Source organism: Sciurus carolinensis, chromosome 9 (genome assembly GCF_902686445.1).
Source record: "Sciurus carolinensis chromosome 9, mSciCar1.2, whole genome shotgun sequence".
NCBI lineage: Eukaryota > Metazoa > Chordata > Mammalia > Rodentia > Sciuridae > Sciurus > Sciurus carolinensis.
The window spans coordinates 115557679-115629767 of NC_062221.1; the positions used below are offsets into that span (position 1 = coordinate 115557679).

Here is a 72089-nt window from a genome sequence, read left to right on the forward strand (position 1 = left end):
TTGCTCAACTGCTTTCCCCACCAACTCTGGGCCCATTAGGATCAGCCTCCTGTTTATTCCATGGGTTCCCCCAAGCCAATTTTTTCCCCAGCTGTGCTGTCCTCTCTCTCTGCCTGCTCCCCTCCCCTCAGACCTGCCTGCTGCCAGCCAAACTGGAATGTCTCTAATGTATTATTTCTTATATTATGTTCAAAGTTTCAAACTATCTCTGTCTCTATGGTTTCTTTTACTCTCCAGTATTGAATTTCAGTAGTTCCCTTGATTACCCACCATGCTGAGAACCAATCTTCTTGCTTTTGACCCCTAGGGCAAAAGAACTTCTGGAAAGTGAACCTTTCCTCTAATCCATCATCTTCTCTCCCAATACACCGGTATACTTGTTTTTAATTTGAGCCTTACAGTGATTCCATGAATCAGGTTCAAAATTCCCTGGTAGCCATGGTGAACATAGTTCCAAAAACCCAAATGAGAACTGCATCCCATGTGTTCCCAGTAGCCACAGTCTGGGCAGTGCTCCCTTGCCTTGCACATCCTTGGGGCAAGAGCACAGGACCCTCTGGGTTTTCCAACACAAGAACTTTGAACACATTCAAATCACAGCAGCAACCATTTTAGAAAACAGTGTGCCGTATTCTCAAAAAGTTAACCAGGATTAACATTTGATCTAGCAATTCCCCTTCTATATTCATAACCAAGTGAACTGAAAACTTATGTCTACATGTAAACTTGCACAAAAATGTCATAGCAGAATAATTCATAATAGCTGGGAAGTAAATAATCCAAATGATCATGAATTGATAAAAGGATTAAAAATATGGCATATCCGTATAATGGACTACTATTTAGCAAAAAAAAAAAAAAAGAAGTGAAATATCAATACATACTCAATATGCATGATCTTGAAAACTTTATGCTAACTGAAAGAAGCCAGATACTGTATGGTGCATTATATAAAATGTACAGAGTAAGCAATTCAAAAAGACAGAAAGTAGTTCCCAGGACCTGGGAGGTAGGGGAGAATGTAGAGAACTGATTATGGACATGAACTTTTTCTTTTAAGTGATGAAAATATTCTAAAATTAGATAGTGATGATGGTTGCACAACTCTGTGAATATACACTTTTAAGGGGTAAATTTCATGTGTGAATTTTATCTAAAAAAAAAAAAATCATCTGGGCTGGGGATATAGCTCAGTTGGTAGAGTGCTTGCCTTGCAAGCATAAGGCCCTGGGTTCAAATCCCCATCACCGCAAAAGAAAAAGAAAAAGAAAAAAAAAATCATCTAAATTTTTAAAGGTAAACATATACAGCTGAATTCCTTCCAAAATAAATGCCCAAAATCCAAATTCATCAGCTAGAAAGCAAAGAAGCTGGGAAATACACTTAGTTTTGTCAATCCCAGTTTAATAGCCTTGTTATTGTTCTGTGGCCATCTATAGGTAAGAAATTGGAAAAGATTGATAAATGTACTCCATTCCTAAAATCTCTGCATTCTATGATTTAATGCAGAGAGATCATATGAGTTTATACCTTATTAATATAAAACCAAGGATATATTATGAAAAACAGACTTCAGTGACTTTTATATGAAATCAGAATTAAAAGGTAACTCTGAATTTACATTGTGAGAATCATGCCTCTAGACAAGCTGTTTGCAGAAACCATTCTGCTTAAAAAAAATAAATTCTGACCACTATATAAGATTGGTCATTAGGGACTCAGCTCCTCTCTACTTAGTTCCAGTTAAATAGAGATATGGCACTTGAAAGCAGGTTTTATAATTCATGGACTACCATCTACTGTCCTTAGAAAAAGTTGCCCCACCTTATTTAACAATGCAAAGTGTATAAATTATAGGTAAAGTCTAGATGAGGAAGTTTACTCTACTTAACCCCTTCCTTAAGTTACTCAGAGTCGATCCCAGCACTATGAAATATGTTTTGCAGTTAGTCTCAGTTCATCCCTTTGATTTAATAATATGGAAGTTAGACCTCCTGAAGATGCTCTTGAGAAGACAATAAAGGTCACTGAGCAAGGTCCTTTCCCCAGAAACCAAGAATTCCACCTTAAAGAAATATAGTTTCCTCACATTATTCCCTCTTTCTTGTTTCTTCTGTTCCTTTTTGCCACTTTTAAACTCCATTCTATTTCTTCCTTGTGTGCCTCCATCTCTCTGTTCAATATGCAGCAGTTGCAGAGAGTTGAAGGATGAATTCTCTGCCCCCTTTGCTCACTGTAAAGATCCCCATTCTCCCAACCCAAAATACATATACAAGCTGCATCTGACTTCCTGTTTTCTATTAGCTCCATTCTCACAAGATGTCTCAGCATCTTGTGTGTAGATGACAATAAAATAGTCATACATCCTCTCACAATTTCTCATGAAGTAAAAATTCAGTGATAAGAGTGGGGAGGATTGACATCCTAATCCTCTATTATATAGTAGCATTTTGTTTTTTTTATTTTTAAATAAATGCAATTTGGAAAAGCAATGTGTTTTATCGTGTCAAGTTCTTATGAACGCGTTTGAGTTGGAGTTCATCCGAAATCTATAACTCACCATGTGATGCATAATTTTGCTGTCATGCAGTTGCAAATTTTGACACTTATTTTGCCAGAAAACACAGGTATGAATATGAAAGAGGTCCCCTCTGAGATTTATTGGCTTGGTGTCCTACTAATTCCCCTGTCATTCGTTGTCAAACTCAACTATCCATTATTTACCAAGCACATTTTGTTGCCCTTTGTAGAATTCTGTTCAGATTCACTTAAAATCATCCATTGAGAGATCCAATTTCAGTTGTTATTTATTCTTAATTTTCAATTTATTCTACTCCTTTAGCATTAAATGTCCTGGATTGAAAAAAATTTCATAGTGAAAAATGCATACAATTTTTAAATTTCCTTTAAAATGGCCGGAGTTATAGATATTAGAAAAACTTTTTCTTATTCTTCTAGTTTTACATTAAAAAGCATGCTCTTCATTCTTCTCTGCATCAAAATTCTTTGTTTCAGGTATATAAAAAATTATTAGTGAAAACAAAACACTTTTTAAACTGAAAAACTATTAAAATTTAATCCTAAAATTCAGCACTTTCTGGGTTAAATCAGCGCACTACTTCAGTATCTGCAATTCAAATAAGTCCTCTGAGAAATTGGCCTCCGTAACCAGTGACGTGCTGCTGAACTGAACAGATCTCCAAAATATCCTAACAGATTTCTTTCTTTCATTGTAGAATTATTTCCATCTGGTGCTTAGATATTAAACCTGGAATATGTAGAGACTCTCCCCTCTCACCCTGTTTGACTTCCAAATGCTGGCAAATAATTTGCATTGTCAATGAATTGAAGATTAGAATTTTTAATTTAACTGTGTTCTTGTAAGATGCAAAATTTAAAGTGACAGATATTTAAAATAGTGGATTTTTCTTTTGATTTTAAGAAATGGAGATTCGAAACGTTTGCTGTTTGTAGAGAATCTTACAAGCCTCTTGTGATTGAAAAGAATAAAACTTTTCTCATTATTTCCCCAAGTTTAGGATGTTGAAGTATGAATGTATGGAGAGTATTATAGGCCAGCTTGTACCAAAATGTGATTATCTAAAGATACGTGTATATGTAGATAGGTAAGTAGACAGGTACTTAGATATATGCATGAAAAAGTTTCCAAGACCTTAGATCACTGACAGTGATTTCTTCATGAACATTTTAAGGATCCTTCAAAGTTACAGTAAAGAATGTCTGACTTTTAAGACTGGCAACATTTTTCATAGTATCTTGACTGGAAAGCACTGAGTTACTTCTAAGAAACAAAATTGCTTCCAGAAGTGTTGAAACCACTAAGGAAATGTTTATATGAAGTGAGCAGGAGTCTCAAGGAGTAAATAAACCAATTCTGTGCACATGACTGTGTAGAAACTTGGGAGCATGCACACAGAGAACAAGAAGAGAAACATGCGACCACGTGCAGGACAGTTACCAAGTTTCATTTCTTTCTTCTCATTGTTACTCGCAACCTCCACCCATTCCCCTTTCACCCAGCAATGGAGAGCACATTCCTTCTGGAGCGAATCACCATCCAGTCTTCTTCTCCACATCCTCACACTGAAGCCCGCCCCCCACCATGGGTCTTGCCTTTCAGATGTCCCCTCAGACTTTCTACACATTGTCTCTTATTTAATTGCTTCCTTTGATCTCTTTGAGTTCATCTGCCTTGATTTTCTGGAATATTTTCTAATGCTCTGAAGCACAACTGGAAATTCTTTATTTCATGGCTAGTTGAAAAATGACTGAATTCCTACCGAGCACATGAACCCGCTTACCGTCTGTTCCCAGTGTGCTCACATTAAAACTTTTTTTAAATATATCAGCTGTACTTTTATAACTCCCCAGTTTATTTTGAAAACCATCTTTTCTGATGTACTACCATATGAATTTAAAATTGCATTAAAATTTGTCTATAACTTTATTAAATGCTAATGAAAGACGACTTGTTAAGACATCAATATTTAAGCCCACCAACATTATAGAACCTTTTCCAACTTTTTAAATTGTTTTTTCACACTTGAGTCAATTTATATTTGACATTTGGGTTACATGTACAGATAAAACAGACTTATCTCTCAACAGAACTTACAACTGCATACAAGTATCTTTCTTTCCAGATAAAATTGAAGTTTTAGAGGCAAAGTAGTTCAACTGGGAGGAAATAAGCCAGTCTCCTCATGATATAAACTAGAAAAAAAGTATTAGAAGTGCTAAAGAGTAATTCCACCAATCTTTCTCTCTTAGCTTTTTAATATACAAGTGCACGCTTTCATATACAAGAGTATGAATTAAAACACCTCCAATGTAGGCAGAAAGCTGCCATGGACAAGGCTAATCTGACTCCCAAGAGGCCAGGGCCAGAAGGAGGTACACAGGCAAGCCAAGGCACCTGTCTTAGGTTGGCCTGCACTAGCTGACTGGAGCCAGACCACGTATGCAGGTTTCACTGGGCTCAGAGGCTGGCCTGGGCCTTCAGATCATTTTTACTTCCTTGAGTTATTTCATTGATTTAGTTTTACTGATTCCTCTATTTTGTAAGTAAATCAAAGAGTAATGTTCAACAAGTCTAAGAAAGCTTACTACCCCACCCCAAACTGAATCAAACATTTTTTATTTGTCTGATTGTTTATTTAAAAATACAATGAATTTTCACCTATGATTGTATTTGAAATATAAGAAATATTTGAAATATTTGAAATATAAGAAATAATAAGTCAGCTGAAGGAATAAGTGGGACCTGGGCTGAGAAATGCCATCGCACTCCAACACAGGATGAAAGACTGCAGAGCTCCAATGGGGAGAGGGTGGGGAATGGTCAGCCCAGAGGTCCTTCTCCAGGAAGGCTCTGCAGCACCTGCCACAGCCCTGGTACACCATCTCAGAGTCGGAGTCATTCATAGTCCCCATTATGACATCTTCTGTATGTTGTTTTTTGGATCTTAGCTCCCAAGTAGTTCAATTTTAACTTTGCCATTTTTAACTTGGTTCCTTGTTCTAACCAAATCTCTCAGATTGCCTTCTGCCATACACAGCACATAGTCAAATGTGGCAAAGTCTTTGTTAAACCTGTCTTCCCTTACGGATGGGTTAATGCCATAATTTCTTAGGCTGCTCACAGCTCTTGGACTCCAGGCCAGGCCCATGTTTCAATCCGAAACAGTGATGCAGTCAATGGCCCAGTTATCTGAAATGTTTATAATCAGTGGCAAGATTCCTGAAAACTGCTTCTGCAAGGAGTGACTGGCAAATGTCACTCAGACACAGAAACAAGCACCCTCTTGGACACTCACTAAGTCATCTTCAAGGGCAGACACCTTCACCCAGTAACTGCATCAAGGTGCATCCTGATGAAGCATGTGTATACTGCCAGACTCCTGCCCATGTCTACAGTTCATTGAAAAAAAAAAAAAAGGCTTAAAGAGACTTACAGGAAGGGATCCACACAACCTTGGTAAGGAGAGTTAAGTAAATGTACAATTATTATTACATGTTAATAAAAAAATTAAGTATTTAAGGAAATGGAAGTGTTTATCACTGATTTGATCATGATGCACTGTTTGCATATATTACATTATCATACTGTATTGTAAAATTGCACAATTAAAATAATAATTTAATGGGGCATGATGGTGCACACCTGTAATCCCAGCAACTTGGGAAGCTAAGGCAGGAGGATCACAAGTTCAAAGCCAGCCTCAACCAGCAACTTAGTGAGGTTCTAAGCAACTTGGGAGAACCTGGATCAAAATAAAAAATAAAAAGGATCGGTGATGCAGTTGAGTGGTTAAGCACCCCTGAGTTCAATCTCCAGTGCAAAAAATAATAATAATAATAATTTAGAAAGAAAGTTTTGATGTTTATAAGCATGTAATCATTTGAATAATTCTCGTAAACATTTGTGGGAATCTTTTTTAATTTTTAAATTGTATTTGTTCTAATTAGTTGTACATGACAGTAGAATGCATTCATACATTTGATAAATCATACATAAATAAAACTCAACCTCCCAACTTCCTGATTATGCATATTGCAGAATCACATCAGTCATGCAGTCATACATGTACATGAGGTAATGATGCCTGTTTCACTCTACTATTATTCCTTCCCTATACCCCTTCCCCTCCTTCACTACCCTCTACCTAATACAAAGTAACTCTGTTCTTCCCTATTCTCCCCTGCTTATAGCGAAATAGCTTCTGCATATCAGAGAAAGCATTCAACCTTTGGTTTTTTGTGGGAATCTTTTAAAGTGTCTCAGTACAAGTGGATCTCAGCAGGACCTAGCATCTATATCCAAAGATCTCCAAACAAGAAGGTTGGTTAAAATAAGTGAAGATTTTCTATAAAACCTTGTCATAGAGTGAACTTTTATAGTTCTCTGCCCTGTAAAATATTATAATCCAAATTTAGAGCTAATATTGGAACTAGATTAATCTTGTAGAACAGGCAGACATTCTCAAAATAGTGCATGTACTTTAAAATCTAAGATGGACCCAATAACACTTATTGCAGTTTGCAACTATGACTATTATAAAACATTACAAGGACTGTAGCTAAAAGCAGCAAACAAAAAACACATGCTAAGAAGTGATTGATGTAACTTTTTTGTATCTTTCATCCTTCCAGAAAGCAGAAAAAAGAAATTTTAATTTCATCTTTAATTTAAAAGTAGCAGTTTCTTTTCTGTCTCTTTTTTTTCCTGTGTCTCCCCAGTTGACCTCTGTTTCATTCCCCTCTCCCTTAAGTTTTCATTTGCAGAATGGTGGCACAGATTCAGAGAAGAGGTGGAGTCTGATACTTTGGGTGGTCTTAGTAAAGTTTAGTCTTTGGCTAACCTCTCCTTAGATGGGAAAGTAGCCAAGAATTTGCAGTATTAGGGAGAGTCTCCTTGAAAAACTCTATATGTACATCTGGGTGCATGTCAATATATTTGTTCTAGTTTAATAAAAGAAAAAAGTGAACAACAGCTTGTCCACAAAAGCAACAATTATTTCTCTCAAACTTAAAATACATCCTTTTGTGAGTAAGTTATAATTCTAATTTGGTTTCAGTTTATTCTTTGACATCTCCATCTAGCTTGGCCAAGAAACTCATGGCAGTTCTCAAAAAATTAATCTACCCCACATCTATTACTGTATTTGTTATGATTCTTTACTCTCTGTTACTCACACAAAGTTCCACGTAACAAGTGCTCAAGAAAAGATAGTAATTGCTTTTTGTATCTAAATCTAATTTTAGGAAGTATACATAACATCTCTCACACAGCTTCTCCTTTTTAATATAAAATTACAATCAGGTTCATTTTGAAAGATCTGTTACTTTTCAACTAAAGAGAGAAATAAAACTTTTTTCTGTAAGTAGACTCACAAAGAATGTAGGATTTATTTCTCCCAATAAAAACTTGACAAAGTAGGTTTAAGTCTCCTAAATTACTATGTAGATTAGAGAGGAAAAATTCACCTGCCTGGTGAGCATACATTATCATGGAATTTGAAGGGGCCTTATCTTATTTGTATCTGACAAAAGCTAGTAAAAATATCCACATGGGCAAAAAAGATACCAATATCATTTCAGTGAAAATAGCCACAAACAGCTGCCAGAAGACAAAGTAGTAAATCCATTTAAGCTCACTGGTGCGTGTGTGGAACTTTCCAAATAAAACCCTGCATCAAAGGAAACTGAACGCTTTTCTACTAAATCAATCAAAACTAAACTAAATTGATGCAACTTTTAACAGTTACAAATTTCCACTCTTCCAATCTCCCCAGCTCTGAAGAGCAACCTTACTTCGTTCTATTGCAGTTGGGTATAAAGTGAGAAAAGGAATATTTTAAATGGAGGAACTGCAATACATTACTGGGTTTCTTTTTTGAGCTGCTTTCCTTCCAAAGAATGCAAAATTTTGCAAACTTGATCAGACTGGCACCGGAAAAGGTAAACAACACCTCAAAAACAATGCTGAGAATATTTTAGCAGGTTAGCATAAATGGATAAGCCTTGTCTTTAAAATGAAAAAATTCTAAGAAAACTGGGAAAGCATTTCAAGTTTCATTAGAAAGGTCATTGGTAGAAATCCACTCTATAGAAATTAGTTTATCTGTCCTGGAACAAAACAGAACTAAAGTGATTAAGAATTTGAGCCATGAAAGAAATAAGTCCAGGTATTACAAATTAATGTTTAAAGAGTAAATTCAATATTCTTCTTGTATTTTGAGTGTTTTAGTAAGTTATCAAACCTAATAAGCCAAATCATCTTCATAGTAATAATGAACAAAAATTCCCAAAATAATCAATTTTCTTTTAGTGCACTTCTACTGCAACAAAACATAGCTTTTTCTACAAAAAGTAGGAAAACTAATTTCAAAGATAATGCCCTTTCTTAATTTGAAATGAGAAAGATGTAAAGCTAGAATATCCTCACTCTTTCATGGCCTGCAAAGACCTTGGGTCTTTCTGACTCTGACATTGCTATGCACTGTGCCCAAACTCAGTAATCATAGACAAAGAAGCTATGGGGAGATCCTACTACAGTGTCCAGCTGGAAATAAAGCTATCATTGTAAAACAAATCAATGCCCCAAGACATCTTCAGGAAAAAACCACTTACTAAGAAGGCCATCACATAAAAGGTAGCGATGACTGATCTATCAGATGTGCAAAGCTGAATTTAGGAACACAAGAAATATGAATGAGAGGTAGTATGACTCTTTCAAGGGATCATAACTCTCTAATAAAAAGATTCCAAAGAAATCAAAATTAATGAGATGCTTGATAATGAATTCACATAATGATTTTCTAAAATCTTAATGAGATCCAGGAGAATAGAGATGGAAAGTTAAATAAAAGTATGCATAAATGCAGGTACAGATGAAAAATTCAATGAAGAAAAAAGGATCAAACAGAAATCTTGGAAATGAAGAGCTCAGTAAGTGAAATTTAAAAATTTAGTTGAAAAACCTCAACAGCAGACAAGATTAATTGAAGAAAGACTTTGAATTTGAAGAAAGGGCTTTTGATTTCCCATTCAGGAAAGATAAAAAAATATAAATGAATGAAAAAAACATTCAAGATCTTTGGGACTTCATTAAATTAATAAGCATCTACATCATTGGCATATCCTAGATGAGGAGGTAAAGGTTAACTGTATAGAAAACTTAATAAAAATGTAAGAGACAAAGATGGAGACTATATAATAATCAATATATCAATTCATTATAAGACATAATGTTTGTAAATCTATGTTCACTTAATGTACCCAATTTTATAAAACAAACACTATTAGACCTACAGGAAGAGATAGGTTCCCATACAATGATAGTGGGGGGTTTAAATACCTACTATCATCAATGGACAAATCATTCAGATCCCAAAAATATATATCAAGAAAGAAATATCAGAGTTCAACTAACTGTAGACTAAATAGATTTAAGACATATATCCAACAGGGGCAGAATACACATTCATTTTATCAAAATATGGAAATTTATCTAGAATAGACAGTCCATTAGACCACAAAACAAGTCTTAATAGATTCAAAAAAAATTAAAATCATATCCTGCATCTTTTCTGATCAAACCAGAATTATACCAGAAGTCAACAGGAGAGAAAGAATTGGAAAGTACACAAATACATAGAGATTAAACTACACACTTATGAATGAATACTGAGAAAGTGAGGTCATTGAGGAAGTCAGAAAATAAGTAAACCCTTTTCTTAAAATAAATAAAAATGAAAAAACATACCAATGAAAAATGTTTTAAAAAATTGACAAAAGAAGTTGAAAAAGGCACTGAGAGATGAAAAGAACTCCTATGTTCATGGATAGAAGAATTAATATTGTTAAAATGTACATACTTCCCAGGACATCTAAAGCAATTCTCATGAAAATGCCAATGGCATTCTTCTCAGAACTAGAAAAAACAATCCTTAAAATTCAGGTGGAAGCACGAAAGACCCCAAATAGTCAAAGCAATTCTGAGCAAAAACAGTGAGAGGCCTCATATTACCTTATTCCAATATGTACTCCAGAGCCATAGTAATAAAAATAGCACCAGAATGACATTAAAACAGTCACAAATGGAGAGACAAATGGTACAAAATGGAGAATCCAGAAATAAACCCACTGATTCTTGACAAAGGTGCAAAATTGCACATTGGAGGTAATACAGTCTCTTCCACAAATGGTACAAAGGAAACTGGATATTCACATACAAAGTACAAAAATTTGACTCCCCCTATATCTCACCCTGCACAAAACTCAATTCAAAATGGACCAAAAATATTAATGTAAGGCTGAAACTCTGAAACTACTAGAAGAATACATGGGAAACACTTCAAGATACAGGCAAATGTAGTTTTCTGAATAAGACCCCCAAAACACAGGAAACAAAAGTGAAAATTGAAAGATGTGATTTTATGAAACTAAAGAGATTCTGGACAACAAAGGAAACAATTGAGTGAAGAGGCAACATACAGAATTAGAAAAAATGTGTACCAGCTATTCAGCTGACAGAGGGTTAATAGCCAGAATATATAAAGAATTCAAAACACTTACTGAATAAACAAATAATCAAATTTTAGAGTGGACAATCATCTGAATAGAAAGAAGATGTAAAAATGGCCAATAGGTGAATGAAAAATATGTTCAACATTACTAGTCATCAGATAAATCCAATTTAAACCACAGTGAAATATTACCTCACCCCAGTAAGAATGGTTATTACCAAAAAGCAAAATATAACAAGTATTGGTGAGGATGTAGAGAAAGGGGAACTCTGGTACTCTTGCTGGGAATGTAAAAGAATAAAGCCATTATGGATAAAAGTATAGAGATTCCTCAAAACATTAAAATAGACCTACTATATGATCCAGAAATTCCACTACTGGACATATACATGAACAAAATTAAATCAAAGAGATATCTTCTCTCCTACGTTCACTGCAGCAGTCTTCACAATAGCCAAGAAATGGAAAAAGCCTAAGTGTCCATCAACTGATAAATGGATAAAGAAAATGTGGTATATCTACACAGTGGAATGCTATTTAGCTATAAAAAGAAACAAAATTCTGTTATTTGAAGCAACATGAATGAACAGGAGATGATTATGGTGAGTGAAATAAAATGGGCCCAGAAAGACAAATACCACAAGCTGTCACTCATATGAGGACACTGAAAAGTTGATCTCATAGAATTTGGAAGTGAAATGGTAGTTAGAGGTCAGGAGAGTAGGGTCAGAAAGGGAGATACGGAAGGATTTATCAATGGGTACTAATTTAGTTAGTTAGGAACAAGAAACTCTGGAGTGTTATTGCATAGTAGGGTGAATGTAAGAAGCAAATATCTAGAAGAAAAGATTTAAATGTTTTTCTCCATAAAAAAATGACAAATGGTTAAGAAAGAGATATATTTAACCTGATGTAAACATTACACAATATAAACACATATCAAAACATTACTTGGTACTCTTTAATATGCACAATTTTTATGTTGTATGCAACAATTAAAAATAAATTTTAAAAATATTAAAAACCAGAAAGGAACAAGGTGGAAGGACGACCACTAGATGTTTTAAAGACATATAAAGCTGCAGTAATCAAAACAATGCTATATTATCATCAAGATAGAAATATAAACCAATGGGGCAAATAAAAATAATCTAGGAATAAGCTCATACACATACAATGAGTTTAACAAAGATGCAAAGGCAAAATTAATGTACCTAATCAGTGCAATAATCACCTAGTAGGGATTGACCCAGAGGCAACTAAAGGCAGGTAGGAGCTGGGTAAATGGGTGCATGCCTTTGGGGTGTATATTTTTCTGTGGTGAGGGGAGCTCGCCTTTCCCTTTCTTTCTGCCCCACTTCTTGTGCAATGTCCTCAGCTGCTTTCTTCCACACTCTTCCACTACAATGCTCTGCCTCACCTCAGGCCCTGAGGAATGGAGTCAGCCACCTATGGACTTGGATCCCTGAAACTGTGATCACTAAATAAACTTTTCCTCCTCTAAAACTGTTCTTGTCACAGCAAACAAAAAAGCTGACTAAAACACAAACAATGAAAAAAAAAACCATAAAGGTGTATTAAAGCGTAAAGACTTGGCAGCATTTTATACAGGACACTTTCTGTGATACAAATGAGTACTTCTGGCAAGAGTTAGGTTATTTACAAGTTCTGTTCTATCTGGAAAATAACTAAGATGTCTTTTTCAAACCATTTCCACAAATAGGAACACATTCACAGGAGACAATAAAAGAAGATGCTTTCATCCTATGTTTTCTCAATTTTTTATACTAATGACGAAGGATAAGTATAAAATGTTTTTCCATTTGTATACATTTTATAAGATGAGATTGACACAAAGAGATGGCTGATGTTTGTCTTCTGTTCTTCTTGCTATCTATGATGGGCAAAATTTGTCTCCTTTTAGACACGGAAATAAAATTTTAAAAATCTCAAATACTGCTGATATTTTTTCAGGTGCTAAGTATTCAGTTTGAGCATTTCACCTTTAGCAATTTTGATATTATTTTATTCCAATTAGCTAGGGAACTACTGCTTTTTATAGCTCCAGGTGTAAAAAGCAGTAAAATTCCTCCAGTGATTGAAGCTTCTGCCAGTATTCTGCCAGGAATTTTGAATACACACCTCTTCCTCTCTTCATCTAACTATGAAATACCTGGGGAAATTATGTCAATTATAAATGTTCTGTTATACTTAAAATACATCCTAAGTTCTTTTTTTTTTTTTAATTAAAGCTTTACACTCCTAGCAAATTGTATTAGTCATTAAGAGGCTGAAACAGAGGTAAAACCACACACACACACAAAAAGCTAAGATCATGTTGTATGTTTCTAAACTGAAGATAATGCGATAATGCTTAAGGAAATAAGATAGAGTTTACTATTTAATGTATTTGTTTTTAAATTTTAATAGGCTGCCCTTTTTTATTTGTTCTAATTAGTTTACAAGATAGTAGAATGCACTTGGACACATCATATATAAATGGAGTAATGCTTTTTAAAAAGATAATTTAGATCTCTTTTCTTTATTTTTTTTCTTTTTCTACTAGACATATATTTCTCAGTTGCTGCTTCCTATGTTTGCCCAGCAAAGGCAGCTGGAAGTTTCCTCCCAACTTAGTCTACAAAAATTATTCATTCAATTTCGTACTACTGTGTTCCCACCACAATACTCAATAGCAATTGGGTATATGGCAATCCAGTTTTGACAGTGAGTTAACATCAGACTCCACAGGTTTGGGGCATAATTTGCCAAAGACTGCTCTCACATCAAAGGACAGCTGCAAGTCTTAGGTGTACCCAGTTACCCCCAAATACCTGGAGTACTAACCCAGGTACTAATCCAGGAGTCCCCATTACCTCCCTCAAGTTCAATATGTTGCTAGAACCACTCACAGGACTCAGGAAAATCCTATTGTTATACTATTCTTTTGTTTGTTTGTACTGAGGATTGAACTGGGGACACTTTACCACTGAGCTACATCCCCAGGTCTTTATTATTATTATTATTATTATTTGTTTATTTTAATTTTTATTGAGACAGGGTCTCACTAAGTAGCTAAGGCTGGTCTCAAACTTATGAACTTCCTGTCTCAGCCTTCCAAGTAGCTGGGAAATCCTATTCTTATCATTAAAAAAAAAAAAAAAAAATATAGGACAACAAGACAAATATAGAGACTTAAATGGCAAGGTATAGCAGGGAGGCAGAGTTCTTGTGTAGTCTCCCATAGAGACAGGGTATATCACCTTTCCAACATATCAATGTGTTGACCAATCAGGAAGCTTCACTGAACTTTCAGCATCCTGAGTTTTTATTATGATTTTATTTACATAGGAAAGATTTGTTAAATCATTGGCCATATGAATGAACCCAATCTCCAAATTCCTGTCCACCCGAGAGGTCAAGCTGGTCTTTCTGGTGGCTGACTCTTATTCTAAAATTGAAAGGAACCCATCATTAGTCATCATATTAACACAACAGAGATGTTCCTATTACTCAAGAAATTCTAAAGATTTTAGTACTCTTCCAGGAACTCAGGACAAAGGTCAAATTCTTTACAAGTCTATAGTTTAAATTGTAAGCTTGCAAATAGGGTACAATCAGACCCTTCATGATCTTGACAGCCTGTTGTTAGAAAATAGAAATAAAGTACTTTATAGAATAATACATGAGTGATAATACTCATAGGCGGCTCCTTTATATGAAAGGGCAAAATAGAAAATTAACTTGACAAAACTTTTCTAGTGGAATCAAACATTTGATTTTAAGCAGTACACAAAATTCAAAGTTAGTGAATAAATATACATTTTTAAATGAATTTAAATATTTGCATGGGTACCTAAAATACAAAAGCAAATGTAAGTAATCTTGCTTTTCTAAAAGTTATCTAGCATTGTTCAGAATAACCTTATTCATTCATCAGAATAATAGTATTCATTAATCATCCTGATAGAAATGTTAGAAATTTTCATTTGACTTAATTTTAACTTTTTTTTTAATTCCTAGAAAAGCTACTGGGGTAAAAAGAACTTACTATTCAAGAATTAAAGTTGACGTGGGCAATAATCCTGTCTTATCAACTTTGTGTAATTTATTAGACACTGTGCCATTTATATTACTCATTTTTAACAAAAAAAGTATGAAAATTAATTCAAAGTATGAAAAAGGGAAAGGGATAATGAAAAAGATAGAAGTAAAAAATAATCTTATGAATAAATAAAAGAAAGAAGGAGAGAAGTAAAATAAAAAGGCAGAAAGGGGAAGAGGAAGATCATGAACAAAAGGAAAAGAGACAAAATAGAAGACAATTCTTCCTGTAGTGTACATTGGTAACATGGCAAGAAATTCTGGACATAGCCAAATTTGGGCAGAGCTGTAGAGATTATAGAATTTGTATTTAAAATGTGAATAAATAAAAGTGACTCAACATTGTCTTTGAAACTCTAGCCAGAGCAATTAGACAGAAGAAAGAAATTGAAGGTATATAAATAGGAAAAGAAGAACTCAAATTATCACTATTTGCTGATGACATGATTCTATATTTAGAGAATCCAAAAAATTCCATCAAAAACTTCTAGGAAAAAAAAAAAACTTCTAGAACTAATAAATGAATTCAGCAAAGTAGCAGGATATAAACTCAATACCCATAAATTGAATGAACTCCTATACATCAGTAATGAATCCACTGAAAGAGAAATAAAGAAAACTACCCCATTCACAGTAGCCTCAAAAAAAAAATAAAATACTTGGGAATCAATCTAACAAAAGAGGTGAAAGTCCTCTACAATGAAAACTACGGAACACTAAAGAAAGAAATTGAAGAAGAACTTAGAAGATGGAAAGAACTTCCATGCTCCTGGATAGGCAGAATTAATTTTGTAAAAATGGCCATACTACCCAAAGTGCCACAGATTTAATGCAAATCCTATTAAAATTCCAATGACATTCTTCACAGAACTAGAAAAAGGAATCATGAAATTCAGTTGGAAAAATAAAAGATCCAGAATAGACAAAGCAATCCTTAGCAAGAAAAGTGAAGCAGGAAGCATCACAATACCAGACCTCGAACTGCACTACACAACTATAGTAATAAAAACAGCTTGGTTTTGGCACCAAAACAGATATTTAGACCAGTGGTACAGAATAGAAGACACGGAGACAAACTCACGTAAGTACAGTTATCTCATACTAAACAAAATGCCAAAAACACTCATGGGAGAAAAGATAACCTATTCAACAAATGGTGGGAGGGAAAATGGAAAGCTACATGTAAAAAAATGAAACTAAACCTTTATCTCTCATCCTGCACGTAACTCAACTCAAAGTGGATCAAAGACTTAGGCACTCAGAGACCCTGAGACTAGTAGAAGAAAAAGTAGGCCCAAATCTTCACTATGTCAGCCCAGGATCTGATTTCCTTAACAAGACCCCTAAAGCACAAGAAGTTAAATTAAGAATCAATAAATGGGATGGATTCAAACTAAAAAGCTTCTTCTTAGCAAAAGAAACAATCAATAATGTGAAGAGGGAGCCTAAAGATTAGAAGAAAATCTTTACCACATGTACCTCAGATAAAGCATTAAACTCAAGGATATGTGAAGAACTCAAAAAACTTCACACCAAAGAAACAAATAACCCAATAAATAAATGGGCTAAGGAACTGATCAGATACTTTTTTTTTTTTTTCCCAGTGCCAGGGATTGAACCCAGGGCCCTGTGCTTGTAATGAACAGATACTTCACAGAAGACATACATTCAATCAACAAATATATGAAAAAAAAAATGTTCAACATCTCTAGCAATTATGGAAATGCAAATCAAAACTACTCTAAGATTCCATCTCACTTCAATCAGAATGGCAATTATCAAGAATACACGCAACAATAAATGTTGGCAAGGATGTGAGGAAAAAGGAACACTCATACATTGCTGGTGGGAATGCAAAATGGTGCAACCATTATGGAAAGCAGTATGGAGATTACTTAGAAAACTTGGAATGGAACCATAATTTGACCCAGTTATCCCACTCCTCAGTTTACACCCAAAGGACTTAAAATCAGCATACTACAGTGACACAGCCACATCAATGTTTATAGCAACTCAATTCACAATAGTTAAGATATGGAACCAACCTAGGTGCCCTTCAACAGATGAATAGATTTTAAAAAATGTGAAACTATGGCATTTGCTAGTAAATGGATGGAGTTGAAGAATATCATGCTAAGTGAAATAAGCCAAACCCAAAAAACCAAAGACCAAAATGTTTTCACTGATATGCGGATGCTAATTCACAATAGTGGGAGGTGGCGGCGGGGCGGGGGGTGGCTAGGGAAAATAGAGTTACTTTATATTAAGTAGAGGGGAGGGAAAAGGGTACGGGGGTATGGGGGTAGGAAGAACAGTAGAGTGAAACAGACATTATTACCTAATGACCAATGTGATCCTACAATATGTACCATCAGAAAAAAGAGAAATTATACTCCATCTGAGGTATGATTTATCAAAATACATAACTACATTCTACTGTCATGTACAACTAATTAGAACAAATTTAAAAATTTAAAAAAAGAATAACAAAACAAAAAATGATTAGAAAAGAAATGAAAAAGAGGATCAGTCTTTTGAATGGAGAAAACTGAATTATTTTGTTCTAAATGCTCCCTCTACAACCTGTGATGGTTCCTTTAGAGAGAACTATCAACCCAAAGCTAAATACATTGACTTTATGTTTAAATGATATTTATCAAGACTCGACTAATCGAAAACAAAAAGCACAATGGAAATTATACATGTACCAAGAATAAAATTTACCATTGTTAATTATTTTTTTAAAAAAGGGAAACAAGTCATATTAAGAGCAAAGGTAGATTATTTTATCAGAATTTATAAGAGAAAGTAGAACTCTTAAAAATGACAAGACAGTGCTGTGATCTAAATGTGTCTCCCAGAATTTATATCATGAAACCTGATCAAAATTTGAAGTGATTAAGTCATGAGAGAAGAGCCATGGTGAATGGGACTAAGGCTCTTTTAGAAGACTTGAGAGAAGTGAATTCTCTCTCTTCCACTTTTCTGCTCTGTAAGAACATAGGGTGTAAGGCACCACCTTGGAAGCAGAAACTGGACCCTCACCAGAATAGCCAGCCCCTGGATCTTGGGTTGCCTAGCCTCCAGAACCAGAGGGGATCAGTTTCTGTTCTTTATAAATAACTCAGTCTCGGGCATTTTGTTAAAGCAATACAATCACTAAGACAGACAGGCAATAATTTTGCATTGATATCTTTAAGAAAATAAAGAACACTTGACTTATTATTTACACTTTTTAAAAATGTTTAAATATTCTATCCTACTGAAACACTACTACATATCCAATTCTCCATATATTGAATTATTTTTCTCTTTTCTTTCTTAGGAATATGATTCTCTCCTTGCCTAGTCTAGAACTTCAATTTGCAGCAAGGAGTGAGGGAAGTGGAGCTAAGCCACCTGACCCAAGGCAGTGTTTTCTGCTCAGGGACCGCCTGCAACCAGCGAATGTTGCAGAGAAATAATGACCCAGCCCCAGAGTCTGTTAGAAATGCTGTGAAGGATCACAATTCCAAATCCCCATGCAGCAGCTGAGATCTCTGTTGCAACCTCATCAGAGTTTACTTTTCCCTCTCCCAACCCTGCCTCCTTCAACATATCAACAAAGTTGCTTCCCAAAGCACTCCTGTGGACTTCAGGTCGTGTTGTGAGAAGCTCTGCCTTAGCTTTCATTCTCCCATTCTTCCTTCCCATCTTTCTTTTAACTAGACAAATCCACAAATGATTTGAGGTAACTAGAGTACCATATAGGAAAATAAATATAAGTAGCCATAATGTCCTTCCTTCTTAGCAATGAAAACAATATTTGCTTTAATTATTTATAGTTTTATTCTGAAAAGTATATAAATTCTATTTATAATTCAAAATATTTTTCTATAACTGGTTTGGTCTGTGGCAACTGAACTCCAAATTTTAGCTTAAAAAGTTATTTCTGTTAACTCAACAGTCTCAACATAATTTCTAAGAAAAAAAAAATGAATTTTCTAATAACCTGTAATTCTCCTCCATTCTCTATTGAAATGAATTGCAGCCTCTTAGGATTTTACATTTACTGAATTTTCTAAAGTGAATTTTAAGAAGTAGAAATTAGATGATTTAGCCAGGTGCAGTGGCAAACACCTATAATCCCAACTACTTTGGAGGCTGAAGTAAGAGGAACACTTAACCCCACAAGTTAAGACTAGTCTGAGCAGTAGAGCAAGACTATGTCTCAAAAAAGGGGAGTAGGAACTTTTTCCAAATCAGCAATTATTTATGCATAGGTGAATAAATTAAATTAGATTGATAAATATAACACATTTATGAGAAAATAATTGTTGATTTAGAATGTAAAAGTAAGCTAAGTCAATTCAGACTTCCAGATGAAAGATGAATCTGTTGCAGAATAATATCATTCAGTCATTTCTGTTAATAAAATTTGGAAACTAGTAACACAATGGAGGGTTTATAAATGACATAAGTGCAGTTCAGTACACATTTGGTCACAACTCCTTACATATAAACAAGATAATTGAGCACAATTTTAAACTAGAAATATCATAGCTTACCATTCATCTTCCAAAATAAATTGGACAATGGCTATTTATATGGGGCGTAGAAGAAGAAAGAAATCTCATCACCGGAATCATAATCTATTCCTATTATAAAGATTGTATAGAAAAAACAATGGGTACTGTTCAGTAATTGTTTAATACACTATACCAAAGTAGGTAAGGTATTCAATTTTTTAAAATTTCACTTAAGTTTTATGTAATTTATTCATAGCAATTTTTCTTAAATTACATTAAATAATCAGTTTTTCAATTATTAAAAGAAGGAAGATGCTTAATCATTTTCAGATTTGGTTAATATAGCTGTATAACCTTTCTGACCCTTTAGATGAGTCTGAGAAATTGTTTTTTTCTTTTTTGTTCAATAGTTGACCCAAAAACACATAGGGGAAGTGATATTTGTTCTGAAGAAAATCAACAAAATATGTAACGAATTATGGAACAAACTAATTAAATGTGTATAGTAGTAATACATCTTGAATATACCAAGACAAGTGCATATTTGCTTTTTTATAACTTTTTTAAAGAGGAGAAAATTGTACATGGTGTGTACACAACTGAAGAAAGAGGTTTGAGTTTTACATTTAAGTACAGCAGAGTGATAAGAGATTTAAACCTGTGCTAAATCCCTGCTGGTTTTCTTACTTGACACATATCACTAAAGTCTCTGAAATCCATTACCTCCTCTATACAATGGGAAAAATTACATCTCCTTTAAAGAGCTATGAAAATTGGGAGAATGTGTAGAAAATGATTAGGAGGATATCAGGTACAAAAAAAGTTCTATGTTGATCTCCTTCCCTCCTCTAGTCCCAATCCTGTTAATTAGTGCACTGTGAGATTTTAAGCAAGTCACTCTTTGAACCTCAGCTTTATTTCTGTAAATTAATCAACTGAACTAGTTCCAACAATACATAGCCCCGATGTTATGACACATTCCTATGTCATGAGCTACTGGACAATGCTTTTCAAGACATACAGATAATTTTATTACCAAGACATATAGATAGTTTTATTTTAAAATATACAGCCATCCCAAGTTAATCCCAATTAAAACATGAAAATCAGTCAGTGGTACTACTATTTGCTTTGGTGTGGAGTAAATGAAGTAGCGATCTAGACAGCAAAAATGGAGTTACTCAAAGCACAATCTACTTTATGTAATAGCCTTGATGTGCCATCAATAATTGGATGATTATGAATTATGGTTCTCAATTATACTTTTATTAACTGGAAATTCTTAGTAATCATATCTTTGTAATTTTATCTTAATAATTTTATCTTTGTCTATGTTTCTAAAAGAAAAAAAGATGAAGCTATTTTGGATTATTAAAAAAAAATCTGTTGTTCTATATGTTTTACTTTCCTGAAAAGCTTCTTGTATCAAAAGATGCTGATGAGAGTGTTCTGAAATACAGGCTTGACCATCTTCAGTGATTGTCCCAATGACGGAAATGTTTGAGCCACAGAATTACATCATCTCCTTGGATCTTCTTAGCAGCAAACCTGCTAAATTGTCTCAAATAAGTTTGTAAGTAAACACATTTTGACAAAAGAAACCCTGTCAGAAACTCTTGAGAAAACTTTGTAATAATTGTAATCATTACAAAGCATAACAGCTTAATTCAGGCATAGTATAGGAGAGATGGGATATGACAAATATTGTTTAGTTCAAAAGACAAAACACACTTCAGGCAAAAGGACTTTCCCGAAGCATGGCATAACTCTATCTTGAGGCACAATTAGTGATTCATAAGCATGACTTAAAATACCAGAGATTAATTTTCTTATACTTTGAAGCCCAAAAATCAGATCAAGGTGATGGTTGGTACCTCTGAAGATTCTGAAAATAATCTATGCCTCACTTCCTTCTGAGACTTTACCAAAAATACTTTTAATATTCATATTACCACCAACATTATCTTTGAGGCTTTTTCTATCAAATATTTCCAGCCTCTAACCTTTATAGAGCCCCTACCCTCAAAATGAAAATATGTGTAAGTCAGGATTCTACCAGAAGAACAAGTAAAGTGGGATGTATATGTACATATTAAGATATTTATTTCATGGAATTAACTTCTATGATTGTGGATTGAAGTTTTTCTTCCTCAAGGAGACTTCGGTTTTGCTTTTAAAATGTTTCAACTGATTAAATTTGGCACATCCACACTATCAAGGGTAACTTCCTCTAAGTAAAGTCAATTGGTTATAGCTATTAACCACATCTGCAAGGTATACTCAAAGTAACACAGAGCTTATGGTGAACTGAATAACTGGACACTATGGCTGGCAAAATTGCCACATTAAGCTAACAATTACATACGTTGAAATTGTAAAATGCATGAAGTATTAAAGCTGTTTTTCAGGTTATGACACAGAAGAACATAAATGTATCTCTGGAACAGATTCGTTTTTTACATAAAATAATTTCTCAGGACAGAAATCTCAAGTGAAAATGGGTTTACAGGGCATACTTCTGCCAAAGCAAAGAATAAAAAGAATTTTTTTAAGGACAAAAGAAGGGAAGGATGAGAAAAAGAAGTAAGGAGAAGTTGTCACAGGACTTATAATTTAGATGATTCAATAACAAAAGGTACTCTTGGACATAGTGGCTTAGTCCAGATACAAAGTACAGCAAAGTAATGAATGTATTTCTCACATGGAGAAAGAAATTCTCCAGGAAATATCACACATTACCCTATGTACATGTATGATTATACAAATGGTATGAATCTACATTGTGTACAACCATAGAAACAAAATGATGTACCCCATTTGTGTACAATGAATCAAAATGCGGTCTGTAAAAAATAAATAAATACATGATTTTTTTTAAAAAAAGAGCTTAATGATTCATAGAATCAGAGAGTAGACTGATGATTACCATGAGCTGGGGTCAGAAGGAAATAATGGGGTGATGTTGGTTCAAACTGAAATTTCAGTTAGGATGAATTAGTTCAAAAGATTTACAGTACTGTCTCTTGCCAATAACAACATGTTATACACTTGAAAACTGCTAAGGGTGTAAATTTAAAGTGTTTTCACTGCAAATGATAAGTCTATAAGAGAATACATATTTAATTAGCTTATTTTAGTCTATCCATGTTTATATATTTTGAAACATCATGTTGTATGCCATATATGTATATGTATATCTATCTATCTATATATATATACACAATTTTATTTGTCAAATGAATAAATATTTTGACAGCAGCCAAGGAAAAATAGAACATTAAAAAAACCTTCTAGGCCAGCTTCTCCAGGTTCTCGGAACGGAACTGGCCCGCTAGTGAGAGCCTGTCTGAACAGAGCACGCTCCGAGTCCCGGAGCCCCTGCAGTGCAGTGTACTCCTGCAAAGAACCAGCGGAGAGCCTCGATCTGCAGTCAGCCTCAGGGATAAGGGCAGGGCAGCAGGAGACCTCTTCAGGCGGCACTGCCCACTCCGGCTGCGGGCTCTCTTCACGGGGCGATCCAAGATGGCGGCCTAGAGGGAGACTGCACCCCCGGTCGCTCCACAACCCAGGAGTTAAGAAGGGGAGGCATTGAGAGACTCGGACTGAAGTGGAGCCACGGGTGAGTCTGCCCACTGGGTAAAGCTCAGCCCGGGTGGCAGGCCCAGATAGAGGTGGCTTAGCAGAGCCGGGCAGGGCAGCTTGAGTCTTCCCAAGGTAGTCTTCCACACTCCGGCAGTGGGCTCTTCCCACACGGCCAGCTGCACGGTGCAGGCCCACAGTGAGAGCATTTCCGCACAGAGCCAGTTCCAAAACGTGGAACCAGTAGGGGGCTAGGGGCAGTATTCTTCGAATGAGCTGCTTTATCAGATTCCTCCAAGACATCAGGCTACTGAAGGCTGGGAGGTGATACACTGGAAATCTACTGGGACACTATAAGCCAATAGTGGAAAACTGCAATATCTCAGGGTCCCACTGACAATTGACCATTATGAGAAAACAAGGGAAGAAAATGTCCCAAACAAACCTAGATACTACATCAATAAAACCCAATGACAGCACAGCAGAAGAAATGTCAGAAAGGGAGTTCAGAATGTATGTAATTAAAACGATCAGGGAAGCTAATGAGGAGATGAAAGAGCAAATGCAGGCATTGAAGGAGGAGATGAAAGAGCAAATGCAGGCATTAAATGATCGCACCAATCAACAGTTAAAAGACCAAATACGGGAAGCAAGAGATCATTTCAATAAAGAGTTAGAGATACTGAAAAAAAACCAAACTGAAATCCTTGAAATGAAGGAAACAATAAACCAAGTTAAAAACTCCATAGAAAGCATAACCAATAGGATAGAACACCTGGAAGACAGAACCTCAGACATTGAAGACAAAATATTTAACCTTGAAAACAAAGTGGAACAAACAGAGAAGATGGTAAGAAATCATGAACAGAATCTCCAAGAACTATGGGATATCATGAAAAGGCCAAATTTGAGAATTATTGGGATTGAGGAAGGCTTAGAGAAACAAACCAAAGGAATGAACAATCTATTCAATGAAATAATAACAGAAAATTTCCCAAATCTGAAGAACGAAATGGAAAACCAAGTACAAGAGGCTTATAGAACTCCAAACATACAAAATTACAACAGACCCACACCAAGGCACATTATTATGAAAATACCTAACATACAAAATAAAGACAGAATTTTAAAGGCCGCGAGAGAAAAGAATCAAATTACATTCAGAGGGAAACCAATAAGAATATCAGCAGATTTTTCAATCCAGACCCTAAAAGCTAGAAGGGCCTGGAACAACATATACCAAGCCCTGAAAGAAAATGGATGCCAACCAAGAATCTTATACCCAGCAAAACTTACCTTCAAATTTGACGATGAAATAAGATCCTTCCATGATAAACAAAAGCTAAAGGAATTTACAAAAAGAAAGCCAGCATTACAGAACATTCTCAGCAAAATATTCCATGAGGAAGAGATGAAAAACAACGATGCAAATCAGCAACAGGAGGCGCTAGCCTAAAGGAATAGCCAAATAAAGGAGAAACCAAATCATGTCAAAAACAAATATGAGTCAATTGACTGGGAATACAAATCATATCACAATAATAACCCAGAATGTTAATGGCCTGAATTCATCAATCAAAAGACACAGACTGGCAGATTGGATTAAAAAGAAAAATCCAACAATATGCTGCCTGCAAGAGACACATCTCATAGAAAGAGACACCCATAGACTAAAGGTGAAAGGATGGGGAAAAACATACCATGCACACGGACACAGCAAAAAAGCTGGAGTATCCATCCTCATCTCAGATAATGTGGACTTCAAACCAAAACTAGTCAGAAGGGATAAAGAAGGACATTACATGCTGCTTAAGGGTAGCATAAATCAGCAAGACATAACAATCATAAATATCTATGCCCCGAACATTGGCTCATCCACGTACGTCAAACAAATCCTTCTCAATTCCAGAAATCAAATAGACCACAACACAATAATACTAGGCGATTTTAACACACCTCTCTCACCACTGGATAGATCGTCCAAACAAAAATTGAATAAAGAAACTATAGATCTCAACAACACAATCAGCAATTTAGACTTAACGGACATATATAGAATATACCATCCAACAAAGAATGAATACACTTTCTTCTCAGCAGCACATGGATCCTTCTCTAAAATAGACCATATTTTATGCCACAAAGCTACTGTTAGTAAATACAAGAAGATAGAGATACTACCTTGTACTCTATCAGATCATAATGGATTGAAATTAGAAATAAATGACAGAATAAAAAACAGAAACTTCTCCAATACCTGGAGACTAAGTAATACACTATTATATGATGAATGGATAACAGAAGACATCAGGAGGGAAATAAAAAAATTCTTAGAAGTAAACGAGAACAAAGACACATCATATCAAAATCTCTGGGACACTATGAAAGCAGTACTTAGAGGAAGATTTATTTCATGGGGTGCATTCAAAAAAAGAAGTAGAAATCAACAAATAAACGAGTTAACACTACAGCTCAAAGCACTAGAAAAAGAAGAGCAGACCAATACCAAAAGTAGTAGAAGACAGGAAATAGTTAAAATCAGAGCCGAAATCAACGAAATCAAAACAAAAGAAACAATCGGAAAAATTAATAAAATAAATAGTTGGTTCTTTGAAAAAATAAATAAAATTGATAAACCCTTAGCCACACTAACAAAGAGAAAGAGGGAGAAAACTCAAATTACTAAAATTCGGAATGAACAAGGAAACATCACAACAGACACGAGTGAAATACAAAACATAATTAGAAGCTATTTCGAAAATCTATACTCCAACAAAACAGAAAACCTTGAAGACATCAACAAATTTCTAGAGACATATGAACTACCTAAACTGAACGAGGAGGACATACACAACTTAAATAAACCAATTTCAAGCAATGAAATAGAAGAGGTCATCAAAAGCCTACCAACAAAGAAAAGTCCAGGACCAGATGGGTTCTCAGCCGAGTTCTATAAAACCTTTAAAGAAGAGCTCATTCCAATACTCCTCAAACTATTCCATGAAATAGAAGAGGAGGGAACCCTACCAAACTCGTTCTATGAAGCCAATATTACCCTGATACCTAAACCAGACAGAGACACATCAAGGAAAGAAAATTTCAGACCAATATCCTTAATGAACATCGACGCAAAAATTCTCAACAAAATTTTAGCAAATCGCATACAAATATATATTAAAAAGATAGTGCACCACGATCAAGTGGGTTTTATCCCAGGGATGCAAGGTTGGTTCAACATTCGGAAATCAATAAATGTCATTCACCATATCAACAGACTTAAAGTTAAGAATCACATGATTATTTCAATAGATGCAGAAAAAGCATTTGATAAAATACAGCATCCCTTCATGCTCAAAACACTAGAAAAAATTGGGGTAATGGGAACATTCCTAAACATTATAAAGGCCATCTACGCTAAGCCCATGGCTAATATCATTCTAAATGGTGAAAAACTGAAAGCGTTCCCCCTAAAAACTGGAACAAGGCAGGGATGCCCTCTTTCACCGCTTCTATTCAACATCGTCCTTGAGACTCTAGCCAGAGCAATCAGACAAACCAAAGAAATTAAAGGGATACGAATAGGAAAAGAAGAACTCAAACTATCCCTGTTCGCTGATGACATGATTATATATTTAGAGGAACCTGGAAATTCCACCAGAAAACTTTTAGAACTCATAAGTGAATTCAGTAAAGTAGCAGGTTACAAGATGAATGCTCATAAATCCAATGCATTTTTATACATAAGTGATGAATCTTCAGAAAGAGAAATTAGGAAAACTACCCCATTCACAATAGCATCGAAAAAAATAAAATACTTGGGAATCAATCTCACAAAAGAGGTGAAAGACCTCTACAATGAGAACTACAGAACACTAAAGAAAGAAATTCAAGAAAACCTTAGAAGATGGAAAGATCTCCCATGTTCCTGGATAGGCAGAATTAATATCGTCAAAATGGCTATACTACCTAAAGTTCTATACAGATTCAATGCAATTCCAATTAAAATCCCAATGATGTACCTCGCAGAAATAGAGCAAGCAATTATGAAATTCATCTGGAAGAATAAAAAACCTAGAATAGCTAAAGCAATCCTCAGTAGCAAGAGTGAAGCAGGGGGTATTGCAATACCAGATCTTCAACTCTACTACAAAGCAATAGTAACAAAAACGGCATGGTATTGGTACCAAAATAGACAGGTAGATCAATGGTACAGAATAGAGGACATGGACACAAACCCAAATAAATACAATTTTCTCATACTAGACAAAGGTTCCAACAATATGCAATGGAGAAAAGATAGCCTCTTCAACAAATGGTGCTGGGAAAACTGGAAAACTATATGCAATAGAATGAAACTAAACCCCTATCTCTCACCCTACACAAAACTCAACTCAAAATGGATCAAGGACCTCGGAATCAGATCAGAGACCCTGCATCTTATAGAAGAAAAAGTAGGTCCAAATCTTCAACTTGTTGGCTCAGGATCAGATTTCCTTAACAGGACTCCCATAGCACAAGAAATAAAAGCAAGAATAAACAACTGGGATAGATTCAAACTAAAAAGCTTTCTCTCAGCAAAGGAAACTATCAGAAATGTGAAGAGAGAGCCTACAGAGTGGGAGAATATCTTTGCCAACCATACCTCAGATAGAGCGCTAATTTCCAGAATCTATAAAGAACTCAAAAAACTCTACACGAAGAATACAAATAATCCAATCAACAAATGGGATAAGGAAATGAACAGACACTTCACAGAAGAAGATGTACAAGTAATCACCAGATATATGAAAAAATGTTCAACATCCCTAGTAATAAGGGAAATGCAAATCAAAACCACCCTAAGATTTCATCTCACCCCAATTAGAATGGCGATTATCAAGAATACAAGCAACAATAGGTGTTGGCGAGGATGTGGTGAAAAAGGAACACTCATACATTGCTGGTGGGGTTGCAAATTAGTGCAACCATTCTGGAAAGCAGTGTGGAGATTCCTCAGAAAGCTTGGAATGGAAACACCATTTGACCCAGCTATCCCACTCCTTGGCCTATACCCAAAGGACTTAAAATCAGCATACTACAGAGATACAGCCACATCAATGTTCATTGCTGCTCAATTCACCATAGCCAGATTGTGGAACCAACCTAGATGCCCTTCAGTTGATGAATGGATAAAGAAACTGTGGCATATTTATACAATGGAATATTACTCCGCAATGAAGAATGATAAAATTATGGCATTTGTAGGCAAATGGTCGAAATTGGAGAATATCATGCTAAGTGAGATAAGCCAATCTCAAAAAACTAAAGGACAAATGATCTCGCTGATAAGCGGATGAGGACATATAATGGGGGGTGGGAGGGGCTAGCATTAGGTTTAGGGTTAGGTTTAGAGTTAGGCTAAGGAGAGCAGTAAGAATGAAGGAAAGAAGGACTGTGTAGAGGGAAAAGAGGGGTGGGAGGGGTGGGAGGGGTGGGAGGGGTGGGGGGGAGGGGAAAAATATAATAAACATCATTACCCTATGTAAACGTAAAAAAAATAAATAAATAAATAAAAAAAAAAAAAAAAAAAAACCTTCTAAATAATACCCTAAATTTCCAAAAAGAAAAAAATTGGTACATTGCATAAATGTGTATAATAAATGAAATTTAAAATAGTCAAAAGGGAGAAGGCAAACTAATACATAGAAACCATAACAACAGGCACTATGCCAGACATTTCCTTCATGGTAATCCAGAAAGTAAGAATTATTTCTGTCTTACAGAAGAGGAATCCAAGGCTCAGTTGCACTAACTTAATTACTACTACAAAAGTCAAACATGTTCAAACATGCTCATACAAGTCTGTGCATTGTCTATTGCTTCCAATAGCCTCTTTTATGCATGCTCACAATATTTATGGAAGTGGACATCCAGTGTATAAATTAGGAAAACCACTCCATTCACAATAGGCTCAAAAAAAAAAAAATACTTGGGAATCAATCTAATAAAAGAGGTGAAAGACCTTTACAATGAAAACTACAGAACACTAAAGAAAGAAATTGAAGAGAACCTTAGAAGATGGAAAGATTGCCCATGTTCTTGGATAGGCAGAAATAACATTGTCGAAATGATCATTCTACCAAAAGTTCTATACAAATTAAATAAAATTCCAATTAAAATTCCAATGATGTACCTCATAGAAATAGAGAAGGTAATCATGAACTTCTCTGGAAGAATAAGAGACCTCGAATAGCCTAAACAATCCTGAGCATGAAAAGTGAAGCAGGAGGTATCACAATACCAGGCCTTAAACTATACTACAGAATAATAGTAACAAAAATGGCATGATATTGGCACCAAAATAGATAGGCAGACCAAAGGTACAGAACAGAAGACACAGAGACGAACCCACATAAATACAGTCACCTCATACTAGACAAAGGAACCAAAAACATACAGAAGAAAAACTTCTTGACACCCAGCAGAGCACCACTACCAAATTGACTTTGACGTGGCCTGGTTGTTTTCGAGTTGTTGCTTTCATTGTTCTCATTGTTAGACACACACACACACACACACACACACACACACACACACATACCCCCAAAGAAGGATTTATACACTGAAAAATGAATTCTATTTCCAAGCTGAACACTAGTCTCACTCTTCATGGATAAAAGCCATCAATATTTCTTAATATCTTTTCACAAACTTTCCATGGACATTTTTCTTCAGCACCTCTTTAATGAGCAGTTTAGCTAGCAGTTTATGTTTACATATCAATATTTAAATTGTTTCTATCAATAGGCTTTAGGTTTTCTTTCATTTTTTTGATATGCAATTAAAGCAGAAGGCAACTTTTCATGCATTTGAGTTCTGGTTTTGTTGTGCTTTTTCTCTAGGCCAACTGTTCATCTCAGTGCCACACAGACCTTGGTTCTGCTGCCTATCACTTGATGCAGATCAGTGACTTCTTTACAAAAGAAAAAAATCTCTGAGGAGAGTCTTGCATGTGTTCTACACAGAGCATTAAGAACAATCTAGATAAGCAAGTGACTTGTGGTTTAGATGTTGCTCTTACAGAACAGACCTTCATAGTCAACATCCAACCCCAATTTGGACACAAGGTTATAACAAGTAACAGCACAAACACTAAAACGTGGTTGCCAAAGTAAAAAAAAAAAAAAAAAAAAAAAAAACAGAGTAAAACAAAAAGCCCACTTTTTAAATTCTACTTCCTGAAATTCACTGAGCTCTGTTTGGAAGCCCATACCAGCCTGAAGATTCTATATTATTTTCTTGATTCCTTTGCCTTTGCACATTTTCACTTGGGAGGCAGAGATCTACTTTGTATTTTATTGAATGGATACTCAACAATACTCAGTAATATCTATCTTTTTATTTATATTTTTGGAACATCTAATAACTAATAACCTGCTTTCTAGTAGCACTAGAGCAAAATTAATCATTATCATAGCACTATTATGCAATCTTTGCAAGTACCTTTCATTTGGCCTTACTTAGACAAGGACTATGTCAGTTCAAAAACTACTATTTAATTCAGCTTCTTCAATAAAAAGTTAATTCAATAACAGAACAAACTGGTAAAATGCTCAATATGTTTTTGCTAATAACAGAAGAAAAAAGAAGAATTAAAAGTGGGTCATTTTTTGAGCCGACACAACCCAAATGGACCCTGGATGACCATGACTTTTCACTCTTCAATAATTGTTTTGTTGTAAGACAGGTTAACAACTTAGAATCCATTGTTCTGCAGAACAATGTTCCACAAATGTTGATAGTTATAAGGACAAAGAGTGGGGAAAGGGTATTTAATGTGTAAATGTGAATTATGAAACTCCAAAACAACATACGGATGAATCACTTCTTTTTTTCCTGTGGGCCACTAATTAGCATTTCCTGGCCTTCCAGAAATCACCATAAAAACCAGTATTCCACCTTAATTATGAATAACTATGAAATAATGCTTCTTTTAAAAATCCTTTAGGGCTGGGGATATAGTTCAGTTGGTAGAGTGCCTGCCTTGCAAGCACAAGGTCCTGGGTTCAATCCCTACCACCGCAAAAAAAAAAAAAATCCTCTAAATAATGTACAGTCTGAGTTATCCCCAGAATTATGAGAAACACTTTTCTAACTCTTCCAACCTTAAGGTAGATAACAAGTAAAAAATTTTTTTTTAAAACAATCACTGAGCAACCTGCTGATTTTCAAAATCTGTTTTCTGCCTTAATTTCCCAACCTTCTCTTCTCTGTACACCAAAGTCATAAATTTCTCTTTTTAAATTTAAGCAAGAGGTTCACTATTCTGTTAGGCACTGAGTCATCAAGTGTCACCAATCCCCTGTTCTGTATTCTCAGTCCCTGAAAATTTACCACTTCATTACATTGATCCCATAGAACTCTGAGTAGGCAAAAGAAAAAAATTATTTTGCATCTGTTTTTCTAGATCCAGAGAATCTGGGGATCAAGACAAATACTTAACTATTAGCATTAGTAGTAACTGTGTGAGAATTCAGAGGCACAGCACCTACTGGGTACCAGGAACTCTGCAAGCATTCAGTGAATGTGTTAAATGACAAATGGGGAAAGTGTCATTAACACCTCCATGTTAGTGATGTTTTTGTCTGTTATTTAAATCAGGGACAAAATCAAAGCTGTAGACAATTTTTAAGTTGATTTTTGCCATAGAAGAGTTTTCATTTTTAAGCTAAATTTTAGTGCTTTTAGGTAAGGCAGGTTCTCCTCTTTCCACAGTCCTGACATCACCCACTTTTCTCGTAGTGATACCGCCGTTTGTCGGTGACGAGTTCTGCTCCTTCTAATGTTGAAGATTGAACACTAGAGAAGCACGCCAAGGCAAGCAGATTAAGCAAGTTTTATTTAAAGGTAATAATATAGATTTCTCCCGACAGGAAGAAGGGGGCCATGGCTGATGTTCTAAAGTCCCAAGAAGTGAACGCACCCTACATCTTTTATAGGTTAAAGTCTCTTTTGTTCTCCAGTTCTCTCCCCCCTTATCTCTCCTTCCTGCCTACTGCCTAGGCCTGGTTTTGCATTAAGTGAGAAGCCTTGGGCAGGGGGAGGGCCAAGGTGATTCAGGCAGATAAGGGCCCAGGGGGCATTAATTAGCAGCTCCTTGCTTGCAGTCCTTGATAAAGGCAGGTAAATTTGGTAATCAATGGGCTTTGGAGATCCTTGACATTCCATTCTTCCAGGGGCAGTCTCCCAACTTCCAGAGGCAGATGGCTTCATAGCTTCATTTCCTCGATTTGACCTGATCCCCTATTTCTACACTAACTACCTGTCCTTAATTCTGGCTTCAATATCTGGCAACTTTATGCCCCACTGTTACCTGGATGACTCTTGTAACCAATGAGTATGCTACTCCCAGTCTAGATATTATGGGAGAAATGATGTTCATTATGCTTACAGGTATAAAGTGAGTTGTACATGCGGGGTAGAATAATATGTATTTTCCTAGAAATAAATGAAGATCTGTATACTTACATAAGGGAATTACTGAGAAAATAGATAAGAAATAATAGAATATTATCATTTTTTTTAAAACAAGTTGTATGATTCAATGCCTACATGGTAATCTTTAGCATATAATCATGCCATATTACTAATTCTCTATGCCCCAGGCAGAGACTGATGTGGAAGACACAGAGAGGGTTCCAGGCATGGCTGCCATGATGGTTAGAGGTTAGAAGGAGAGGCCTGATAGTGGAGAGCCTCCCCAGGGAAAACCAGAGTATGTCTTCATGTGGCTCTTCCTAAGAACAGGATAGGACCAGCAAAGGCAGTACCAGCACTCTCATTTCAGACATTCAGTCAGAGCTCTGGACACAGAAGGGAAGGGAAAAATTTTTAAAGGAAAAAAAAAAATTATTGTTTAAAAGAAGAATTATAAATAGATAACTTCCATTAAAGAAAGAACAAAGAAATCCAGTAAAGTGCTTGCTTCACATGTGTAAGGCCCTGGTTTCGATCCCCGGTGCTAAAAAAAAAGGAAAGAAGTAAAAAGAAAAGAGAAAAATGCAAGTTTTAAGTAGCATTCGGAAAACACTCTCCTACTCCAATTAAATAAGCAATCAAGTTTTTCCAACGAGGATATCCATTGTTCACAGAACAGTTCCAAAAGTCATCAGGCTACTCTAGAGGTCGTATTCAACTAAGCAAATGGTGACACACCCCATGTTCAGGTTTGTGAAAAACAGAGTCAAAGGATATTACTTAATGTAAGGAAATCCCACAAAACCACGCCGCACACGGGAAATCACATAAGGGAATTTATTAAGCAAACAGAATGTCTCCCTGTAGGGTAAGAGAGAAAATGAGAGGGAAAGAGAAAGGAAAGAGAAAGGGCACATGCTAGAGAGAGTAGAAAGCCAGGAGGAGAAAAAGCAAGTGTGTAGGAAAGAGAAGCAAGAGAGGAAAGATGGCGGTTGAATTCCGCTGGGCTAACGGGATCAATATTGGAGAAGGATACTTGCAAGCTGAATGATGAACCAATAGCTAGCTAGGATGTTCACAGATTGACAAGTGGTTGGGAGGCGAGGAAAATGGCTGCAACAGAAAGGGTGGGGGAGCAGCTTTATACATTACATATAACAAATATTATTGAACATTTTCTCTGTGCTAGGTACACAGTGGATGCTAAGGAGAAATAATTGCCAAGGACAAGTTAGAATCCCTGCTAAGTCTGTTACACTATGCCTCAGCCTTGTCTTTTTATTTTTTAAAGAATTTAACCTTTATTTTATTTGTTTTCATGTGGGGCTGAGGATCGAACCCAGGGCCTCACTGTGCTAGGCAAGTGCTCTACTACTGAGTTACAATCCCAGCCCAGCCTTTTCTTTCTTATAGCATACAATGTACATGTAAGATAACCAACCCATCAGTAATAGGTCTCTTTACAAATGGTGACTTCTGTGACTTTTTCCCTACTCTCCAAGGGTACATATCAGAATCTTTGAGAAATCTTGCATTTGAGGTATTTTGAGAAGTTTACTTTGAAATTCTGATATGGGCTTCCCCCTAAGAATATGCTATCCTCAATTGAGAACCATAAGTTTAGTGGGGCTTAGGGCCTAAGAAGGTAGAAGCAGCAAAGAGTGACATATCATCTTGAATACTAGATTTAATTCTAAAGTCATAGTCCTGCACAAGACAAAAACATGAAAATTCTCTGCAAAATACCGTATAAATGGTTTCATTCTGTATCATGTGTGTATTATTCTGTGATATGTATATAGTAACATGTTATATGTTTGATACTATAAGGCATCTATTTTTTTAGATCATGTTTAGAAATTATAGAACCCATTTTACAACTTGAAAACTATCAAAATCATGAAAATATCAACCTGTTTCTTACAAATATTTTCATCTAATAGGGAAATTTTTTTCTCTATACATCCTCTAAATCAATGCTTAGAACAGTTTTCTGTAAAATGTTTATTCTGAGACTTTCAGAAGACCATCATCTTCTATCTGCCTTACAACTTAAACACTACACTGTTTTTCCTTGCTAAAGTAGAAAGAAGAAAATTCTCAATTCATAGCTCTCTTTTGTTAGGCATCCATAGACTATTGTAAACATGAGTGCATCCACAGCCAAACACTTTTGTTCCACTTTTTGCATTTTTCTTCTTAATGACAGGCAGATGTAATTGAATTTGTGTAAGTCAAATGCCCATCTTATGCTTTTCCACTGTAATTACAAGACAAATTAGTGGTATCTACAGCAAAAGCATGTAGAATGTGGTATAGATGTACAGAGGACAAAATCACTGGCTCTTTGGGGGAGAAATTGGGAAAAGTGTAACCAAAAAGATTTTACTTAAACCATGAAAGAAACTGCTAGTTAAAGATGGCAGTGAAGGTAGGTTGGGCATTCTAGCAAAAACATAAATGAATAAAATTGTCATAAAGCATACCAGCATGTTTGGGAAATTAAGATCAATCTGAATCATCAAATAAAAGTATGTCAGTTAATATGCGCGCGCGCGCACACACACGTTCACATTCAATGACAGGTTATCTGGCAGAGTGGGGGGATTAAGGTAAGATGACCAATTCCCCATACCTAATCTGGGACAATTCTGAAGACTCACATAAACTGCAGAGCTTCCTTGCTGCAACTACAAGGTAGTTTCAATCTCTCCTCTGCCTAATTGTTTCTTTCAATCAGTCCCTTCGAGTCAAATTCCTGAATGTATTCTGCAACAAAATTCCTGTATCTCCATCTCAAAGTCTGTTTCCAAGAATACTAACCTAAAGCAGTTGAATTCAGATACTGAAATGAGATTTTAGAGGTGAGTCACCTGTTGATGGCTAGTGCTCAGTACCCTCTCACTGGTGGTAGATGCAACAACATGATCCCCAGCATTCTATAACAGGGCAGTGGTTAACACTTTCACCTAAGCTGGATGGAATGGGAAGGGAAAACACTGTCTAGGGGCAATATCTCAGCATTTAGGAGATTTGGAGGAAACAGTAATTATAGGGACTATGGAAGAAACGTCTGTAGCTAAGGGCTATTAATTCATTAGAGAAAGACAACAAGAAGTTGGAAATAATTAATCACCAGTTCAAGGTAATTGTGAAAGCCAGAGGGATTCCTTGGCAGTATATAAAGAATCTTTGTTCTACTATAGCTGAAGGGCAAAGAAAGCTAAGGATCTTTCCTGGAACTGAATTATAAATGTAGCAGAACTCCAGAGAAGGTAAAATTCTAAAGTAGGCAGTTCTACAATGCCAAGACTAGTATCAGGATTAGTAAACCTGAAATGGGAGTGTTCTGGTCTTTGCACTCAAAATTCTTAAATACCCAAATTTTCTTGAACCTTCTGGGCCCTCAAGAAACGGTTCATTTCTCCTTTTTAGAGACTAACATTGTCTGCCTGCCTTACTTTTAGATGATACAGAAACTTCTGCCTTTCAAGACAACACTTGTCCCTCTCAATATCTACCCAGAAATTTCAAGTCAATATCAATTTTCCAGAAACACAAAATCATTTGGGACTTCATGTCAGAGTAGGGCCCAGGGTAATAAGCAAATCCACAATGCAACAGGATGTGGAACAATCCAGTCATCATTATCTCTATCCTTCATGTTATATTGGAAAAAATACACTTGGTAGTTAGCAGACCCCAGGTTGACCCCAGTGAGTTCCTTGGCTTTGGAGGTCAGAGCTATTATTGAAATACCCAGTGGATGCCTCTGTCCAGATTTTATAGTAAATAGTTAGGTTGCTGCATGATGTAAGAAGGTCATGGCAACCAGAAGTCAAAGTTCCCCAGGATGAAAGTGAGGACCTAAGCCACTGAAACTAGCAAAGGTACTAATCAAGGGTAATAAGGATATAGAATGGGTAGAAGCAAGACAATATCTGTTGTAGCCTCCAGAGCAGCAACAGTATTAGGGTTGTTTTCCATTATATATTTAAATGATAGTATTTTGAATATAATATGTTAAAGAAAATATATTATCAAAATAATTTTAACATTTTTCAGTGTGTCTACTTGGAATGTTAAAAGACCATATGGCTCATATTTGTGGACTGCCTTATATTTCTATTGGACAGGTTTTCTCTCCAATATTTGCATGCAAAAAATGTTTCACTTCTCGTTGGTTAAAACTTCTAATCAATAAGGGGCATTAGATATCTGAATATGTATAATGTAGCTAATAGACTAAAAGCTACTCAGATGTCCATGAACTGCAGGGAAATAAAGTATATAGTGCAAGATGATGAGAAACTGAAAAAGGAAATCATCCCTCCAGCTCATTCCTTTCTCCCTCTTTAGAGGCATGGTATAAACACTAGCCATGAAATAGGACATAGAGGCTGCACAGATTTGCCTATTTTATTTTATAATTTTAAAAATCACAGGAATCTTTCCTAAATGTATTAACTGAACTCAAAACCTATATCCATATCACCCCATCTAACAAATACCTCTGCAGCAAGTTGGACCTTTGCATCTCTTCAGAGCTACATGCACGGAGGAAATGCCTCTTAAAAATGAAAACTGTAAGTAAGATAAAGTCATTGCATCTTAGAAACTAAGTTCGAAATAATGGCCTAACCACAATATTCAGTCATCCACTGTAAAATTATCTGCTGTAATCTCCACTCTGAATGTGGATAGCTAAATAGAAATATATAAACAAACAATATCAAAGTGCCTTTTTGGCCAACTGCCACTCTGCCACTTCTGAACTGAAGCCAATTATAATGACATCACTCTAGCCTCATGTCCTTTACTGACCTTCCTACTTATGTTGCCAAAATGTATTAAATTTCTTCTCCACAATTTGTCTTTTTCCCTTTGTCTTTCTTTCTTTAAATAATGACTTGACATCACTTGACCTCAACCTACGATTTTGGCTGATAATATCACTGAGCAATTCACTTACATAAATGGCCTTGCATAATCATCTGTGGTGTCATAGAAAACTGTGCAAGAAAAGATTGAATTTATATAATATGGAACTAAAGAAAATTATTTAAAATATACAAATACACCACACCTCCATCTGGCAGGTAAGATGGGATGTTCTATCAAGTTGTAAAATTCCAATTTCCATAGTTCTATAAATATCAAAATTCACGTTAGTAAGCTCATCTGCATACCTTGTTTATTTTTACTATTCTTGAAATAAAGTCACTTTGTCCACTAAATTGAAAATGAAATTGGCGTCCCATTAGCTAAAGTTTTTAAACATGATTAAACTCTTGGAAATGTTGAATAGCCACAAATACAAAAAGAGAAAAAGAAAATAACTGTTTAGTGGGGAGAAAATTAGTATTTTTGAAATGGTAAAGGACAAAGTTATTTTTCTGAAAAACTATGGCCAGGTTAATATTACCTGATAGAATATATATGTAATAAAATGTAAACTAGTCTATATTATAATGCTGAGACATCTATGAATTCACACATACTAATTAAGTAAAATATTATCACAATTGTTCAAGCAGGAAGATTTTTTTCTTGTTTAAAAAAGAAACATTAGGGCTGGGGGCATAATTAAGCAGCTGAGTGCTTGCCTAGCATGCACCAGGCCTTGGGTTTGATTCCTAGCAGTGAAAACAAAAGAAAAAAGAAATTTTCTACGGAGTTATTTAAGAGGCTATTACTGACACTGCCCTTTTCTTTGTTGTACCCTCAGTGTTTAGCACTATGCCTGGTACATATTTTGTATTGATTCATGCACTCTGAATGGTCTAATATTCCAATTTACAGAGCACTAACATAGCATGGTGATTGTATTACACTATATTATTTTTTATATATATTTGACTATAGAATCAAATGCCCTCTATTGAAGTCCTGCATCTGTCCTTTCCTGGTATATAATTTCTTCTCCATTTTTTCAACTGAAAAATGGTTATAGTAATAGCCCTACCCTTACAGAAATGTGATAAGGAACAATGAATTGATGCACATGAAACTTTAGAACAGTATCCATAACATAGATTCCAACCAACACAGTCACTATTAAATAGCAATCCGTCTTTGTACTTCAAAGTTGACAAGTCCTTTTCACTTACAATGTTCAGAATCTCATAAAATCTCCTGACCCAAGGAGGACACATACATATTATTAGATTAATTTAAGGCTGAAGAAACCAAGGCCCAGGGTCATACTACCAGAAAGGAACAAAGCCACAACTTGAATTCAAGTTTTTTTCTGAATTCCAAACTTTCCTCTATATAGAGCTGAAATGAATTCTTTGGATTCTTCACCTCATAGTTTATAAAATGTGTGCAATAATCATGGTAGGATTATTGTGATTCACTATTTTTAGTGACCAGATTGTGGCAGAGAAAATAGACGTAATGATTGGTTTCTTATTTTTTCAGTGTCTGTTTGAGTGGTCATGGATGGCTCTTTCAAGTACCATTTTTAAGCACCATTCTTGCTGAGTACCATGACACAGGTACTCCCTGCCCTCAGAGCACCTAAAAGCACTGGTGAAAATGTACATGTGCATACATTACATGAAGAGGTACTGCGGGGGGATGTGAGACAAAAGAGGAATTTGAGAAAGCACTGTAATAGTTAATAGATTGCCAGAACTTGGTAGATCCCTGAGGTTCCTTCCTAGGAAAAGAACTTGTCATCTTGAACTAATACATGTAAGATCATTTGACCTTGTTTTCGTCTTTTATAAAACTGAAATATGAGTCCCTTAGATAATTTCCAGCTTTATATTATTATTATATACTCTCATACACCATTGGAAGAAGGTAAATCAGTAAAATCTTTTGACGAATAACTTGTAAAACTGGAAAACCATACGAACACTGACCCAGCAGTTTCAGTGAACCACTTAGTCCACCTTTATTAGGACTGGTAAAGCCACCCATCATGTCTTATCTGAACTACTATAAAAGTCTTTTTACCTGTCCCCCTGCTCTCTCCAGTTCCCTTCAACTGGTTCTTCATACAGTGACAAGAGCAAGCGTCTTAAAACACAAATCAGATCGTACCAATTCCCTCTTTAAAATCCCCTAATAACTTCCCATCACACTAGGAGAAAATCAAGATTCCTACCATGACTTCCAAAGTCATGGGGAATTTGCCCAAGCTTTCTTATTTATTTATTTTTTTCTTTTTTGGTCCCAAGAATTGAACCCAGGAGCGCTTACCCACTGAGTCACATCCCCAGCCCCCATTTTTAAAATTTTTTTTCTGAGACAGTGTCTCATTAAGATGCTTAGGGCCTTGGTAAGTTGCTGAGGCTGGCTTTGAACTTGCAATCCTTCTGCCTCAGTCTCCTGAGTCATTGGAATTACAGGGTTTTACACCACTCTTTCATCTGCCTCAAAAATTCTCTACATCCCATTAAATTTCAACTTAAATGCTGCCTTTTCCATGTGAAACTGACAACCCAATCTAAAGGGACTACCTAACCAATCTCCAGCATATCGTTCTTGTTTTAATTCTTTACAGCACTATCACAATGTAATCCATTCCTTATTTACTTGTTCAAATTTCATACATTCATTTTTTGACATAGATGTGCTTTCTGGCACGTATTTGGTATTTATTTCTTTGTTTTTCCACTCCCTCCACCCACTCCAGAGAGTTTAAATTTAAAAGAACAGGAAGCTCTCCTCTCACCTCTACTCTTCACCCTGTACTGCGAAGTGCCACCTGGGCCAGGCTGCTGGATTGGGCCCGTGGGCAACACTCCACCTCCCCGCAACTGAGGCTCACGGGGCCTGCACCGCACCACTACAGCAACGGGGCAGCTGACCGCAAATACGAGGATTTTTGGACCATGGCGCTACATCCTGGAGGACAAGGTGGTAGAGGACCAGGTGGTGGAGGACCTGAAGACCCAGGAGAGCAAGAAGCAGACGCGGAACTCGGTGCAAGGCATCCTGCAAATCATAAGCCCTGCAACCATGTGCTGAGCCTCTATTTCCCCATTCAGCACAACGACAGTTCCCAGGAGGTCATTGAGGGTTAGTAAGCCCAGCATAGCCAGCACCACATGCCCTGCAAGGGAAGTATCCTTTGCAGCACTGAGGTGAGTGTAGATGAAGTAAAAGCATTGGCTTCTCTGATAATTTATAAGTGTGCAGTGGTTGATGTGCCATTTGGGGATGCTAAAGCAAGTGTTAATATCAATCCCAAGAACTATATAGGTAATAAATAGGAGGAGATCACAGGAAGGTTCACACGGAGCTTGCACAAAAAGGTTCTACTGGTCCTGGCATTGATGAGCACAGCAGGAGATGTCCTGGATCGCTGACACCTATGCCAACACCATAGGGCACTACGGTATTAATGTACATGCCTGTGTTACTGGTAAACCCATCAGTCAAGGAGGCATCCACAGATGCATCTCTGCTACTGGCCATGGTGTTTTCCATGGGATTGAAAACTTCATCAATGAAGCCTCTTTCAGGAGCATTTTAGGAATGCCATCGGATTTGGAGGTAAAACATTTGTCATTCAGGAATTTGGTAACATCCACATGGATCAATTCTGGACTTCTCCAAGGCAAAGGTATATGAAGAAAGGATTAATATGCGGGCTGACTGTGACATACTGATCCCAGCTGCCATGTGAGAAGCAATGACTAAATCCAATGATGCACCCAGAGTCAAAGCCAAGATCATTGTGAAGGTACCAAAGGACCAACCACTCCAGAAGCTGACAGGACGTTCCTGGAGAGGAACATCATGGTTATTCCAGATCTCTACTTAAATGCTGGTGGAGTGAGTATCTCACTTTGAGTGGCTAAAGAATCTGAATCATGTCAACTATAGCCAATTAACCTTCAAATATGAAAGGGATTCTAACTACCACTTGCTCATGTCTGTTCAAGATACTTTAAAAAGAAAATTTGGAAAGCATGGTGGAACAATTCCTGTAGTACCCACTGCAGAAGTTCCAGGACAGGATATCCAGTGCATCTGAGAAAGACATTGTACATTCTGGCTTAGCCTACACCATGGAGGATTTAGCCAGGCAAATTATGCGTAGGGTCATGAAGTATGACCTGGGCTTGGAGCTGAGAACAGCGCCTACATCAATGCCACTGAAAAAGTCTTCAAAGTGTACAAGGAAGCTGACCTTCACATAGTGGTTCCTGTTTAACTTCCTCACTACCCTCTTCACCTGTAACTTCTGCTAACCTATCACAAGTTTACACATAATCACAGAAATCTTCCTCTCATGACTCATTAAATAATGGCCATGGTTCTCAACACGTCAATCCAATTCTGCCCCTAAAGAAGAAGGAAATTAAGTGTAGGGGATCATGTACAATCTGATGAGTGTGAAAGTAGAAATCACCTATTCCAGAAAGCCATTAAGGCATTTCACTCTTAAATAAAAAATCTCTTCCACCTTGCTCAGGGCTCTTTCAAGCATAGTCAGTGCAGTAGCCAGGGAAAGCAGTGAAGAACAGTCACTCACTTTTGCTCTGGACAAGTCTGGTATGTGCTGTAACTTTGACACATGTGAAAATTAGATGTATGCTATTTTCAGAAGGTGGTATGATCCTCAAATGAGTTAGTGGTATTTTACATCTGCATAATAACTCAATTTTACAAATTGCAAACAAAAGCTATCTCATATGCATTGTATTCTCATAGAATAAAACAAGTATATGCTGCTGTCATAAAATTGCCTTGACTCACTTAATAAGCCTAACCTTGACTCGAGCAGTGAATGCCTATAAACATAGTAAATGAAGAAAGCTAGTATTTTTTATAACAGAAGACAGTATCATCGATAGCTTATCAGTCATGTATTTCCCAGTAAAATTAAAAATACAGAGGTCTGTCTTCATACCTGGAAACATTGGAAGCTATTTTTGTTAATACTATCAGAATTTGCTAACTACCATTATGGCACATAATCCAAAGATTGCAGTAACCTCTTTATCATGTTAATTAACTGTTCTTCCTTTTGAAGACTAATTGAACCATAATTCAAGTAGAGTACCCCAAGAAAAACCACTGACTCCCTGTTTGGAGTTCAGCTGGCTCTGAGAACTGCTGCTGGCCCTGACTCAGCCTGTCCGTGTGTCTTCTCCTTCTGCACCTACCTTTATTAATAGTAGGTTGAAAACAACCTGAGTTCTAGTGTTTAGAGAGCTTTTTGGCCAAGGCCTTTTGAGGAGTATCGTCCCAATGAAGTACTAGATATTTATGTAAGAACGAGTGCTTTTAAATAAATAAATAATGCCATTTTACAAATTTCTAACTACTTTGTAACTGAATGATGTAACTGGTGATAAAAGCAGTTATTAAAAGTCTACCTTTTCAAATAAAAAAAAAAGAAACAAGAAAAAAAGAACAGGGAACTAGTCACTGTATCCCCAGCTTTACTAACAATGCCTGACACATAATAAGCACTTGATCACTGAGTGTTTAATTCTAGCAATGTAATCCATGAGCATTTTCCATGCATTATGGTTCTAAGAATACATATAAAGTAAATTTTATTTATTTTATCCATTCATTGAGCTTCTACCAGTTCTGCCATTTGAAGTACTGAGAATAAAATGGGTGGAGATCAACAATATGAGATAAAAAGTTTTCATCCATCTCCAAAGGGGAAAAATATATAGAAAAAATATCATAAGAAAGAAAAATTTAAAAGTTCTGTAGGGTCAACTCTAGATATCTAACATTCACCTATGTAACAGTAGAAGAGAAAACACAATGGAAGAAAAATATCAAAGAAACATAGAAAAACACTTAGAAGACTGAAGAAAGACAACTGTCTCCAAACTAAAGTCCTCAGCAGGCAGAATTAAAGAAAAAAGAAGGCAAAGAAGCACATACCATCATTTATAAATCTAACTTCTTACACATTCTTCCTGAAAATTATGTCAGGATGCACCCAGTAAAATAAGTAAGAAAACATCAAAAGACAAGGAAAAGGGGTCCAAAAAATTGTGGAACAACATAGAAGTTCACTTAAAAGGAGACCCACCTGGTACTATGGTCATGAAAAAGTTTGAAACTAGTGGATTGAGATCAAAAAAGGATGTTAGAGAACTCCAAGAAATATGTCTTTTGGACAAAGAATGAAATAAAAACCATAATAGATTACATGTTTGTTAACCCAAAGAATCATAATTATGTGATAAAGAAGACAAAGCAGAAATCCACTGGACACTTCAGAAAAAACTGTACAAGTAGTGAAAGGTTCAAATATGAAATAAACTAAAATTAAGCATTGATTTGAGCAAATGTTGAAATATAATACATTTAATTTTGATACTTGGAACATTCTACTTTTTAGTGACAGGATTATTTTTATCAGCTGTAAAGTCAATTACACAACTTGATTCTGTCGTAAATAACATTTACATCTTCAAAGTATTATAAAACTCTTTGCTTTTAGTGTTTAGAATCAGTGTACAAACATAGTGCCTAAAATAATTATATTGGCACAATATGATGTGAACTTTACACTTCAACAGTAAAGATGTAGTTGACAGCTGTTTAGAAATTGAAGGCTGATGGGAAGAGTGCTGGAAAGAATTAATTTCCTCTTCCTATGTGGAAAAAAAAATCAGAAATCGACATTTAGAATCTAAAGTTATAAAGGCTACCAACAGAAAAACCAAACGACATACAATTGGTAAACTAAGGAATCTGAGCCAGTCAGAATCAAACAGGAATGATCTCCTTTTTCTCTAAAAAGAATGATCTCACTACTTTTCATGGTGCTCTGCGAGATTGCCCTTCCCTTCCATAACTAATATTGGAACAGATCCCTGGTTCTCACACCACTCTCACCTACGTAAACAAGGCTCATTATGGCAAGATCACAATAAATTACCGAGTGGATCTTAAAGCAGAAGAAGGAACCATCTTTATTTACCAGCTGTTGGTCTGGATTCACCAGCTGGTGGGTCCAACGGGCAGGCTGCAAGTCTGTACCCTTCAACCCCCTCCAAGGGTTAGAGTATTCTTTTTACACCACGAGCATGTCAGCACATTAATCATAAGTGGCTGTTGCTACCATTCAAAACCACAAACATCATGAGATCTAAAATCATAAGCAGAAAGGGAAGTGGGTCAAAACGACCCTAGTTGAGTACAAGTTAAAGAATGGTTACTAACATCTAGACAATCGTTCTCTGACAGGGTACATTGCCCAAGAAAACTGGGAACCAAAAAGAGAACAATTTTACATTGTATAAGAACTGCCATTTTGCATTACCAAACATGCTATGCTAGGCAACTGTTCATGGGTACAGAGGCAGGGGGTTCCCATGGGAGAAGCTTTTCCTACATGACATGGAGTCTCTGGGTAAAATCAAGTCTGTTTTGTCATAGCCCATAAAGCCTGGCCCCTAATATCATCTATGCAAACAAGGCTCATTTTTGTAATAATCGACTTTCAAATTGAAAAGATGTACTTTAGGCTAAATTAGAACCTGAAATTCAGATTCAATTCAAAACTTCTCCCTTCACTTCAAGGTCTTTCCTTGACCCTGAGCCTTGGATTGAAGGAGAAGCTCCCATTCAACATCACATTTCATATACAATAAAGCAAAACTTGGGTGAGGGGAAAAAGTATAAGTGAGATAAAATTTCTCATCTTTCATGCCCTGAAATTTGCTATTTTTTAAAGTTAATTTAGCAAGAAATAGAGGCACAAACACACCATCAAACACAATGATAGTAACCACTAGGAGATCCAAAAAATGTACTTTAATAAAATATTTCTGCCTCTGGATTATATGGAGAGTGAAGGTGAGATCAACGTCAGCTAGAGGAAAATAAAATTCTGAATTGTTTTTCAAAAATTATATGTCTGTTCCAATTTTAATAGCTGCCTAAAAACAGTAAAAGTTGTCTTGCTTTTCTGTCTTTGATCACATCTCTCTGGCAAAATACCAGCCCTACATCTCATATATCTACTTAATCTAAGCATGGGCATGAGCACTACTAGAGAAAGTCAAGAGCTCAGCAGACCACTACCCTCAGAAGTTCCTGAGCTGGACCCTTAACATTGTCCAGTAGCTTGCTACACTACTAGTCAACTCTCAACTTCCATTCTGTGCAGGAATATTTCAAAACATTTCTGCTCTCCTTAAACTTCTGAATGTAAGGTTACACCCTTCACAGAGCATATAGAAACCACTACATGAATTTTCTACACTTACCTTCACCAAATCCATGTGCTTGCTGGTAGATTCATGTACCCACATTCATTTTCTCTTCCATTCTCCCAAACAATGAATGAACTATTTTTCTTCCAGATGTCCACTCTTCCACTTCTGCCTCCCAATCATATTCCTTCTGCCCTTCCCAAGAAATTTGTTAGCAAACTTTCTTTTTCCCAAATCATTCAACCTGCCTCCTTTATTTAATTCTTCACATCTATGCTTAAATGTGTCTGTCATCCTAAAACAGGAATGATAAAGACTAAACACTGTATTGACTCCACATTCTAACCACTTCTATTTCTATTTCTAAATCCATGTTCTATTTCTAATCCTACAGCCATATTTCTATTCTTCCTATGGAGGAGAAATTTCAGATATTATTCAGAAAAAGTCAAATATTTTGAAAAAGTTGGTGTTTACCCCCTTGAATTCCCAAACCTTTCTCAGTTAATGATCAATGAACTTCACCTGATTAAATTCAGTGATTATTCTCCATTTCTTATTTTATTTGACTTCTAAGCAATTGTTGATGAACTGACACCCTTAACTCCTCTCTCTTCCTTCTAATATTTTACTTTATTGCTAGTTTCATCCTTTGGTTACCAGTGCAAATGTAATAAATGCACAGGGTAAACAAGGTCAGAAGGTATCGATATTATTAAGTGGATAGGAAAAGTCACCTCTCCATAGTCCCACTTTCTAGGGTAACTTTAGTCACTGGACAATGTTAAAGGTACAACTAAAGGGAAAGCAGTAATCTGAGTTCATGTTTTTCTCTAGCTGTTCTTACGTACATGCTTAGAGAAAGCAGATATTTTGATAGATGTGGGGTTGTTGTTTTGCTGGAGAAGTATGATTGAAGATAGAAAAGCAAGGCAATTTTCCCTATTTCTAGAGAGTTATTTAAATTGGTATAGATATGTAATTTAAAAAAAAAGTAACACAGTATTTTATTTTTCTCTGGGCTTGATTTCACTTTCACTCTCCATGTAGCCCAGAGGTAAAAAATTTTAATTCAAAACAATAAATTACTCTATGGAATGTAAGCTGGAGAGGAAGTCAAATAAAGATGAGAGAGGGATAATAACCAGGGAATGACACAAAAGAGACTGGGCCTAATTCCCACCTATGGATGACTATGAGGCTATGAATATTCTGCCACCCTGGTTCAGAATCTTAACTGGATAACACTGGACCCAAAGATGCTGGAACTCTCTGACTTAAGATGATTCATACTAAAGAAGGCAGAGGCTCACAATAAGCTACTGCCAGATGCAAAAGCTGACCAGAATAATAAGAAGCCCACATCTTGGCAATTATAATACCCGAAGGCCTTTTCATCCATTTTTGCCAATCCTGGTGTTATCATGTGATTTTCATTTAGATGAAGAATAAAAATACTTGGTCATCACAGTAGTTTCATTGGATGCTTTAAAGTGAATGCCATTTTCAATTCATGTTTCAAAGACAAGTGAAATTATTTCTGAATGCATAAGCAAGGTGGTATTTAGTAGTCTAAATCCCTCTCCTATATTTAAAATTGGTCTCTGTCTCTAGTATTAGTTATACAACTGTCTATCCTTTGCATTTTAAGTGAATTGCAGCCACAAAAGCTTACTCAGCTGGGTTGTTTCTTAATCCTATCAACTCCAGTCAGAATCATCCTTTTCCACCCACATACACTTAGCTTTCAAGTCTAAAATCCAAAGAAACATTTAAATTATTAAAGTCAATCTTGTGAAACAGGATTTGTCTCACTGTAAGGCCAATAATTTAAAGAAATTCCACTGTATATTTGAACTTATGTTGGCTAGCCAAGACTCATTCATATCAAATCAGTAAAGTAATATTTCTTTTATTTTGATGCTTTTTTCTAATGACCAAGTTTGGGCATTATTTTTATGTTTTATTATTTTTATTGCCCCTATCATATGGAGATTTTAACAGTAAAATAATTAATTTAACAAATATATATTTAGTATCTGCTAAAACTTAAGACGCAATACATGTTACCCTGGCTTAAAAAGGGAAAGGCACAATTTTTTGCTTTATAGATTCTTAATACCCTAATATGGTTAAATGAAGCGCACAAGCAGAAACTCTAACAGCCCTTGAACTAAAGTGGAGGAGTATAGAGCTGTGAACTGAGGAAGTGATAGGCAGAATTAAAACAGTGGGACAGAAGAAGGAGATACCTCATTAGACAGAGATGAAGAACTCCAACAAATCTCCATATTTTTTAGGCTGAGTCAACAGGAGAAAAGTGTTATATTTGGCAGGAATTGGATATTTAGGGATAATAAGTTGTTTTGTGGAGGAAGGTGATAAATCTGTTTCAGGAAGTTTTTAGTTAAAAGAAACTGTGGAACATGCAAATAATAATGTCTAGCAGGCAGTTGGAAGACAGAGCTTTGGTGGAGTTACGAAGCTGAGCTGTAGACTGGGAGTCATATGCATGAAGCAATAAAAGCACCAGTCCTGAATGGTGAGAAGTGGATGAAAACCTCTTGTGCATGAGGTGAGGTGGCAGTGTGAGGATGGATGTGTGGGGTATCATGGGAAGAGGAAAAGACACACCAAGAAAAGGCAGCAAAGGGAAGACGTGCAAAATTAGTGGCCAGAGAGAGCCAAAAAGCCAAGATAATGTCACAGAATTCCAAAAAGGAAAAAAAGTCTCACTAAGAACAGTGTGATCAACTCCTGTCAAAGGCCACTGAGGTTTTGGAAATCGTGCCTGAAATCATTCTGTATGGTTAATCTGAGACAGTCAAGTTCATCTCTTATTTCTCCTAACAAGACCTATCAACCTTACTTAATTTTCAAACTGATAATTATATTTTAATTCTCTTTTCTAGTTTAAGAAAGGACCATCACATGAAAGTGAGTCTCTGAGCTGGTCTGTGTTGAGTTTTTCTTTACTAGACAGGGATGTGGGGGATCCCCAGCGGTGGTGACTCCTTAGTCCTCTTGACCACACATCCTTTTCTAAATACCATTTCCAAGATGTGGGCAGTCTCAGGAAAGGAAAGCTCCTTCTCTCAATTCCACCTCTGTTAGCAGTCTTCCCTGTTCTTTAGCTTTTGTCACTCAGTGCCCCTTAACAGCCTGAGAAAGAGTTGATGGCCAGGTTCACAGGCCATGGCTGCTAAGGACAGAGGAGCATTTGCACTGAAAAGTCAAATCAACTGAAAAAGAAAATAACAATCCAGGAAATGGGTTTCTAAAGATCACAGTATTTAATTGCAGATACATTTAGGAAAGAGCATCTCTTAAAATAACATCATATAGAAACTTCTAATTTAATTTACCCTAAAACTGACATTAGGAGTACACAGTTTGAGATTATTCTGTGAATTTTTTAAAGTTATAGCATGATTCTATTATTCCAGTCCCAGAACCACGTTCTCAAGAGGGCTACAAAGGTTTGGAAGGTGAGTGAGCAGCCATTCATAGTCTTTCCTTTGCATTTCAGGATCTTCTGTTTGATGTTGGAAAGGCAATTCCTTGCCAACTGTTTCTAGCCATTTCTAGAAAAACTTTCACTAATAGTAGAGATGCACAGCTGGTTAACTTACATTTGCCTCTACACAAGCTCTGAAAAAGCTTGACCATCTTCTTCCTCAAATAGTGTTTCCTTTTCTCTGGACTATGAAGATAGATATAAGTTAAGTCAAAGATGATATTGAAAATATTTAGCAACCAGTTAAATACCTGGGGTCTGGTAGAGAATTCAAGGGAGACAAAAAACGGGAATGCTCTTTGGGAGGCTCCAAAGATGAAGGCCATTTACCAATAAGTTTGTTCTTATGAGTTCCAACTACCTGATTTTCCACCTTGAGCAAAATTTTCTTCAAAAATGATTCCCCTTAAATCCAAATTCTTATTTGTGAAACCCCAGGAGATGCTCCTTAAATACTGTCCTCTCCTTGCCTGGCTAAATCTACCAGTGATGGTATATTCATAATTCAGGGCTCGGCTTCACCAAGTTAGAAACAGGAGATGGAGCAGGCTCCCAGTGCCGATTGTTTGGCCCTCCAAACCCTTCTGCTCCCTCCACTGTTTACCCTGAAAATGTTGCCATGCAAAAAAAGTCAACCTCAAAACTTGACCTCAGAAGCTCTTGAGTCAGAAAACTCAGAAATTTCTCAGAAATATAACTTGAAGGTATAAAAACATAAAAGTCATAGTTTGCCAATTTATTAAAAGGACTATTTTTAGTTATGTTTAGCATGATCCTGTGTCAGGGATATTGCAATTTGAAATTCTTGTGCTGTTTTTTTTAATATGTTCACCATTATCTGGTTTAGCTGATATAGTCTACAACTCAGAGCAAATAGTAAGTTTTATATAAAACTTGAAAATACTTAAGACTCTGAAAAACAAGAAGTCCAAAGAGAAAAATAAATACATGGAGAGAAATATGATACCTAAAGGGTTAATATACTTCCTTTGTACTTTATAAATTAATCAGGAAATAATAAATGAAATAAAGGGCATGGAGACTATCTTTCTGCTTTAAATAACCAGTCCCAAGTAGACCACACATGAAAATGTGTTTTTCTCTGAGATTAATCAGTTAGGACAAAATCAACACCGTGGCCCTTCTTAGGACTTTGGGGATCAACAACCTGAAAAAGTACCATCACATGAAACTGTAATTTTAATGTATTCCCACCCAAATTGTTTCTCTCCACCTGCTATCTACAAGTCCGAAAAAGAATCACATTTTATTAATAATATCAAAAACTTATGCTCCATTTTTCAAAGAAAGCACCTGCCTTGATTTATAAAATCACAAAATCAAAAGCTGGAAGTGATTCTCTTATTTATACAACAAATATATTGGTATGTCCACCAGAGGCTCAGCCTTGTATTCCCCACTTCATCCCACAGAGGAGAAAACTGAAACCAAGATTGTCAGTGTCTTAACCAGGTTCACAAATCAGGATAAATTCATCCTAAAAGACAGAAAGAAGTAGTCTGTGTCTATGAAAACTAAGTCAGTTTAAATCCAGATATTAATATAGCTGGTTTCCTTCTTCTGAGCCTTTCAGGAATTATTAATGTAGAAAAAGAAATCTGCTGTTACAGACAGGCAGTGTGTATCTTGCTGAAATAAAGAACTTTATAATGATCAGATCACCCTAAGAATCACTGCATTTATAAAGTTCCATAATTCAAAGTATGGTCCCAAGGTCAGCAGCTCCTGGGAACTGGTTAGAAATGCAGAATCTTAGGCCCCCTTCCAGAGCTTGTGAATTATTCCTGCATTTTAACAATGTCCCTCAGGGATCTGTATATGCATTAAAGTTTGAAAAGCACTGTTTTAAATGATCTTGGAAATAACTTTTAATCTTAAAAATGTGTAAGCTGTCTGTGTTTAAATGACATCAAGTGTACATTATTATTCAAAGCAATTCTGGCATGAATATATCTATTAGGTGAAGAATCCCTTTTAAAAAAAATTATTTCTAATGTATCTTCAGTATCAATAGGGAAATTTTTGTAGATGAACCTCCTGTTGCATAAGATACAGGAATCACAGAAACAGAACCATAAAGAAATAAAATTTTCTTAAAAGAACATATTGTACAAGTAATACATAAACTGCTTATATTTGGCAATGCAGTAGCTCTTCTGCAGTTTATTATTTCAAAGTTGATTTGCATAGAATTCATTTTGATTTAGTCAAAGATTAGGTGAAATCACATTGTACTATTTATAGACAAGGAAGTCTCTTAAGTACATTAAATCCAAAGAAAATTTTTTTTCTTTTAGAAGAAAAGCTTTTTTTTTTTTTTTAACAAATTTGCAAGTCTCTCCGTTACACGCAAGTAATTGCTATATAAGCTAGAACAAGTGTTGTTATGTTTGTACACTCAACTAATTGCAAATGATCCTTAACTAGTAGTTAAAGTAACTTTAAAAAGACAACGTTTGGTTTACTTAGTTTGCCTAACTGTGCACATAAAAATAATAAAACTTCTTTTAAAGCCAGACTACTCATGGATTTAGACAAGTCCAGGGGCTGGGGATGTAGTTCAGTGTTATAGCATTTGGCTAGAATGCATGAAGCCCTAGGTTCAAGCCCCATCGATGCAAAAGAAAAAGAAAAAAAGAAATGTAGACTGGTCCAAATTAGATTGCATTGCTGAATTTTAATTGATAACGTACTTAGTATCTGAATATTTTCTTCTTCTAAGATTCTTTGAAAGTGCTTAAAGACAATGTTATCATTTTTATTTCATGAACTTTCAAAAATCTAAATTAAGTAGACAGTATGATATTTCTACTGAATCAAATTCAATCTGCTGATATAAAACCAGTATCTTAACCTATAGATGCAAAATCTTATTTTGAAGAGAGAAAAAACTTGCAGGTTTGAACAAACAATTTCAGTAAGTCCACATTGCCTAGTAGGTGACCTCTCATCATCATCTTTAAAACAATGACCCCATTTTTAGTGACTGTTTCCTATCTGCAATGACATAATTTGGTGCATATTTTGAGGACTTTGCATAAAACAAAAATATTGCCCCAACATAGAACTTAGTTTTCATTGTGTAATGCAGAACTTTTTGAGCATTACAATGAAAGTGTTGGTGATACACATGTCTGAATTTCCACAGCTACCGATTTGCACTACCCTGCATAAAAAGAAATTGATTTAGAAAACACATGTAGTATTATTAGCACTGTTGGAGTACACTGCATTTGCCAATTTCTACTGACCTGTGTCATTGTCATTTGTAAAATCTCTAATCACTCTAGCAAATATAATTTCACACATCTCTTTAGACAGCTTCTGAACTTCCAAGTTTGCAAACAAGATGACACATAAATTCAGTGGTACATACGGCATATGATCTTACTACATTTAAGTCCTTAGATTTTTATACATATTTCAGTTATTTAAAATCTTTCATTAAATTAGGAATTCTAAGGACATTCATAGCAAACATCTGCTGGCCATTTTCTTCCATTTTTAACTAATACGTAGCATTAGTTATTTAGTAACCCTATGTAACATCTCCTTCCCTGAAAGTTATGATTAGGATTAAACATGGAAAAGAATTAAAGAATACATATATTCAATTCTATAAATGGGCTGTTTATAATAATTCAAATGAAAATGAGAGTAAAGCAAATATTTTCTAGGCTTCTGTAGAATGCTAAGCAGTGTTAAGGAGTGGATTAATGAGAAAGAAAGTTAAAAGTAAACAGTGTTTGTATGTAGTTTAGTAGCTGTCTCTTAGGACACTATGTTATGAAGAACCTAAGGAAAAGAAATTTTCTTCTGACTGCTTGTGCTGTGTAAATATTACCTCAGATAAATGCCATATTTTGGCTAAATAAGTCTGCAAAAACATAACACTGTTTTATGTTGGTGTTCTTAGTTTTTCTGCATTAATTCAAAATTCAAAACATAATTCCCCCAACACACTCTATAAAATAGTATTCATGACTTCATAGAGTGAAGATGATATTTTCCTTTATAAATGCCACATAAAAACTGCGGTAAATTTTTAAATAGAAAAATTGTGAAAATCCCAACATAACCACAGAGTGCCCTCCATCCCCAGTCCAATAAATTCTAACTTTGGGCTTTTACAATCTGACAGGAATCCTTTATAGTCTTGGGGGGGGGAGCAAGCCTCTTTTCTTGTACATTTGCCTGTGTGACTTTCTGTATTCCAGTTGCAAGTGCATTTATGATAATGTTATAATTCTTATCTTCCCAGGGAAAGTTAAGGAATACATTTTCTCCAGAAACAATACTTGAAAAAGTAAAAGAGAATTTTACCACATAGAAAGGAAATAAATAAAAATTGAAATCTTAAATATATCTATAGCTACTAAAAATATGCTGGAAACTAAGAGAACTAATTTTCTACTGAAAAAGCAAATAACAATAAGTGATATTTATATTAAATTGACTTTGAATGCTATAGTCATGCATAAAGGTATATCAAGCATAGAAGTTTAAAGTTTGGTTTATATTCTTGTGTTAGAATGTAAGTTTAAGTTTTCAGTCAGTTATCAAAATTGTTAGCAAACTGTAAAAATTTTTTAAATTAGCTACAAAAATATTACATTGAACTCTATATTAAATATCAGAAATAGTAGATATTCATGTTCAAGTCTTATTGAAAGTGAAAAACCACCTTGTTTTATATAACGTAGTTGACAATTAAACAACAATGGAAAATTTTCTGCCTAAGAAAGTAAGATAAGAGGAGCAGATAGCTAATAACACAACTATTATATATTCTAATTTTATATGGGTGGTAGCTCTTTGACTTACTGATTTAAATTCTGAAATGCATTCATTTAAAAGGAACCAACCCCTCTATTGCATATAAAATCAAATCTTGGTTTCTACTTGATAACTGAGGTTGGTGAATTATCACTTTAGCAACCCATGATATAATTTCACCTCAGGTAGCAGGCTTCTAGAGCTTTCTGTTCTATAAATTTAGAGCTCTCCTTCCCCTCCCCCTTTTTTTTATTTTTGTAATTATTTTAGATAGAGATTTGGGAAGGTAGAAATATTTTATGTATATACGGTGTTTCCTATCCATGCTTAAAAGTCTGAGTCTGTGGTTTTCCAGTTTCCAAGGTGATATCTAGAAAAATTAATACAAGTTAGATCAATACCCTGCTCAGTTGACTGTTAGAATCTCTTTCTTATGCTCTAAAACATGTCACGCTCCAGACGTGGGGATAGAAACACAGAAAAGCAAAAACTCTGTTCAGCAATGAGAAAGAGATTTGTCACACGGCAGGGATTTCCCCATTGACCAATTAAAATAAGAAACCCCATCTTCTTTCCTTTAACTGGAGGACAGTCACAACAAAGGACTGCTTGAGTACAACATAAAATAGAGAACTGATGAGAATCTTTAAGGCTTCTCAGGGACATTAAACATCCCTAACAAAGACCAGACAGAAGAAACACACTACTGGCATGCTGTATGTTCTTTCAGAATATTTGGGTATCTTAGGGAAGAACTAGTAATTTTGTCCTCTGAGATAACAGTAAAAAACTATGCATTCAACAATTTTCAAACTCACTTCAGAAAAGTATAAAATATGCATAACTCATTAAAGCTGACATTTTCCTTTTTTTACATCTATCACATGACCTCAACTTTAAAAAAATAAATATAAAAGTAATATTCACAGCTAACAATGAATACAGATTCTATTTTGACTTATGGTTTTGGTGTTGTCCAAGTTCATTATATCTCAGTCCAACTCTTCAATTTACTATGAAGTTGTGGAGTTTGTTTTTCTAAAGCAATTTATTTTTTATTTGTACATTAACTATTTAAAAACAAAAAGGATATTAAAGAAAACAACACATATTAATAAGTATCCTGCAGCAAAATGTTTTCTTTGGCTCTAATAATTAAAATGCTAATGAAGTAGACAAGCAACACTTTCAAGAACATGAAGCAAGAGACATGAGAGAGGAAGAATGTAAAAATATTTAATGAGTAATGTGTCAATGTCAAATATGAATACCCATTACCAGAACTAAAGACTATCCACTTCAGGTGTATCAAATAATATATCTTAAATAAACACATTACCTCACCTTGAGACCAGCCAAAGAGCAAAGTGGAAGCTTCTCTGTGGATGCTGCTTCTCCTTGAAAATGGCTTCCTTGACTTGACTAATAGTGAACTTGACCTAGTTAAAAAGTATGCTCACAAAATTATCTGTCTTTGCCTGATAAAAGGTTTATTGATAACTTGCACTGTAGGGATTAAGTTAGTAACCATAAACATGTTTCAGAGCACCTAGTATCTAATTTAGTTAAGTAACTTTATACATGGGTTACATATATTTCATTTTTTTTCCAATATAGGCAACCAATATAGGCAGAAAATTAGAACTAATAACATCTGCATAAAGGAAAACTAAATTATAAACCGTTCTTTTACTAATTCTAAGACTCACCCTTTGCAAAATTAAGCCCATCCTCCCACCAGTGGGACTTAATATAGCATATATGCTCCTTGGGTATTTGCATTTTACAAGAAAATTTAAGATTAATACTAAGTAATAAACTAGTAATCATAAAACTCTCTCCCATGTTCTATAGAAATTGCTACTCCCAAGAAACTGATGGAATGGCTGTTTATTGATAGTGCAAGTAAGTGGCTTTGAATAGCAAGAAACAGCCAAAGTTACAGACCACCTTTTTATTAATTTTTTTCAGATTCTAAGCTTATACTTTTCCTGTTCCTAACCTATTATAATTTATATTTTCTCTGATCCTGAATTTTCATAAGCTGATCTGCTCTCTGGGAAATTAGACGGTGTCATCCAAACTGTCACCCCTACCCAATGCTACCTTACCACCAAAGTTTGGAAGGTTCCTCTTTTCAACTTTCCTCCTTCCAAATTTAAGCTTTTACAAATGAAATTTAGTTTTATTTCTGTATTAATTATTAAAAAACAAAAAAGAATATTAAAGAAAACCAACCCATGTGAAGAAGTATCCTGCCCTAGAATGATTTCTTTGTACAACATAGCTCTCTCCTACTTGAATAAAAATTAATTCAGAGTGACACTAATGAAATTGTGAAATAAAATTTTCCCTCTGACCTTCCTGGAGTCCTTGTGGTTACGCTCCCAGGAACTCCAACACAGGGGCCTTGTGCCTCTACCCAGCTGCTGCCTCTCCTTAGCTCTGTAGGACCAAATTTCATTCCTGTTTCAAAACAGGTTTGGAATTTCTCACTTCAATAACAAAATAGCATTATCGCAAAGCTTGAAGTGGGTTTACTCTTCCTATAACCTCGACATTGAACCAAGCCAATTTTCTCTACAAATGCAGATGAGTAGTGCTCTCTAATTCACTCAGGGGTTGCACCCTACCTCAGTCACTCAAGTACAAAAAAAAAAAGATGATTATTATTATTATTGTAATGTAATCATGTTTCCAAAAAAATCATCCATGGAATTTGCATTATCTGTATTCACATTAAATATTTCTGGAGAAGCCATCCTAAGAAACACTTCTGTTTTCACTTGTTGTCAAAAAGGAAATGAGGTATTTTTCTTTTCTTTTCTTTCTTTACATTTATTATAGAGCATTAACTGATCTAAATATTCCTTGTTGAGTTTCCACACTTCCAGTTAAATTCCAAACAGGATTCACTTTTCAGAAAACACACTTATTAAGGTCCTGAATCTAAACCAAACCAGACGAACTTCTGCCTCATAATGCAAGCTTTGCACTACTGACATGCCTTCTCAGTTTCCGGGCAGTCCACCCACGGGTTTTCATTCTGCAGGAGCTGCTGCTGTTCCAACTGCTGAAGATCTTCATTTTGTCCTTTGTATCATTTTAAGAAGTAATTAATATATTTTGATACTTTTCTACATGATCCTAATTTCTCATTACCTTTTAACTCTTGGTGATATTCAACATTCATTCCTCTTTGTTTTTACAAACTATTTTTTAAAAACTTGTTAACATAGGACATAAAGAGTTCTATTTGTTTCATTTTTGTGCTAAATTGAATACTAATTTTTCTAAACTTCTATTTTGGGGAACAAACTACTCCCAACTACCTCTAGATGTATTCAAAATGGATTTAATGAATGGTGTTCTCTTACATAGGTTTTAGGAAATAATCATTAAACACCATTATTTATCAGGTGATAATTATGGAGACAATTGTTGCAATAGATCATCTCAAATAATCTCACAAATGAAAGAGTTTTAATGTTGTAAAACCTTTGCTGTCCCAGATTGTTTCCTTATTCTACATTACTGAGATATGTTGTTTTAACATAAAAGAAGAGACACCATTTCACATTTGCCCAACTCATTGACATAATAACCAAATGAGAAGGCAACAGAATGACAACACATGTCATTTTCTCCAACACTCAAATGAAATTGTTCATATGGATGAAAATTCACTTACTTGATTATGCACTCTAATTGCAATTATTTTGAAAACTCCTCCAAACAAAAGGAATAATCACATACTCAAAAAGATTTTTTTTTAATATTATGAAATTCGGTATGGGCTTCTAAGGCAATATTTTATAATGATACAACCAGGAAATGACAACTGTATCTACAAAAAATATCTATTTTGTTGGAAAATTTTTAGTTCAACTCAATAAAGTTGTCATTTTTAAGACAATCTATAACTTCTTAATTACTTATCAACTACCACTTAGCTATGCAACTGCATAAAAATGCCTTTTCCCTACACAAATAAACTATATCAATAATTTGTTAATTGCTATTGTATTTGAGATTTTTTTAGGTTACTTTCAATTTAGAGCTAAATTTTTTAAAATTATTATTCAAAAGTGATTGATCACAATAAGTAGGCAATATACTCGAAATCCTGACACCAAATTATGTAAGTAGACAAGCAGTTGAACTAACCATCTTAGATTGGAGACAGGGAAGTACAACTTGGCTTTCTAACTGAAGACACAGTGAGATAAAGAAAGAAACTCCAAAGCACATCCTAAATGAAATTTCATGACCATACAAAACTATTTTTACATATAAAAATGCTTCCAGACTAAGGTGAATGTGAAGTACCGTCCAAGAAGCACCCAGATTTGGACAATGAGAAAAGTTGGCCTGTTCTCCTGGAAAATATTTTAGAGTCTACCATTAAATTACTAATATGTAGAAAGCCTTTAGCAAAATAGTGGAACTTCTGGTTGGTAATTTTAAGACTTGAATAAAAAATAAGCTCGAAGCTGCAAATAAAAGGAATTAATTTTTCTTTCTCTCCACAAAAAAGTTTCAATTATGCATCCAGAACAGGGCTACCTCCTTCCTCAAAAACTTATTTAGAAGTGCTCTTTTGTGTTACCTGTTTTTCAAATTTCACTCGATGATCTCGGAAACCTCTAGGGACTTAAATCGTCAGGAATCATGAGAGTCAGATTGATATGCTTTTAAAGCAACAATAACTTGCATTTGTAGCACTAGTTATAAATAATAATAGGACCTTAAAGGGTTTTATTAGAAGAAATTTTTCCTGGGAAACTTCTTCCTATCAGGTTAACCTTCTAGAATTTCTCAGACAAACAAATTCCCACAAAATCAAAAGCCAATATATGAGTCTGTTTATAGGATTCATCAATTCAAAATGCAACTATTTGTCTTTTTCACTTGACATTTTAAAATAGTCTTTTGTCCTCCTTTGTGTTTTAGCCGAATTTTGTGCAGCACATCATCATTTCAGCTGTAAAACCTCCTGTGTGGCAAGGGCTTGACAGCCCTAGGGAAGGCAGGGAACATTGTTGAATTCAGTGCAGTGAATCTGCTAACACAAGAACATGAATAATATTTAGAGATCTAGCACACCTTAGTGGAAACAATTATAACTACAACTGCTCTAAAGACATTTGAATCTTAAATTCCATTGTTTCAGTAAAATTTAATTTCACCTAAATAGAGGGACTTTGTCAGGGTTTTTTCCCCTTAACTAGATGTGTTTTTTTCCCAAAACTCCCACGGGAAACAGATAAAAAGATAAATTCGGCCATGAGTTTCTAAAAAGTAGAAATCACAATTTCTTTTCAGAATATGCATCAGATTATAATATGACTCCCTGAAGCTATCAAATTAGATTCATTTCTGTTTTATATGCCAACATGGTAAAGTATAACTGTCAGATTTTTCTCATTAAATGATTGTTGTACATTTAACCCACAAAAGCTTGTTGGGTCAGCTCTTGGAATGCTTCAAAGCTTTTTGGTTTCAAACAGATTTATGTATTTTGTTGGTGGTGGCTGACCACTTATTATGTCATACTATTAAAATATTATCCAGAAAGAGAATGGAAAGGACATCACAAATACCCATGCTACTTCCTGTACCATTTCTGACACCTTCAGTTTTATCTCCTGTTCCATCATTCTTCTTTATGGAGCTGATAGATGAAGAGTTAGGGTTTGAATGTTTTTGTTTTCTCCAAAATTCATGTGGAAATTTAATCCCCAAGAACAGGCATGGTGGCTCACACCTATAATCTCAGTGACTCAGGAGGCTGAGGCAAGAGGATTACAAATTCGAGGTCAGTGTCAACAATTTAGCAAGGCCCTCAGCAATTTAGTGAGACCCTGCCTCAAAATACAAACCAAAAAAGGGCTGGAGATGTGGCTCAGTCGTAAAGGATGTCTGGGTTCAATCCCTAGTACCAAAAATTAAATTAAATTTAAATTTAAATAGAAATTTAATCCCCATTGCAACAGTGTTGGAGTTGGGGTCTAATGGAAGGAGATTAGGAAGCATGTCACTTTAATGGGGGTTAGTGGGCATGGATTTGCTCTTTTCTGTTCTATTTTCATGTGAAGATGCAGGAAGAAGGCCCTTGCCAGGCACTACGGGAAACTTTTCAGATTCCAGATCTGTAAGAAATAAATTTCTGTTCTACACAAAGAATCTAATTTGTAGCATTTTGTTATAGCAACACAAAATAGTCTAAGACAAAGTATCTAAAATAATGCAGAATACTCATACCAATATATAAAGAAAATCAACCCTGTATTATAGATCTATTTCTAGAAATCAGAATATAAATGATTCCAAAGTTACAGTGGTTTAATTTACAAGCTTGTCACTCTATGATTCCAAAGGAATATGCGTTCTGTAGTACTTCAAACTTCAAATGTTAATCTTATTCCATGCTATCAATATTTAGTACTAAACTCCCTCATGATGCTGGACAGCAGCAGCGAGCCACAGTTCCTAGTCAGCCATGCAACCATGAGAATAAATAACTAATACCCTACAGAATACTGTGTTGCTAAGACATGATGTTAAGTAGGTAAGATATATTAGACACATTTTTTTACTTACTATATCTTTAACTTGCAATGGGTTTATCATGATGTAATCCCATCATAAGGTAAGCAGCATCTGTATAATATTGATGGAGCCAGAGGTAAAAGATGCTTATTTTTTAAATATGGCATCTCAACCATTTGACACATGACTGAAAACTAAAAAGGGAGTGAAAGTGAATACTTCAGATAGGAGACTACCAGTATAAGAAGTTCAGCAAATACTCTCCCCCAAAAAAATGTTGAAAAAAACTTGTCAAAAACAATGATTGCCAAACTCCAGAAATTGTCCAAAGTAATGCAGCAAATTGAGAGGGATTTATTGAAGAAAAACCTTCAGGGAGAACAGTGAGATTGGCAGTATCTTTATCTGGACTTTCTTCCTTCCCCATGTCCCCCAGCTTTGTTGGCCTGGTAGATGTGAGGTCGGCCAGCTGTGAGAAACAGCAAGTCTGCTGCTGGAGAAGACTCAGGTTTGGAGTGGAGCACTGAACAACTCCCTGCCCAGGGGGCCTTGCCCTAACAGACGCCAATGTGTGACAAAGAAAAAGGAAAGGCCAATGGCACAGTTAACCTAAAGTGGCAGTCTTGGTCCAAGGAAGTGACACAATATCAGACTATTTGGGAAATTAGCCAAATTAGTAAATGAGATGACCATAATGGGACTTGGTAAGTTCTCATAAGTCTCTAGAAATTTGGTAAGCTATACAGATGCACAAGGGCAAGAGAAACCAGGAAGGGCCCTGGCCACTGATTCATCCTTGCACATGCGCAGAAGAGATGTAAAGGCCTAAAAGAAATCTAAAACTGGGACAGGCTTGTAAACTGATTGAATTTTGAATATTCAGACACCTAGATCAAAACAAAGAGGGTGGGGATCTTACTGGTCCAAGATATTTGAATACAATTTTTGAACAATTATTCATGGAACCCTAAGCTATGGTGTCATAGAGGTAAATCCTAGAAGTATAGTTTTAAGAACATAGACAATATTTTTTTAATAGCAGAAATACCATAGGATGAATGCTGTGCAAAAAAAAAAAAAAAAAAAATCCTCTATTTATTTAGTCCAGGCAAGTTACTAAACATTCACACACACACACACACACACATACACACACACACACACACACCCTATTACCACCACTACCACCACCACAACAACAACAACATCAACACCAACAATCTACAAAAACAAAAAGAAGAACCCAGAGTTGTTACACCATATTACCTAAAATGTCTGATTATAGAAAAAACTTTAGATTACTTAGAAGGAACTGAGAGGGAGGAGGGGCAGGGGTATGAAAGATGGTGGAATGAGACAGACATCATTACCCTATGTACATGTATAATTACATGAATGGTATGAATCTACATTGTGCACAACCATAGAAACAAAATTTTGTGCCCATTTGTGTATGATGAATCAAAATTCAGTCTGTAAAAATAAAAATAAATAAATAAATATATTTTTTTAAAAGCCCTGAAATTCATACAGAAGAATAAAAGACTCAAATTAGCTGTTTCAATAAGCTTTTTCACTGCTGTGACCAAAATACCTGACAAGAAATGTTTTAAGGAAGAAAAGTTTATTTGGGGGCTCATAGTTTTAGAGGTCTCAGTCCATTGACAGTTGGCTCCATTTCTTGGGGCTCAAGGTGAGGTTGAACATTATGGCAGAAGAGTGTGTGGTGAAGTGAAGCAGCTCACATGATGATCAAGAAGCAGAGAGAGAAACTCCACTTGTCTTGTACAATATATGCCTCAAAAGGTCTATATTCTCACCTCCACCAGCCACTATACCTGCCTACAGTTACCACCCAGTTAATCCCTATCAGGGGATTAATGCACTTATCACCTTAAGTCTATCATATCCCAATCATTTCACCTCTAAAACTTCTTGCATTTTGGGGGACACCTCATCCCTAAACCATAACAATAGCCAAAGCAATTCTAAGCACCAAAAAAAAAAAAAAAAAAAAAAAAAAAGAGCAATGCTGGAGATATTGTGAGACCTAATTTTAAATTATACTACAGAGCTACAGTAACCAAAGCAGCATGGTACTGGCATAACAGACTCATAGACCAATAGGGTAGAATAGAAGGTAGAAAGACAAACCCATATATAGTCATCTGATCTTAATAACAGTGTCAAAAACATAAGGTGGAGAAAAGACAGCCATTTTAGCAAATGGCACCAGGGAAACTAGATATACACTATAGATGAATGAAATTAGATCCCTCTCTCTCACCCTGAACAAAATTCAACTCCAAATGGATCAAAGACCTAGGAATTAGACCAGAAACTTCACAACTGCTAGAAGAAAACACTCCAGTATATAGGCATTTGGCAACAATTTCCTCAATAAGACTCCTAAAACTCAGGAAATAATACCAAGAATCAATAAATAGGATGACATCAAATATAAAAGTTTCTATAAAAGTTTCTACACAACAAAGGAAATAATAAAAAGCATTGAGAGAACCTGCAGAATGAGATAAAATCTTTGCCAGCTACTCTTCTGACAGAGGGTTCATATTCAGAAGATATAAAGAATTCAAAAACTTTAATGCCAAAAAAAGTAAAAACCCAATCAATAAATGGGCAAATGAATTAAAGGCACACTTCTCAACAGAAGAAATCTACATGGTCCACAAATGTATGAAAAAAATATTCAACATCCTAAGCTACTGGAAATCAACTGCAAATCAAAATTACACCAAGATTTCATCTCTCTCCATTTAGAATGGCAAGTCAAGAACACAAATAATAATAAATGCTGACAAGCATATGGGGGAAGAGGAACACTTACTTACATAGTGTTGGTGGAACTGGAAATTAGTACAACCACCACGGAAATCAATATGGAGATGTAGTTTTTATAGAGCATACAGACTTGGATTAGTACACATCCTGCAGAGAATAATTCCTGACCAATTGAACTGTGTGAAAATATTCTTACCAAACTCTTTTAGGTGATTTTTAAGCATGTTTATTCGCCATTATACCTAGAAATGTAATCCACATCATAGTTCAGTTTTCACCTTTAAGATTTTGACTTTTAAGATAACCTTTGGATAAATAAGGTCTTACAGAAACAACAAAAAAAGAGAAATCAGTATAAAGGCTCCTCAAAAGACTAATGGAACAACTGCCATGTGACACAGTTATACCACCACTTAGCATTGCACTGACACCAAAGCCAGACAAAAACATTAAAAGAACAAAACACTACAGACCAACATCTTTTATGAATATTAATGCAAAAATCCTAAATAAAGTAATTACAAACCAAATTCAACAACAGATTAAAAATATTATGCACCACAAAGAGTTAGGATCTATTACTGGAAGGGAAGACAATTCAACATATGAAAATCAATCAATACAGTGCACCACATTAACAGAATGAAAACTGAAAACCAGCAATCCTACTTCTGGGTATACTTAGAAAGGAACTGAAGTCATTGCAAAGAAATATTTTCTTCCTATGTTCACTACAGCATTATTCACAATAGCCAAAGTCTGGAAACAATCTAAGCGTCCATCAAGGGGTCAACAAAAAGAGGAAATGTAATATACGTGTGCTTTCACTGGTGCACACATACATGGATGGATTGTGTGTTTGTGTGTGTGTCTGTGATGGAATGGTAGTCATTCTAAAAAAGAAGGAAATCCAATCATTTGCATCCACAAGAATAAACCTAGAGGATATCATGCTAAGTGCAATAAGCCAGACACAGAATGACAAATACTGCATGATCTCACTAATATGCATAACCTGAAGATGTGAAACCCATACAGACGTAGAGTAGAAAAGTGACTGCCAGGGACTGAGAAATGGAGTAAATAGGAGGTTTTTGGTCAAAGGGTACCAATTTTTTGTTACAAATTTAATGTACAGTATGGTAGCTGTAGTTAATAATAATGTATTGTATATTTGAAATTGCTTAGATCTTAAATGTTCTCACAACAAAAAAATTATATATATATATATATATATATATATGGTGATGGATGTTAATTGTGGTAATCACAATAACATGTATGTGTATCAAAACACCACATTATATAACTTAGTTATGTACAATTTTATTTTTCAGTAATATGAATACATATACATACATTTTTAAAAAGAAACCAGAAGTAAAAGGGAACTTCCCCATTAGGATAAATGTCATGTACAAAAGCCTTTTAGCTAATATCATACCTATGATTAAACGCTTTCCTCAGAACATAAGGGGAGAAACAAGGATTTTTGCTCTGGTTTCTTCTGTTCAATATTGTACTGGAAATTCTAGCCAATTCAATAAAGTAGAAAAAAATTGAAAGAAAAGAAATTGAATACTCCATAATGGAAAGAAAGAAGTGAACCCATCCTTTATTTGTTTATGGCATGATCTTGGTTGTGAATAAGGCTTAAGAATCCATGAAAATTATTAGTACTGTGATAAACACAAAAGACAGAATACACAATCAATGTACAAAAACCATTTCACATCCACATATTAGCAATGAAGTTTCAAAAGTGAAATTCAGAAAATAATCACATTTATATGAACATAAAAATAATAAAATAAGTAAAATTTGTTTTAACCAAAAAAGTGCAAAACTCATCTGCTGAAAACCATAAAACGTTACTGAGAAAAATTAAATAGAATATAAATAAACAAAAAGTGCTATTTTTATGAATCAGAACACAATATTAATATGACAACACTCTTCAAATTGATTTTCAGATTCAACACAATTCCTACAAAATACCAGCAGACTTTAGTAAAAATTGACAAGTTTATTCTTAAAATGTGTATGGAAATACAAATCTTCCAAAAAGTCTAGTCAAAAATAATTCAAAAATGTTTAAAAAGAAAATAAATGTAAAAGATTTACATATACCAATTTCAAAATTTTCTATAAAACTACAGTAATCAAGAATGTGCTTCATGGTACTGGCATAAAGAAAAACATAGAGATCAATGTAACAATTGTCATCATGTCTCAAAATATTTAGTTATCACAAATATCTTGATTTAGTTATTAGTTAAATAAACTTCCATTTTATTGATACTTTTTATTTATTAAAAGTCTTTTTATCTTTGTCAAAAAAAAAAAAAAGAAAAAATAAGCCTTGTTTTGGTCAAACAAGTTTTGACATAAATGCCAGCACAATTCAGAGTTAAGGACAGCCTTTTCAAGATATGGTGCTTGGAAAATTGAATATTCACATTCTAAAAGGTTAATTCAAACTCTTAATGCACACAATACAAAAAAATTAAATAATTCAAAATGAAACATTGACAAATGTGTGAATTAAAATCATAAAACTTCTAGAAGAAAACATTCAAAACAGTCTTTATGTCCTTTGGTTAGGCAAACATTCTCACATATAATTTCAAAAGTACAATCTACAAGAGAGAAAAATAATAAATTGCACTACATCAAATGAAAACATTTGCACTTCAAAGTCATCATTTACAAAAACAAAAAGACAAGTAACAAACAGCCTAGGAAATAACTTTGTAAATCATTTATCTAATAGAGAGATACATCCAGCCTATAGAAACTATACTTAAGGGCTAGGGATATAGCTCAGTGGTGGAGCTCTGAACTAACATGTATAAGGCCCTGTGTTTGATTGATTCCTAGCACAGTTCAGAAAAAGAAAAAAAACTTATAATGCAATAAGAAAATAAACAGGGAGGGGTCCTTAAAGAAAGGGTTATTATTAGGGCAATAAAAGGGAAGATACAATCAAATGTCACACAGAATCCCACTACTTTGTACAATTAATATGCACTAATAATTGTAATTTTTTAAAAAGAAGACAACCCCTATTTCAAAATAAGCAAAAGATTTGAACAAACATTAAACCAAAGAAGTATATAGAATGGTGAAAAATAAGCATATTAAAAAACTTGTTTGATGTTATCCATCAATACAGAAATATCAATGAAAACCATAACAAGGAATAATACTTTTTGCCCATTGGAATGACTATATTCAAAGAGACAAAAAGAAAAGGAACCAGGTATGGTGGAGCACACATGTAATCCCAGTCACTTAGGAGGCTGAAGCAGGAGGATCACAAGTTGGAGGCCAGCCTGGACAAGGCCTACTCTCAAAATAAAAAACAAAAAGGGCAAAGGATACAGTTCAGTGGTAGAGTGCTTGCCTAACATGCACCAAGCCCTGGGTTCAGTCACCAGTACAAAATAAAACAAAATAAAAAGATTAAAAAATTAACAAGTGTTGGCAAGAATGGAAAGAAATTGGAGCCCTCTTAGACTATTGGTAGGAATATAAAATTGCAGTCACTTTGAAAATAAATTATAAACTTACCATTCAATCCAGCCATTTCACTTTGAGTGAGAGTTGACTTCAGCAGAGCACAAAGAAACTCTGTGAGGCAATGGAAAGTCTTCAGACCTGGACTGTGAATTTTTTGTTAGGTAAGTTAGATTTCAATAAGGTCAATAAAAACTGAAACACCAAAAGAAACTACATGTCATGTTAATTTTACTTAAAGGAAAGCCCCATTGAACCCTCATATAAAAACCATCAACTCCTCACCCCAGAGTTCTAATGACTCTTCATTCCCAGCAATTTTTGATTAAGAAAAAAAGAATAATATTGCTACTATATTCAGGAACCTAGAGAAGAAGAATGGCAGTTACTAGAAATGAAAGAATTGGGAAGCCAGCACATGGTCTTCAAAACACAGTAGTTTATGCTGTTTACTTTACATGAAAAAACAATATTACTTTCTTCAACTTGTTCTTGGTGGCGTCCATGAATTTTAGTAAAATAAGTAGATTATCATGATGAATAAACTCAAGCTCAAGAAATTCAACTCAAATAGTAAATATATATTTCTGTGACATTCTTCTCACTTCTGAATTATTTTTTAAGGCAAACAGATGTACAGGAATACACATAGACAGAAGCTTTATCTTAAGTTTGGACCTCAGATTAATATCATCACTACTGCCTTCAATAATTCTAACTGAAACTCTTCACTTTGATCTCTCTCAGGAGGGAAACATTTTCAAACAATTCCATTAATATTGTCCAGAAGTATTTATAGTAATGCTATAAAGACTGAATATGGACTCAACTTCCTATAACTGAGTCCCTGCTGGTCTGTATTCCAGACTATACATGACTGTCTTAAAATATTTTTAAATATACTCTTGTGTTACTAAACACATATTTGAAGTTTTCCTTTTTAACTTTCAAATCCTCAGATTATATAGGATAGATCAATACCTGTAACCTTCTGTAGTCCTCTGGTCTAACAACTAGTTAACGGTTTTATTTGAGACTAACTACTAAAAAAGTATTAAAATTGTAGCATCTGCAATTGCCCCGCAGCTAATCCTCCTAAGCTAGGAGTTAGACTAACTTTAAATTTGCAAAAGGCATTCAATAAATTAATTTCTAAGATCTTTTGTTCCTTTTAAAGACTCTATTGATTGCTATGGATGTCATCATATTATATGATCAGATCTTCAAATTTTAATAAGAGCAACCATATTATTTTATTGTTTTTGTTTGGGACAGTGTATCACAGGAAATTCTAACTGGAAGAAGATGACAAACTTCATATATGTATCTTTCTTTCTAAAATAAGGTTATTACAATGAGTTATGGCAGCTCTGTGTAGCATAGTGTCTTATTCTTTCTTTCCATTGAATGATGGACACATTCATCTTCTTGTTCCCTTTTTCTTTTAATGGAAAAATTACACTGTTTTTACTGCTGGAACAAAGGAAAGTAGTTAACTCTCCAATACCTGCTATTTGTTGAAAGAATTCTATTCTGCTCCATCAGATTCTGTTCTCATAAGCTATATTATACCTACATGAGGGTTGATATCTACATGTCCATATGGTCATGGCTTTTTTGCCTAGAAAATTTACCAAATCCTTATTCCTAAATGGCCTAGGTCAACTGGCATTCTATTTTGGATGGTAGTTTCCCACTAACTTTAATCAAAGGGCATAAGAATAATGAGTTGTCCTTCAGTGGCCTCCTGCATTCCAAGAATACTCCTCTCTGCTGGTATTAGATAGAAACAGCCTAGTTTCCTCTTTATGGCAAGGTCAATCATCCCAGGTGAAAGGGTCAGTAGAGAGATTCCTTCTTGCCCTGTTGATTTACCAATCTGAAGAATCCAATATGGTTGTTATGGCTAGATGTGAGGTGTCCCCCAAAAGCTCATGTGTGAGATAATACAAGAAGGTTTAGAGGTAGAATGATTGTGTTATGAGAGCCTTAACCCAATCAGTGAAAAGTAATCCCTTGATAGGGATAGTTAATCCCTATGGGTGGTAAACTGAAGGCAGATAGGGTATGGTTGGAGGAGGTGAATCATCAGGGGCGTGCCTTCAGGGTTATATTTTGTCCGTGTTGAGCAGAGCTCTCCCTCTCTCTGCTTCCTGGCGCCTTGTTCCCAGCTGCTTTTCTCTGCCACACACTTCTGCCATGATGTTCTGCCTCATACCAGGCCCCAAGAAATGGAGACAGCTGTCTATGGACTGAGAACTCTGAAACCACGAACCTCAAAACATACTTCTACTCCTTGAAATTCTTCTTGTCTGGCCAGATGCTGTGGCACATGCCTTTGTTCCCAGAGATGAGAACCTGAGCCAAGAGGAACACAAGTTCAAGGGCAGTCTCAGCAACTGAGCGAGTCCCTGCTCAAAATAAAAGATAAAAAAGGTTGGTTAAGTGCTCCTGGGTTCAATCCCTGGTACCAAAAAAAAAAATTTTTTTTTAAATTGTTCAGGTCAGGTCTTTTGGTTACATCAGTGAAAAAGTTGACTAGAACAGTGGTCAAGCCTCAAGCTCAACTTTCAAATGAAGGGACCCACTGCTGTATATTCTAGTGGAAGCATTCCTCCCTTGGGAACAAAAAATTCTCATACAGCAGAGCTCAAAATTTCAGGGAAAAAATTATTATTAGATCTCGATGGTTAACGATGAAGGGATTAGCTTCTGTTTCCACCCTTTGACTCTCCAAACAGTGTATACTGGCAATGAGAGAAAGAATGCCATATATCAGCAACCAATTGAGAACATATACTGTATCCTAGGGGAAATTATAGTTCACCAAGATATTATCACCCAGCTAGCATCATAAACGAGCTTCAAAAAGCTCTGTATCACCATCGTATCAGTCTAGCTTCTTTAGGGTAGAGAATGCGACATGAGTAAATTACATGAGCGGGAGCTCACTAACCCCACTTCACTTGGTATAAAGTGAGTTCCAAGCAATATTGTATGGAATGCCATGTTTTAACTGCTTCTGCTGACGTCTGTAGCTGGTGATTATTATGGTGAAGAAATTCTAAATGGAAACAATAGGGCTTTGTCCAAAGAACCGTGGAGAAACAATCAATAATAGGTTAATTATAGAGAGACAGCGGCATCCACTTTATGCTTCTTCCTACTTATGTGGACGCTCATGTGGATTCCTTTCTAATGACTGAAGGTCTCATCATCTTCCACAGACCCTGTAATGTAAATGAGCCCCACAGACAAGCCTTTGTCTGAGACTGAAATTCAGAGAGGATTAGTTGGCTTGAATATCAGAAGGGAATTAAATGCCTTAGAAGATCTGAGCCTTTATTCTGCTGAGAAACCTCTCTTATTAACTTAAAGATATTTGATTGATTTTTTTTGCATCATATCCTTCTTACCAATATTGACTTATATTCTTTGCCAGAAATATTCTTATGTTCATTTAAATCAATTTCTGGGCAGAATTGTGTCATACAACTTCATCTATCTAGAGAGGAGCCTAGTAAATATAACTCTTACCTAGGTGTTCAGAAAAGAGAGGTGGAAATACAGCATTGTTGCCAATAAAACATTAAGAATTTTGCTCTACTTGCTTTTGAAAATTTTAATTGTTTATTTTTTGTGTACTACATGACTTTTTTAAAGGGGAACCTCTTTCAGTATATAAAACAAAACTTCCTTAATAAGCATAACTTCAATCAACTTTTTCATAGTCCAAAGAATAAGACATCTGAATTAAAATTTACATTTCACCTTAAATATTACAAAAGTCTCCCAGCTTGTGGAGTCCACTTTGTAATCCCAACAACTTGGGAGGCCAAGGCAGGAGAAGCACAAGTTCAAAGCCAACCTTAGCAAACTTAGCGAGGCCCTAAGCAACTTAATGAGACCCTGTCTCAAAATAAAAAATAAAAAGGGCTGGAGATGTGGTTCAATAGTAAAGTCTTTTATTCAATTCCCAGTACAAAAAAATACACACACACACACACACACACACACACACACACACAATACATGCATATATATATTCCAAAATTCCATTCACATTGACTTTGGAATTTTAATCTTGCCTAATACTATGGTATTTCTCTCAAGGGTAAACTCTGATCAGTGACTGAATTCTTAATTTTTGCTATCCAACCACTTTTAAAATCTTGTTCTCTGTGATTCTATACATTCCAGACTGTTAAGTGGATTTGTTAAAAAAAAAAAAAAAAAAAAAAACTTCCAAGATGAAGGGAGATTTCTTATTTATTATTTGCCTGAAATCTTGACTTGTAGTCATCTTATTAAACAAATATATATATATGCTTAAAATGTCCTTAAATTCATCTACTAAAATTCCTTTAAAGTTCTTCTTTGCCAGTGATTTCATAATGTGGGCCAATCTGAAGCAAGCCTACCCAGGCAGCCCAACCAAGCATATTAACATACCCATCACCTTTTATAGTTAACTTGTTTCTCTCTCTCTGTGTGTGTGTGTGTGTGTGTGTGTGTGTGTGTGTGTGTAAGAGAGAGAGAGAGAGGAGAGAGAGAGAAAAGCATTGAGAATCTACTATGTAGTAAATGTTCATTCTAAATATCATCATCATCATCATCATCATTACTGTAGTATTCATGCTATCCATTAGATCTCTAGGCTAATTCATCCTTCATTACTACAAGTCTGTGCACCTTAATCCACTTCTCATGTATTTTGTGTCTGTGTCTATTATTTCACTTAGCATAACATTCTCCAGTTTCATTCTTATTGTTACAAGTAGCAGCATCTCTTCTTTAAATTTAATGAATAGTCATCAACAACAGAGAGAAAGATAGATAGGGATATAGATGCCACAATTTCTTTACCAATTCCTTCATACATGTACACTTAGGTCATTCCACATCTTGTTATGGTGAACAACGCTACAACGAAGATAGCAGTACAGATATCTCCACAAGATACTGATTTCATTTCCTTTGGCTATATAGTCATGGAGGGATTACTAGTTGTACAGCGGCTCTATTTTAATTTTCAGAGAAACCTCCA

General features: G+C 35.3%; 2 pseudogenes; one reads left to right on the forward strand and one right to left on the reverse strand.

The window, feature by feature from the left end:
* Nucleotides 1-2825: 2825 nt before the first annotated feature.
* LOC124993730 (low molecular weight phosphotyrosine protein phosphatase-like) lies at nucleotides 2826-32694 on the reverse strand (annotated as a pseudogene).
* Nucleotides 32695-32877: 183 nt separating this feature from the next.
* On the forward strand, nucleotides 32878-41873 carry LOC124993731 (glutamate dehydrogenase 1, mitochondrial-like; annotated as a pseudogene).
* The last annotated feature ends 30216 nt before the right edge of the window (nucleotides 41874-72089 follow it).